The sequence below is a fragment of the Brienomyrus brachyistius genome, chromosome 17, assembly GCF_023856365.1.
Source record: "Brienomyrus brachyistius isolate T26 chromosome 17, BBRACH_0.4, whole genome shotgun sequence".
Lineage (NCBI taxonomy): Eukaryota > Metazoa > Chordata > Actinopteri > Osteoglossiformes > Mormyridae > Brienomyrus > Brienomyrus brachyistius.
In genome coordinates this window covers 18,048,630-18,120,718 of record NC_064549.1, presented here as the reverse complement: position 1 = coordinate 18,120,718, position 72,089 = coordinate 18,048,630, and the positions used below count along the sequence as shown (strand labels likewise).

The 72,089-nt window shown below is 43.1% G+C and overlaps 2 protein-coding genes across 9 annotated transcripts; both read right to left on the bottom strand.

The window, feature by feature from the left end:
• Positions 1-35,998: 35,998 nt before the first annotated feature.
• On the bottom strand, positions 35,999-54,975 carry LOC125712391 (uncharacterized). Of its 8 annotated transcripts, none has more exons than XM_048982409.1 (6): positions 54,825-54,975; positions 54,109-54,224; positions 53,321-53,510; positions 52,891-53,116; positions 52,512-52,676; positions 35,999-37,412 (listed from the first exon to the last, which is right to left on the bottom strand). In XM_048982409.1, the coding sequence occupies exons 1-6, from the start codon at positions 54,838-54,840 to the stop codon at positions 37,184-37,186; spliced, it is 942 nt and encodes a 313-aa protein (XP_048838366.1). In that variant the 5' UTR covers positions 54,841-54,975; the 3' UTR covers positions 35,999-37,183. The 8 variants fall into 8 exon arrangements, 6 of the variants coding, with proteins under 6 accessions (XP_048838366.1, XP_048838365.1, XP_048838368.1 ...); XM_048982412.1 differs by lacking the exons at positions 35,999-37,412; positions 54,825-54,975 and adding exons at positions 49,833-50,024; positions 50,184-50,232 and having other exon boundaries at positions 54,109-54,676; XR_007383292.1 differs by lacking the exons at positions 35,999-37,412; positions 54,825-54,975 and adding exons at positions 50,529-50,792; positions 50,878-51,534 and having other exon boundaries at positions 54,109-54,683.
• Positions 54,976-60,530: 5,555 nt separating this feature from the next.
• On the bottom strand, positions 60,531-62,023 carry LOC125712072 (E3 SUMO-protein ligase ZBED1-like). Its single transcript, XM_048981708.1, has 2 exons — positions 61,521-62,023; positions 60,531-61,308 (listed from the first exon to the last, which is right to left on the bottom strand). The coding sequence occupies exons 1-2, from the start codon at positions 62,021-62,023 to the stop codon at positions 60,657-60,659; spliced, it is 1,155 nt and encodes a 384-aa protein (XP_048837665.1). The 3' UTR covers positions 60,531-60,656.
• Between the last annotated feature and the right edge of the window lie 10,066 nt (positions 62,024-72,089).

The following is a 72,089-nucleotide window of genomic DNA, read 5'->3' as shown; positions in this document are numbered from 1 at the left end:
CATTTAGAATGCGTGAGACTTATCAATGTTCATTTTGCATGGGTGTCGTATGCACAAGTGATAAATCCCAATTTGCCTGGGTGTACTGATGATTTGTATGCACACATTTAGGAATAGTTTTAGGTACACTTTAATAAACGAGACCCCAGAAATCTAACAGGATATATAAAAATAAATAAATAATTATAAGATAAATATTATAACAACATCTCCCAAACTCCCAAACATCTCAGAAGCTGCATGATTTTAAAGAGAAGTGAAGAGTGCGTATGCTGAGAGACATCAAAGTATAAACGATAACTGATGAAACAAAGATCAAGCCATAATACTTTACTTGGGGGGCAGAAAAACTGAAGTACAAGTCATGAACAGATAGAGTAACTACTTTAGAGAAAAGATATGTTATGGCTCGTTAATGATGAACACACAAGATCAGTATTTAACTTATAATTAATTCATTACTTTTTTCTTAAGTAGTTCCTTAGTATTTTCTTCTTTAGTTCCTTCAGTAGTTCACAATGGTTTACGGAATTAGATAGAGTAACAAGTATAGTAGCTGCTTGGCACAGAAGATGCATCACAATTCATTAATGATGATTGAACATAAGATTGGTATCTAAGATTTAGTTTGTGGTTAATTAATAAATAAATAAGTGCCATAATATCACACTATTTGTGCCCCCCCAAGTAAAGTGTTAACAGTCAAGCAAAGATTAAAATAAACACAGAAGGGGGTAGCATGTGGCTCTCTCTTCCGGGGTCATATGGAGTGCTAACAAGCCTCGGTGCCTGTGTTCAGAAGGTCGCCAGTTTGACCCTGCCCTTCGCAAGTTAGGCACGTCTGTGAGCCCTTGAACACGGACCTTAACCCCCAGCTCCACGGGCACCACTGCAGATGGCTGCCCTTCACTGCCAAGCTTGCTCTCACTTATATATGTGTCTGTGTATCACAGAGAGTAAGATGGGGTAGGTAAGAAAAGAATTTCCCCACAGGGATCAATAAAGTATTATTATTATTATTATTATTATTATAATAATTATTATTATTATTATTAAGTTCTGTATTACATACATTAACATTCAAAGCATCTAATGAAATCATGTACATGGAAGAATGTTCAGTATTTGAACTGAAAGACGTCAGATTAAACCAGTGCTGAAAAGGAGGCTCAGGGGCATTGATGGCATCCCAACAGAAATACCACAGGAAAAGTTCACTCAAGCATCCAAATGTAGCAGCCTATAATGTAATAATGTAATAACTGCCAATAACTTAATCACATCTTCCATTCTTAATGTAATGAGAGTTGATAATGTACAGTAATAACTTACCAAAAATGTAATAGAATTTCTGAATCAGAAACGTAATAACTTTCATAAGTTGTCACATTACTGGCTGGTTATTACATTATTGGCTGATATAGCAGCCAATAATGTCATAACTACCATCAATATATCCAAAATATTACTTTATTGGTAGTTATTATATTATTAGCTTCTACACAATGCTATATCTAATATTTTGTTCTCACGGTCTAATATGAAATACAGTACAGTGCTTACAGAAAGTCTTGGGACGCTTGCTTCATTCTCCAAAAATGTTGCAAAATTAATATTACAAAAGTACATTGACATGCAATGTTTAACATATCTGCACATATCTTCCACACAGATGTTTTCTTTTTAAGTGTCATAATTTTTTTTGACTCACTCATTCAGTTCTGTTCTTGCCATTTTGCTATTTATTGCAGTTATAGTGATTGTAGTGCCTCCCAAAGAGATACTAGACACATTCACGTTATTGAAAAGGTGTTACTAATTAAAAAGCTCCTAGAGATGCTAGTCAATTAATTTTTAAACTCAGAACAGCTCTTTCAGAACTATAAGTTGGGTTTCCCTTTATTACTGTACTACATGAAATTAATGTTTTACTTAAAACTACTGGTTCTTTCTAACGTGAAATACTTTTTTGAACAAATCAATAAATTAATGATTTTTGTTATAAACCAATAAATTTACAATATTCTGGCTGAATTTCAAGCCTTTCTATAAGCACTGCATCTGTCTATTTTCCACCCACTTTTTCAGTGCAGGCTTTGCGGGGACCTCCTTCAGTTCAGCTCCGTAACATAACAAAACCATAAGCAACGAAGTCATATGCAACATGTATCCTTTTGTATAAATCAAGAAATTTGTAAGTCCAAAGGTGCCTCTTTCACGTCATTTGAAAACCATTTCTTTTGGTTATTAAAAAAGCCATAGGCTTAAATACTTCGCACAATTATTTTGGCAACATTAACACTGAGACTGTTTGGAAATGTTTTAGATTATTTTGAAAGGAGAGAAACCGTCCATTATTCAAAAAATCTGTTCACCTGGTGACAGAACTTCAATGTTTATGCATGAGGATAAAGGGCTGATGTCATGGTCCCAATATAGCATCACCATCTGTCAGCTGATTCCTATCTGGGATTAGCTTTAGTGCAGTCAATAATGTAAAATATACTATCACAATTAGATGATGCTCTGCCCTCACCTTTCATCATACGAGGTGCCATGTTGGGAAAAAAATGAATTGGTTCTAAAGCTGTGACCAGCTGATGGTTTACCTTCCAGTAAGGGTCTTATAACTGAAAAATGAAATTGATATAATAAATGAGTTTAATTAATTATTTTACACGGGTGTTCACAGTAGAGAACACAAGTAACTTACCAACATTTAGTACGAATACAGCGTCTTCTATGACCAATATATGTATTACTGAGACTGATGTAGCACAAAGCCTAGCTAAGCTCAAAATAAATAAATCACAGGGACCTGATGGCATCTTATCTATGGTTTTAAAAGAGATGAGGGATATTATTAGCCAACCTTTACTATTTAAAAAATTCTTATCTAATGGTGTGGTACCTTCTTATTTGAAGCATGCTAATATAACACCTATATTCAAAAAAGGGGATAGAAGCAATTCAGCTTCAACTATAGGCCAATCAGATTAACTTGCATAACTGGAAAAGTAATGGAAGCTATAATCCAAGTGAAATGGTAGATTACCTGGATTCAAATAACAATCTGAGGGATAGCCAACATGGATTTAGGAGAGGTAGATCCTGTTTAACTAATTAACTTGAATTCTTTGAGGAAGCTACAAGAGAAATTGATCACAAAAAGGTCTACGACGTAATCTACTTAGAATTCCAGAAGGCCTTTGATGTTGTCCCCCACATGCTTGCTTAAGCTCAGAGCTGCAGGGATTTTAAAAACTGTAGCAGCTTAGATCGAAAACTGGTTAACAGACAGGAAGCAGTGAGTAGTTATTAGAGGCACAATGTCACAGTGGGCCTGTGTTCAAAGTGGGGTACAGCAGGGTTCAATTTTAGGACCACTATTGTTTCTAATTAACATTAATGATATTGACAACAACGCATACAGTAAACTGATTAAATTTGCAGATGACACCAAGGTGGGTGGTGTAGCAGATACTAAACTAGCAGCACAGAGGCTACAATGGGATCTTGATTTAATTAGCAACTGGGCTGATACCTGGCAGATGAAATTTAAAGTAGATAAATGTAAGGTAATCCACGCAGGGAGCAGAAATATAAAGTACAGATATTTTACAGGTTCCACTGAAATAAAGGTAATTGATTATGAGAATGACCTTGGTGTGTATGTTGATGCTTCCATGTCCCACTCTCGCCAGTGTGGGGAAGCAATTAAAAAGGCCAATAGGATGTTGGGTTACATATCTAGGTGTGTGGAGTTTAATTCAAGGGAAGTGATGCAACAATTATACAATTACTTGGTATAGACCCCACCTAGAATATTGTGTGCAGATTTGGTCACCATACCTTAAAAAGGACATTGCTGCCTTGGAAAGGGTTCAACGTAGGGCGACGAGAATGATTCCTGGTCTTAGAGGAATGTCTTATGAGGAGCGGTTAGCTGAGCTGAATCTGTTTAGCCTTGAGCAAAGGAGATTAAGAGGGAAGACATGATCCAGGTATATATGATTCTAACAGGGCTGGATGCTGTTCAGCCAAATGGCTACTTCAATATTAGTTTAAATACTAGAACTCATGGCCATAGATGGAAATTAGCGGGAGAACATTTTAAACTGAATTTGAGAAAACACTTCTTTACACAGCGTGTAGTTAGAATATGGAATAGTCTTCCTGTTAGTGTAGTGTAAGCTACTGTAAAACCCTGGCTTCCTTTAAATCAGAGCTAGATAAGATTTTAACAACTCTGAGCTATTAGTTAAGTTCTTCCCAAACGAGCTTGATGGGCCAAATGGCCTCCTCTCGTTTGTAAATTTCTCATGTTCTTATATTATAGCCTTCAATGTTTATTAGTTTTAAATATTGATACTGCTATATAAAAACTGAATATTATCAGTTCATAACACCTTTCCCTGTTGTGTTGTTTTCTGAAGCTGGCAGTGCTGAAGTCAGAACACATTCATTTACACTTCACAGATTCCCCTCCAACACAGGAGTTGGAGAAATTCACAGTGAAACTAGAGTTTTTATCAGACTCCTTAAATGCTGCCATCAGATATGGCTACAGTCTGCTTATTATGACTACATAGTATGCTGATAGCTCAGTTTCAGCCAGAGAAAAAGAGTTTGCAATGCTGTTCTTGATTGTGATAGGAAAAAGCTAATATTTCCCTGAGAGAAACTGTAAATCACTTTTCACTGCATGTCTCATCTCTACTGGTCCAACAAATTAATGTGCTGACATATCAGAGAAAAGTGATAGAGGCAATTATTCGGATAAGGGTGAAGCAACATCACACGAGAGCCAAAATAAAGCTGCAGCTGGCAGCTCTGTCCAACATCTCCCCTTCCACCCACATTATTAGTTTCTTTCTGTAGTTTGCTCTGAAAATTGGTTACTGGCCTCAGATTGAGGCATATTACAATGGACTTGTTAAGTGATTATGGAAAATGTAAGGTCACCTCTGAACAGGACAGACCAGCTGTGTACTCTCATATTATGCTGCATTGCACTAAAGTGCTTCCAGCCCTTCCTTGCCAACAAAAAAGTCAGAAGGCGAGTAAAGCTACTTCCTGGATATTGAACTGCTTGCTGTGAGCTTGTGGTCATACTACTTGTCCCTGGAGTTCTCACATGACATCATCACCATAGGCCAAAGCATGTGATGTACTGTAATACACAGATTCATAGATCTTTGGTGTAATACATATATGTGGTAATGAAAGACAGGACCTTGGACTTGCTCTATGAGGTGTTGCTTCAAACTCAAATCATCTGCCCATGAAGGGATACTCTTAATGATTTCAGACCAATGGCACTGGCATCATATATTATGAATGTATTTGAAAAGTTAGTCCTTCAGTATCTCAGAGCACTTGTAAAGCATTTTCCTTTCTTTGACCTTTTTTGGTGTATTTAAAGTCATCCAGCCTACTGCTAGAGACGAAGTTCATTGTGATGTAGATTGAGTACTCCATGATTACAGATCAGCTCAGGCTGTAGTTTTTCTACATCAATAACTGCATATGTGACCCATCACCAGGAAATGAGTCTTATGGGTGTATTTCTACCAGTGCGACTTAAGACTCATTTCGTGGTGATGGGTCACATACTGTATCTGACTTGAAATAACACTTCATTTGGCATTTGCACAAGTACACTGGCATGCTTCTTTTCACATTGCCCATATCTTCTTTGAGACATAGACACAATTGAGGAAAAAGAACCTTGGTGTCAGCCATTTATCCAGCACCCATGGAGAAGAGGCTCAGCCTACATAACCACACACCCAAAAACATGGAATGCTTCATGAATTTGTGTGTATCATATCATAATTTTACTATACATTATAAGCAAAAAAGTATTGGAAAACTACAGAAGTCCTGAAGGCCAAAAACACACCAATAAATATGAAAACTGTCACGTTTCGCCGCGATCGCTGGAGAGCGGGTGATCACTCGGGCAAGAAGAGCAAGCAGGCAGCCAGGATCGGGAAAAAACAAGGGTTTAATTGGGAAACTAGGTGCGGGAAACAGACACTGACTAACATCAATGGCAGAAAAGGGAAACAGGTAAGACCAGGACTTAAATGCAACAGGACTAAGCAACGTAATCAGACAGGGCTGGAGACAATCAGGGAAGCACACGTGGGTAATCAGGGGGCGTGGCACACATGAGGAGCCGACGAGCAGGTCATGACAAAAACATGCCAGTGAATGTGAAATAATACCAGCAAATACCAAAGTACACCAGCAAATACCAAAAAACACCAGTAAAGGGTATATAAGCAGACATGTTGGATTTAAGGTAGTCTGGGCTCAGTGTAAGTGAACAAATATAAAAGCCATTTAAACTGGGAAAAATTAAATTCAACAAGTTTTCCAGGTAAGCAAGATATCCCTTTTTGAAACGGATCCCTGATACTGCTAAATGGCTTTCCGACTTTCTGTACTGGAACACTGCTAACTCGAGTATGAAGTCATTCCCAGTTCGGAGTTCTGACCTCTGAGGTAAATGGAACACAGCAATACTCTGTAGTTTAAGTTGTTAGTAACTATGCTTTTAGGAAACACACCTCTGGGTTTGATCACGCATAAATATATGTGTTTTAATGTTAAATTGCAGATCAATTTATTTGTTTTAAGGTTGATTGATTGACTGTTGTGTTCATATAATTACTCACTAATTCAATCACTCCCAGAGAACATCTGTTACTCCTGGGAGAACTCAAAACTGACAAGTTAACATGCTCATTTTGTACAGATTAACACTGTATTACGTGCTAACACAAACAAATCCATGCATTAACATGTCAGCTTTGAGTGTTTTAATGTGAAAAAAGCTAACATTTTTTTACCCTTTTGGCTTTCCTTAGTAAAATGGCATATTATGAAATTACATTGTGGGGCTTGAGAGTGGTCTGGGTGCTGACAGAGGACTTGTGATCTCAGGCTCCTCCTGCAACCAGCCTAAAAAGGCTTCAGTGGAACAGTGCTGCTCCTGTAGCTGACATGCTAACGCCTTTTCACCTCGTGCATTGGCATGTCCATTTCCCTGACCGAAAAGCGATCTGCGATTTGCCATGCTTTGCTGGCGCAAAGTGTTTTTTTCTGCGGTCAAAATAGCTAAATAGATTTGGCCACACCCATAACTCTTAGTTTTGCTTTGCACTTTGTGTTAGATCAAAATAGATTCAAAACAGAGCCCAAAATCTCCAAACTTGCTGAAGACCTCCAGTATTCAGCTCAAAATCATTCAAACAGCTTTCATCCGTTTAATGCTTCTTCAATCCCTTTTTCATCCCTCTATATTCCTTCCATTCTTTAATGTGCCATTCACATTGATAGCACTTATTTGTTTCACCCTTTTATTCTTTCATTCATCCCTTCCATATAAATGTAGCTGGAGAGTCAGCTTTAAAAAACTGCAGTGTTAGTAGTAAATTGTCTTTCAATTGAAAGCAGATAGACACAGAAGAGGGTTAGTTAGACAGAATTTCGGGGAGTGAGAATGCTGTGAAATCTCGCGAGAGCTAACTTCGATAGCCAGCTTAGCCAAGCCAAAATAATAATAATAATAATATTTTTAGTACTTTATCGGATAGATACGTCCACTCTTTACATCCTGAGAGAAGAAACCTTAGAAAATCTACAGGATTACGTGGACAAGTGTTACAAGCGACTCATCATGGAGAAGAACCAAGCAACTCCATAGTCAAAGAGAACCCCTTTGTACTTCAAACAGCCCCTCAAGAAGCCCTTCGTCGCCAGATAAAGAATACAGAGACATCCTAGACTCTATTAATAACAAACTTACCAGTTTTGACACCGGACTGGCACTGGTATAAATCCTACACAAAGAGTTCCAAGCGCTATGGGAATCTCTGGAGTACAATCAACAGCAGGTAGAATCGCTCACATCAGAAAATAAGATTCTCATTGACTCCGTAAAATCCCTCACGGAAGGTATGACGAAACTCTCAAAGGAAAATAAATACATGAAAGAGTCCCTCCTCGATATTCAAGCACGAAGTATGCGGGACAATCCAGTGTTTTCCGGAATTCAGGAGCGCGCAGAGGAAGACACAGAAGCCACCATCAGAAACTTCATACAACAAAAACTTAAACTTCCTCTGGACACCATCAACAACATCATGTTTCATCGAGTCCACCACATAGGAGGGATGAGGAAAGAAGCTCAGCGTCCAAGACCTGTTGTGGCCAAGTTCGAACATTTTAAACAAAAGGAGCTTGTGAAAAGCTGAGGCAGGGAGCTGAAAAGTTAGGAATTTCAGCATCAACGACCAATTTCCCAATGAAATCCTGGATCATCACGAAATCCTGGATCATCACAAAATCCTGTTCCTGCTCAGGAAAAAATTCATGACCGGGTTATCATTGTGGTAGACAGACTGTATGTTAATAGACAACTGTTTCGCGATCAGAACACCACTGCTTGGTTCTACTGAAGTCACTCCCAACTAAGGTAACATGCATTTAATGAACTAACTTTACAGGTTTGACATTTAATACAGGTTTCTAGTGCGCGCCACACACTAGATGGCTTTGTATAAGGGTTATTAATGCCAGGATATTTTCTATACCTTACTGCACCTCAACCCCCTTGTTAACCATTTCACCACAGTCACGCTTGTTGTTGTTGTTATTACCATGATTGTTATTTTAATTGTTTTGGTAATTGTATCATGTCAGTGTTGACGCTCAAAAATGTTTTATCTGGAAGTAGCCTACCACATACTATACATGTAAGCAGTAATACACTCACACTCGCATATACAGACGCCCACTCAAACAAGCACACATCCCCTCATCTTAATATCATACATGTACACATTCACACACTGACACTCACATACCCAGAGAGTGACCCCAGAGAGTGCTACCACCAAAACACAGAGTTTACAAAGCTACCTCAATGGTAAGGGAAGATGGTCATGAGACAAGACATTCCATGGCCCTACCTGGATGGGTTGCCTCAAACTGGGACCCAAGTGCCGGCATGCAGCAAGCAAAGCCTCAGCACCACACCAGCCCCCAACAATACTGACCCTATTTACTCTCAGACAGTTTCAGCTCATCTGGAGGTGGGGCTCCCGAAGGCTTTCCCCCATCCCCTTCATGATGTGTGCAGCCTTCCTACAGGTGGCTGCAGCAGAGCTATTCATGTGGAGAGCAGAAGAGTATCGTGTTTAAATTGAGCAGTTGTGAGTTGTTTTACGGTGGCTGGAGTGCCAATCCTGCCACTAACCCCTAAAGAAATTGTTTCCCTGCAAGTTGAAGGACTGCTTGCAGGGCCGGATGCAGTTTAACCCTCTGGAGTTTTGGGGCAGGGAACACACTTTCACTGACTGGGGCATGGTGACACATTTCATTTAATTCATGGCAAATAAATTATTTCTTATATATTTGCAATGGTTGTAGTTTGTTTTGATCTCAGATATCTAATCATCAAAGTCTTGGGTACCTGAAGATGACTCGCAACTTCGGTCAGTGGTTGAAGGGTGCCCAGAAAATGCTGGTGTTCCAGGCTCAGGAAGGGCCATCGGCGTCGGGAAAGATCCAAAAGGTGGCAGGCCGAGTCTCCGTTTCCCGAAAGGGAAGGCTGCTCAGTCTTCGCTCTGGTCCAGTAGGTTCCCCATTGCCCTTGAATCCTGACCAGGCTGTCATGGTGGCGTTCTCCTGTCCTGTAGTCCCGGTAGCACCCCCTGTCTTGAAGTCCCCATGGTGCCCCCTGTCCTGCAGTCCCAGTGGCACCCTCCACTTCCTGCAGTCTTGGCAGTGCCCTCTTGTCCCTGTCCTGCAGGCCTTCCCAGACTGGCAAGCCCAGAGACACCTTCCAGCCACATAGTTCCCTTGGTGCCATCAGGTCCCACTGGCCCGTCACTCATAAGAGAACCGCACACAGATCCCCTGCAGAAAGAAAAGGATAGGCCCGCTACTATTGATCCCGATACTATTGAAATGGCAAACCCCTAAGGAGATACTTGCCCTGGGACCAACATCCAAGACCCTGGGGTAATCCAGAAGCCCCTGTCAGGCCTTGTTCACTCTTCTGCCTCAGTGTCTCCCATTTTACCTTGTTTCTTCTTGGTTTTCCCCTGGTGTGCACCCTGTTCTGTCATCATGCCCTGGCCCGTTTCCCCCAAGGGCCGTACTTGTGTCCATGTCCCTGTCCTGTGGTTCCTCCACATGTCTGTGCTGTCTCTGTCTTCCTGTCTGTTCAGCCATTTGTCCCTACAGTCCTCAGCCCTGTTTCTGTCCATCTCCTGGCCCAAGTAGTGTCCTGTCTGGTCACGTTAGATACCCTTGTGTTGTCCAACCTGTTTGAGGGATCTGTTTTGTCCAGTGGTGTCTGGTATTATCCCTATGGTGTCATGGTTGTCTGTTCTGCTTGCCTGTTCTTAATTTTCTTTGTCTCCCTAGGTCCTTGGTCCTGAAAGTCTGTGTGTCTGTTCAACCCTGTCCAGCATATTGCTTTCTGTCCTGGCCCCATGTGCCTGTTCTATTGTATGGTCTTTTGGGTCCTCTCTCTGGCCTCCCTGACACGCCCAGGGTGCGTGCCTTTGTGGGGGGGATGTATTGTCACGTCCAGCCTTGCCCGGGGTGTCCGATCCCTGTCTTTCCCTCAGGCCTGGCTCCAAACCAGCTGCACCTGAGTCTTGTTTATTGTTGATCTTACCTCTTGTTCCTGCCCTCTTGTTAATCAGCCGCAGCTGACTTGAATTTGCCCCTTGTACTGTACATTAGTGTCTCTTAGTCCTATGCTCCCTTTTCGGTAATTCTGATCTGTTAACATCTAATACCCTGCCCTGTTTTGCCTCAATAAACAATATCTGAAAGCAGCCTGCATTTGGGTTGTGCATTGTTTAACGTTGTGACACCGGAAATGAATTTTATTAAACTCTTATGTTTGCGTAGAACCGTTATGTTAACACATGATAAAAGTGTATTGAAATAAACAACAATGTGTCATCCTGTATATCTCTTTTTGAAAATATATCGATACACTGTAAACATTTGATATACAGTCCAGCCCTAACCACAGGTCCATTTTGTTTCATTGTCCCAGGTGCTTATCCGTGGTTAAAAAGGGTTATCTCCTCAGTATGCATTTGCATCTCATTACAACTGAAAATAACATTGGCATTTAGTAGGGAGAGAAGATTCATCTTGCATGTCTCAAATTACCAAGCAAAACAATCACTCTTAGTGAGAATGTCTATTTTCTTTCAGTGTATCAATTTTACTCTAAGTACATAGGTAAATGTCAAAAGATTGTTTCCGGTTGTATTCAATCATGAATTGCAATTATTTTGATGCCGTCCAAGAAAGATTTAAATGACTTACCTTCTAATTAAGTTAGTTCAGCAACTGTGTGAAATAAATTACACCTAACGTCTTTACATAATCAGTTCCATCATTTACATTTTTTCCCAAATAAAATAAGCCACCAAAATTTACATGTTCTCTTGTTCACAAGGTAGACGTCAAACTTTTTACATCTAAAGGTAAGACAAATTAAAGTAAATAGTTCAAATAACAGAACCCACATAGCAAACTATTACTGCTTCACTAAATTAATATTCAGAAACCCTGAAAAATAATTTGGATTTGAGTCTTGAAGCATCCTTGCCTTTCACAGCAGAACTGTGACCCTAAATTAAAGTCCAGACATCCTGGCAATGCTAAAACATAAAAGTTATCTATATTAATAGATTAAAATATCAGTCATAAATAAAGGTATATAATTATATTTATAACTGACTAGACCCATATAACAACTCTATCACTTTTAAAATAACGTCAAGTAGACAATGAGAAGTTAGGGTACATCATATTTCCTGCCTGCAGGACAGTGAACCAAATTGCTGTATGTACAGTCTTATGAATCCTAATAAGCAGTGGATAAGAGCATTATTTATTAACAAATTAATGTTGTTTGATGTTTCTTTTAATTCTTTTCCATATCTTTCAATTTAAGAATATGAAAGATACTATTTTTTTGTGTTTTTTTTTGTTACTTTTTTTGTTACACACAAGGGTGTGATGAGGAGTGGCAGGATGGGCTGGCCAGCAACACCTGCTGGCTAAATGTGGAAGTGATCCAAAGAGTAGGATCGGATGGGTGCTGGCTCTAACACTCCTCACACACTCAGCAACCTGTACAATTTGTAGACGTGCTGGATGGACCAATTAAAAATGTGAAAGTTAATATAAAGTGGATTTACCTGAATGCTGAATGAGTCCTAGTGATGTGAGTTGTAGTGTTCACAAGAGCAAGTCTGTTTGAACCACATTTACAGATCGGCAAAATATATAAGGTGCAACCCCCCTGTCATGCCCTACTCGTCGGCTCCTCGTGTGTGCTACGCCCCCGGATTACCCACGTGTTCTTTCCTGATTTGTACCCAGCTGTGTCTGATTATTTTCAATCAGTCCTGTGTGTTTCAGTCCGTGTCTTACCTGAGTCCTTCGTCCGTCATTGATGTCAGTCGGTGTGCTATGTTTCCTGATCCCCGGTTTCCCTTCCATAATTAAATCCCTGGTTTTGCCCCGACTTTGCCTGTCTGCCTGCTATTTGCTCGCCGCACCCGCACGATCGCCGCTTTGTCAGCCTGCAATCGTGACACCCCCACCCATGGTTGACAGCAAACTATATCTAGGCAGACCCCCCCTGGCTAGTGGCAAAACATGCTGTCGTTATTCGGAAGCTCCACAGGGTATTTTCTTTGTAAAACTAACTTTTACTGTAAAAAAGGTCGGGCAAACCTACATTGGAAGAACTGGTACTGGTGGAGGAATATGGCTGTTCATAGGTGAGACAGAAACAGCTATCACAAACACGGTCTTAGCCAACAGCAGAGAAAACATCACAGCATTTCTAGACACACTTTAAAAGATCCTCATCCCACCTGAGCAGAGAGGAAGTTTAGAGCAGTGCAGGTCTGTCATCATTTGGGAAAATGGCAGTTTCTGCTTCACAACTGGTTCATTGCCCAGCCTCAGTTCATATTCTCCCTTTCTCAGTCCAACTAAATAATTATTTTGAGGTTGGGGATGGAAGGTCTGTGACCAGAAATGATATACTCGTTTATCTCTTCTGCATGTAATGGAGGCAGCATGTAGTGACGTTCATGTGGGAGATACCCAGGGTTGGATACGCCATTCTAGGATACTATTCAGCCAAGGGTTGGGGGTCAGGGTCAGGGTTAGGGTTAGGGTTAGGGGGGCTCTGGCCTGATCCCAACAGGAGATAAGATTAGTTTTTTTTGACTGTTTATTTTCCAGTAATCCCTGCTGAAAAAACAGCTAAAATTGTTGGTACAGTAGCTTGTTTTAGCTGGTTCAAGATGGTCTTAGATAGTTATGTTCCTGCTCTTGCTGCTCTTTGATGGTTTAGCTGGGTGGGCCACCAGTTAGTCATTCTGGTGTGAAAAAATGTTAGTTGGGCGGAGCATAGTAGCCCCCCTCCCCATGACATCATCATTGATGATTGACAGGTCCAACTGCCAGAAGATCCAGGGTCACATAATCCATTAACGGCGTCCAAGGAGTTCCGCAGCTCTTGTACCGTGCGTCTTGTCCCTTCGAACGACGTGCTTGAAATGATTTTCGGAGGCCGGCAAACTCATGAATATGCACTGACACAATACGCACACTCACGCACACACACATTTCAAAATGGTGCCACTGACGGGGCTACATGCGGCCTGTTATTTTAAATAAGGCCCTTTAACCATAACGTTTTTAAGTAATGAAACTCTTTTCAGCCAATGTGTTTTTTTAAATAAAACCCCCTAAGCATTTCGACAACAAGAATCATGGAATAACGCGGCCAATCCTTTTATACGCATTACCCCAAAATGGCGGCGGGTAAATAATTGTCATGACACTAATGTTTTAAACTAGAAATAATTCTCTTTAACATAAATGTACTGTTTTATACAATATATGTGAATAAACTAGACAATAAGTTTTAGGGTTGAATTTTTGTGTTTTAACATAAATTTAGAAACACGGCTCAGTGAAACAGCAGGGCTTGTGCACCAGTACGCCAGCTGTTTTAGCGTTGTGAAACAAATGGCACTTCAAGGTAATTTAAGGGATAAATAAAAACCATTTGTTGTGTTTGTCAAGGTGTTATTTAAACAAATGTGCTATTTTCTAACAGTAAAGGCATAGTCATCATGTTTTAGGGTGAAATTATATGTTCTAGCATTGTTTTACAGCACGGCAAATTAATAAAGAATTTAAGCATATTGTCACACATGTGCCCTGAACCGCTATGAAACATTTTCTGCATAGTGTTTTAAGGGGTAACTTTACTTTACAATAATATCCCAACATTCTCTCTCTCTCTCTCTCTCTCTAAAACACAGAGGCCACGTTTTGTTGTTGCGCTGTGGTGTGTTAACAATGACAATAAATCACTAAATTCTAATTATTCCTAAAAAAATTATACTAATTTGTCATACATCGTTTAAGTTATAGTACTTTATTCCATTGATTAGCCAAATGTAGCTAAATTTATCTAAATGTAGCAAAACAAATCAGGAATGCAGTGTTAGAGATGGACTTTAAATTAGAAATTGATTCCTTTGTACTATTTCAAATAAGATAGATTAATAAATAGTAATAATAATATGCTTTCTACCAGGAAGGTTGCTTGCTGTGTGGTTCCCATACACAGGGTTAGTGGCTAAACAGTGTGTTATAGTGTTTTTTTTTTCTTGTCAAACGACGTGCTGTATGTTAATTGGGTTTCATTCAAGGACTTGTTTAAAACTCTGGCTTTTCTTTCTTTGAAAAGTTAAACAAAGTTTGAGACTTAAAAATTAATGTGTTTTAACTTAAAAAACATTAGAAGCGCTAAATGCTATTACAGTATAGCCTAAATTTTAAATCTAAAATATCACATTAACAAATGTAACCATTGTTTTAATACAAGCTTTAAAATGACAATTTTTAATTTTAGCTACAGTAGGAGTCTGGAGGAGAGGGTGGTGGGGACTGGCGGTGTCGAGGTGGGGAGGAGGGATGGCTGGCCGCTAGACCTGTCACTCATTGGCGATGACGTCATGGGGGGGGCTACTAAGCTCCGCCCAAGGTACCAACTAACCTTTTTTTGGAGTGGCACAACCACAGTTCACCATTCTGGTATGACCGACTAAACCAGCTAGTATGACCATCATAAGCTGGTATGACCAGCTAAACAATCAAATCATCATGCAAAAACATACATTAAGCTAGTCAGCTGTCATAAATTGGTCAACCAGCTTTACCAACCAGAAGACAATCAATAAATCAATCAATAAAGATGCTTGTGTTTTGCATTGTGTGCACCAATGTGTATTTGATTTGTACTTTAGTGTATCCATATGAACAATATGTTTGCGTTTTCAATCAAGTATTTTAATTAATTAAATAAATAAATTTAAAAAAAATTTGGTGTGGTGTTTTTAAAGATAAGTCTTGGTTTCAGAAATTGCACGTTGATGTTTGTAAAAATAAATAAATGTTTGACCATGGGAAAAGGCAAGTTTTTTATTCAGTGCATTTTCAATATATTCCATTCCCAGGTGGACATAAGGATTACTGAATAGATGGTGCAGGCTTTTAAATCTCTGACTGCGCTGATAAGATTCTCACTGCTGGACAGGCATGTGGTCTTTAAATTGCTGATGTACTGATTGAAGGCTCCCTGAGGTTCTGTATCAGGCCTTTTCTGTAAGAAGTGAAGCCAGCGGAGTGGTATTAGGTAATACTCCCTAGCAGTGGTTAGAGCACCGTGAACCATGAAATGGCTAGTGGTGTGTGATTACTGGAATGAGGCTAGGAGAGGAAGGCCACCAAAAGGAGAGTAAAATACTCTTGTTTGGTTAGTTGTTTAGGGAGTATTGCAAATTCATATTTGCATATTAGTTTTTACAACTGTATTACAACATTTTACCCTCATTATACCCAGAATAAAGAACGTTACTTTTGGGGGAAGAGCATTTGCTCATAAATCACCACAGCTATGGAATAAACTTCCTATTAGTGTTCAGAACTCAGACAAAATCCCTGCTTTTAATTCAAGGCTTAAGATGTACCTCTTTTGCCAGTCTTTTGGATAGCAAAATCTGGAGATTCATAGTCATTTGAAATTAAAGGTGAAAGGGGGGATTGGTGCTGTCGTCCTGCCACTCTCGCCAATCACTTAAGCTGTGGACGGTAGGTTGGCTTGACGCCAAAACCCCTGGAAACCCTCATGTCTGTGCTTCCTTCCAGGTCTCTCTTTTAGCCAGGCTGCCATAGTTATTTTAGTCCTGCTAGAGGTTAGGTTAGGTGTAGGGCAATAACTCTTCTCCATCTTTATTCCGAGCTGATACCGAGTCGACTCTACACCACGTGAACCCACACTTGGACTCCTGAAGATAACTACATGAAATAAACTGGGACTTTATAACTATATTAACTCAAATTAATGTCAATACAAATGCAGTTTCATGCTCCCCGGTCACCCAGAGGAGGATGGGGTCCCCTTCTAAGTCCAGGTTCCTGTCAATGTTTATTCCTGCTAGAGGGAGTTTTTCCTTGCCACTGTCACCTCAGGTTTGCTTGGTGGGGTTCTGGCCGGTTAAATGTAAAGTGCTCTGTGATAATGACTGTTGTTAAAAGCTCTATATAAATAAAATTTTATTGAATTTTCTATAAGTCACCTTTTTTAAATCCCTAAGCACAAATCTAAAAACTTTAACAATATTCTCCAAAATGTATCTCATGTTGTTAAAACCAAACATGGTAGTTTTACTAAAAATGAATTTTATTAAAAACACAGACTTGAAATATATAGATACTGCTTCTGTCTGCAATCAACTGAAAAACTCTTGTCAAAGCAAAGATGTTGATGAATCGATAAAAATTGCAAAAGGGAACGTTAACATCTATGTGTGTCACAAAACGCTGGAAGCATGGCAGGAAGACAAACGCGGGAGTCCTGTAATGAGGAGAAAACTCAGGGTTTATTAGGGGTTGACACGATCAGGAGCACAGGAAACACTAGCGATCTAACGATGTTAATGACAAGACTGGGGAAATACTAACTGGGAAGCACTTAAAAACACTGACTCAAACAAGACTAGGAACAGCTGGTAACCAAGAGGATTCCACATGAGGTGAATAAGGGGGCGTGATACTGCATCCTTCCGTTGGACAGGGCAGCCCCTGCTGTGGTGAATCCACCCCTGGAAGGACTCTTTGGCTATGGTCATAACAAGCCATCTCCATGACAAGAAGTAGTAGATTCTCCCATTCATGTGGATGTCTGTCATATATGACATCATCCCACACAAGCCAGGGAGATCTATAATTTGTCATATTCCTCTTGATCTACTCCTCTTCTCATCATTTCCCCCTCTACATTTTGCTTGCTTTCTTTGCCTTTTGTTGCTAAGAGATTACCCATGTTGTTGCATTATTGTTTTCTCATTGGTTGTCAATATCTTTTGAACAGTGTGTTACCAGTTAAGCTTGCTTGTGTTACAATTTTCCCCCAATTGGATATAGACATTACTCAGATTACCAATGTTACACAACCATCTACACAAAGACTGTAATCTAATACCATATCCTCAAAATCATATGCACACAAGGAAAAGCCTTCTAATAGTTGAACTCCACACACAACCTTCAAAACCACACACCTGAGTCAGATCTGCATTCAAACTCCACAAACATGCAAAAGGAGCAATGAATAAGACTGTGCTGCAAGAAAGAAAAACACTACCATCAAAATTATTTGGTGACAGTAAAGAATAAAGCCAAGGAACACCAAACCATTAAAAAAATCTATGTTTACTGAAATTACCCAGAGAAATGTGCCAAATTCATTACTTGAAAAGTAATCAACATATTCATACCAATTTTTCAGCTGAGTACAATGTATGCTTTACAATACCATGTACAGTACTACTGAAATTAGGTACTGTAAAAACCACACCAACTGAAAACACTACGCATCATTCTGCCTATTCTGTGGATCTGGCCACATATTCTCATCCACATCACACAAAACGTGATCTCTTGTCAAACTCCTTTGTAGACTTATAGCAGCACAAATAGTTAGATTTGCATCCCTTATGCCAGAGACATCCACTGTTGCTCTTTGTCCAATGATGTTTCTGCCTCTGCAATGTCTTCGGACCAAATTGAATCCAGATTCTTCAATGTAGTTATATTCCACAAGTGCCTGAAACTCAAGTATGCTCTAAATGAAGACAATGTTCCAGGAAAATAGCAAACCAGAATTCAGTGAATACAAGATTCAAGATTTAGGAATGTTTATTGTCATTCCGAGAACATGGGAGTAGTATACAGGGGAACGAAATTAAGTACTGAGGTCCTGTGAACAGCACTAATTTACCTGAGTTCTCTGAGGAAGCTACAAGAGAAATTGATCATAAAAAGGTCTACAATGTGATGTACTTAGATTTCCATAAGGCCTTTGATATTGTCCCCCACAAACGACTCTTTCATAAGGTCAAAGCTGCAGGGATTTTAGGAACTGTAGCAGCTTGGATCGAAAACTGGTTAACAGACAGGAAGCAGTGAGTAGTTATTAGAGACATAATGTCACAGTGGGTCTGCGTTCATAATGAGATCCTGCAGGGTTCTCTAGGTGTGTGGAATTTAATTCAAGAGAAGTGATGCTACGATTATATAATTCCTTGGTAAGACTCCACCTAGAATATTGTGTGCAGGTTTGGTCACCATACCTTAAAAAGGACATTGTGGCCTTAGAAAAGGTGCAGCGTAGGGCCACAAAAATGATTCCTGGTCTTAGAGGAATGTCTTATGTGGAGAGGTTAGCTGAGCTGAATCTGTTTAGCCTTGAGCAAAGGAGACTAAGGGGGAACATGAACCAGATATACACTCACCGGCCACTTTATTAGGCACACCTGTCCAACTGCTTGTTGGCGCAAATTACTGATCAGCCAATGACATGGTGGCAACTCAATGCATTTAGGCATGTTTACATGGTCAATACGAACCGCTGCAGTTCAAACCGAGCTTCATAATTGGGAAGAAAGGTGATTTAAGTGACTTTGAACGTGGCATGGTTGTTGGTGCCAGACGGGCTGGTCTGAGTATTGCAGAAACTGTTGATCTTCTGGGATTGTCATGCACAACCCTCTCTAGGGTTTACAGAGAATGGTCTGAAAAAGGGAAAACATCCAGTGAGCTGCAGTTCTGTGGGCAAAAATGCCTTGTTGATGCCAGAGGTCAGAGGAGAATGACCAGAGTGGTTTGAGCTGATAGAAAGGCAACAGTACCTCAAATAACCACTCGTTACAACCAAGGTATGCAGAAGAGCATCTCCGAACGCACAACACGTCGAACCTTGAGGCAGATAGGCTACAGCAGCAGAAGACCAAACCGGGTGCCACTCCTGTCAGCAAAGAACAGGAAACTGAGGCTACAATTTGCACAGGCTCACCAAAATTGGACAATAGAAGACTGGAAAAATGTTGCCTGGTCTGATGAGTCTCGATTTCTGCTGCAACATTCGGATGGGAGGGTCAGAATTTGGCGTCAACAACATGAAAGCATGGATCCATCCTGCCTTGAATCAACGGTTCAGGCTGGTGGTGGTGGTGTAATGGTATGGGGGACATTTTCTTGGCACACTTTGGGCCCCTTAGTACTAATTGATCATCATTGCAACGCCACAGCCTACCTGAGTATGGTTGCTGACTATGTGTATCCCTTTATGACCACAGTGTACCCATCTTCAGTGTACCCCCCACTCCACTGACGACTTGCTCTTGGCCAACACCCTCAACGACTTCTACTGTCGTTTTGATGAGCCATCAAGCAGCCTTCACACCTCCACCAGCCCCAGCAATAGAGACACTATGGTCACCCATCACCCCACCTTCCCCGCTCCCCCCACCACAGAGCTATCACCTCCATCAAAGACATCACCCACAGCACCCCCCTCCTCACCCCACACCTGTGAGGACCTCACACCACCTTCTCCCACCACAACCCTTCATATTCATGAAGCAGATGTGAGGAGGCAGTTTAAGAGACTGAATGCTCAGAAAGCTCCTGGCCCAGACGGTGTGTCTCCTGCCACTCTCAGACACTGTGCAAACGAGCTGGCCCCAGTGTTTTCTGACATTTTTAACTCCTCACTGCAGGCATGTCACGTGCCTGCCTGCTTCAAGTCCTCCACCATAGTCCCTGTCCCCAAGAAGCCAAGGATCACTGGACTAAATGACTACAGACCTGTGGCTCTGACATCTGTGGTCATGAAGTCTTTTGAGCGTCTTGTCCTCCCCTACCTCAAATCTCTCACGGCCCCCCTCCTGGACCCCCTGCAGTTTGCTTACAGAGCCAACAGGTCTGTAGATGATGCAATCAACATGGCCCTACACCTCATCCTGCAGCACCTGGACTCCCCGGGAACCTACGCCAGGATCCTGTTTGTGGACTTCAGCTCTGCCTTCAATACCATCCTTCCAGACCTTCTCCAAGACAAGCTTTCCCAGATGAATGTGCCTGATCCTATCTGCTGGTGGATCACTGACTTCCTGACAGATAGGAAGCAGCATGTGAGGCTGGGGAAGAATGTCTCGGACTCCCGGACCATCAGCACTGGCACCCCTCAGGGCTGTGTTCTTTCTCCTCTGCTCTTCTCCCTGTACACGAACTGCTGCACCTCCAACCACCAGTCTGTCAAGCTAATTAAGTTTGCAGACGACACCACTGTAATCGGTCTCATCTCGGACGGTGATGAGTCTGCCTACAGGACGGAGGTTGAACGTCTGGTGTCCTGGTGCAGCCACAACAACCTGGTGCTGAACGCCCAGAAGACAGTGGAGATTATTGCGGACTTTAGAAAGCACACAGCCCCTCTCCCCCCCATAATCCTGTCTGACACCCCCATCACCACTGTGGACTCATTCCGCTTCCTGGGGACCACCATCACCCAGGACCTCAAGTGGGAGCCCACCATCACATCCGTCATAAAGAAGGCCCAGCAGAGGATGTACTTCCTGAGGCAGCTGAAGAAATTCAACCTGCCAACACGGACGATGGTGCAGTTCTACACTGCAATCATTGAGTCCATCCTCACCTCCTCCATCACTGTGTGGTACACTGGGGCCACCACCAAGGACAAACAGAGACTGCAGCGTGTTGTGCGCTCTGCTGAGAAGGTGATTGGCTGCAAACTCACATCTCTGCAGGACCTGTACACCTCCAGGACACTGGGGCGTGCAGCTCGCATCACAGCCGACCCTTCTCACCCTGGACACAAGCTGTTTGACCTGCTCCCCTCAGGCAGGAGGCTCCGGTCCATTCGGACCAGAACCTCTCGCCTTTGGAACAGTTTCTTCCCCTCTGCTGTTGGTCTCATGAACAATATGCACAAGTCTGTTGCCACCACTCTCTCACATAACCCTGTTTCGTGTTCGTCGCTCCGGTTCTACTTCACCTGCACTCTTGTAAATATATCAATCTGCTCAGCAAAGGAACTTTTTTACTCTATGTTTATTTAAGTACTGCCCATAATATTGCACTTGAGTTTATTTATTTATCTAACTGACTGTCTCCCTCTGTATTGCATAATATCGCACTGAACACCGCAGCAATTTCCTGATGTTGTAAACCTGCTCAACATTTGGCAATAAAGTCCATTCTGATTCTGATCTTCTGATGGCTACTTCTGATGGCAGGATAATGCACCATGTCATAATGCTCGAATCATCTCAGACTGGTTTCTTGAACATGACAATGAGTTCACTGTACTCAAATGGCCTCCACAGTCACCAGATCTCAATCCAATAGAGCACCTTTGGGATGTGGTGGAACGGGAGATTCGCATCATGGGTGTGCAGCCAACAAATCTGCAGCAACTGCATGATGCTATCATGTCAATATGGACCAATATCTCTGAGGAATGTTTCCAGTACCTTGTTGAATCTATGCCACGACAGATTAAGGCAGTTCTGAAGGCAAAAGGGGGTCCAACCCGGTACTAGCAAGGTGTACCTAATAAATTGGCCGATGAGTGTATAAGATTATAACAGGTCTGGATGCTGTTCTGCCAAATGGCTGTTTAAATATTAGTTTAAATACTAGAACTAGAAGTGGAAATTAGCGGGAGAACATTTTAAAATGAATTTGAGGAAGCACTTCTATACACAGCATGTAGTTAGAGTCGAATGGCTTCCTCTCGTTTGTAAATTTCTTATATTCTTAAAAATCAAACATTCACTTCAAAGAATTTTTTTTAAGTACTGATGATTATTAATAAATATTAATAAATACAATAGTGTTAATGATACTGTCACACTTCGGCGGGATCGCTGGGTGAACGGGGGATCGCTCAGGCAGGGCGATCTGGAAAGGAGCAGGCAGACAGGCGGAGTATGGGGTAAACAGGGATTTATTAAATAAGCGAGGACTAGGGAACATCTCACGATGACTAACATCAATGACGGACAATCAACTCTGGTAAGACAAGGACTCAAATAGACAGGACTGATTGAAAGTAAACGGACACAGCTGGGTACGATCAGGGAAGCACACTTGGGTAAGCAGGGGGCGTGGCACACACGAGGAGCAGACGAGCCGGGCATGACAGAGCCCCCCCCCCAAAGGTGTGCTACACCGGGTGCGCCAAGGAGGAGGCGACGGACGGGACGAGGGAAACGGGACCTGGAAAAGAAGAGCAAAACCATTAACAAGCGACTGGGAACAAGACGGACAGACAAAACAGGCACATAGACAAGAAATGGGACAGGACCTGACATAGGAAGGGGAACGCGGACAGACAGACCAGGAAGGGAGACACAGAGGGAACAGGCGGGACAAAAGGGCCAGGACTGAATGGAGGGAACAATGGGGGACGAGGAGCAGAAATGGGAGGAAGGAAGGGACGAGAACCAAAGAGAGGAGGGACAGAGACAGGAGGAACAAATCGAGGGGGAGCAGAGACAGGAGGGACAAAGACTGGAGGCCAGGGAGAGAAGGAGGGGGAATAAAGGGGAGCCCGAGGGAGCCCCAGCGGGCGACAGGAGGCAGCCGGAGGGGCCGCAGGCGGCCGGGAGGCCGGAGCCGGAGGGGACCCCGGAGGGGCAGAGGAGGCAGGACGAGGGACCGACGTAGGGACAAAGGAGGGAACCGGAGGGGAGACCAGGGAAGGGGACGAGGGAGCTGGAGGGGACCCAGGCGAGGGCAAGGAGAGGGGGGGGAGCCGCTGCAGGCGGCGACGTCCTCCGACGCGCCCGAGTGAGGGGAACCGCAGGCGACGGAGGGGCCGCGTCCGGGGAGCCCGCAGGTGACCGACGAGGAGTCGGAGGAGGGAGCGAGGCCGGTCGACGAGGCCTCGGAGGGGGACCCGTAGGCGACAACCGACCCGGGGGGCTAGGACCCGCAGGCGCCGACCAAGCCCCAGCGCAGGCGAGGGAGGGCGAGCCAGGGGGCAGGGCGGGCAGGACCCCAGTCCTGCGTCTGTGTCCTCTCCCCTTCTTGGACACAGACATTAGGGTCTTAGGTTGGGGTCTTTCTCGCCGCGGCGAGGGACGAGGAGTCACTAAGAAGGTCCCCGAGGGGTCCCATTCCAGCTCCTCTACCTCTATGGAGGGAGGAGCGACGATGGAGTCCTCTGGGACCTCCACAGGAACTGGGGCAGAAAGGACTGGAGAAGGGTCAGGATTGGGAGTGGGGCCAGGAACAAGGGCCCCAGGGGCCACAGTCACAGGAGGCGGAAGGAGGGCCTGCTTGGGCATGGCCACGGGAGCTGCTGCAGGCAGAGGGAGCGCCTGCTCGGGCGTGGCCGCAGCTCTCCGGAGCGGGATCAGCTTCCGGAGATCCTCTGCCAATCTCTCCAGGTCGCTTGGTGGTGAGGCGGGAGAGAACGCAGCGAAATCCTGCCCCAGCTGCGCGGCAAGCTGTTCCCCCTCCGGGGAGCCCTGTGCGGCCCATTCCCCCATCACCCTCCAGTAAAGTCCCTGGAGGGTGAAGAACCGATTGGCGATGGCCAGGGGCTCACCCGGGACCTCCAGCTGGGGCGCAGCGCATGTGGCAGGCTGTGGTGGAGGGAGCTCCTCGGGCCGGACGGCTACAGCCGCCAGAGGCGAAGGGAGTGCCTCGGGCAGTGCTGCTGTAGGTGGCGGGACTGGCAGGTCCAGTGCCCGCGAGACTGGCGTGGCCCCTTTAAGGCTCCGGGGCACGCGCGGAATCGCGTCCCGCATCGCTCTGGCCCCTCGATTGGCCAGCTGCTCGGGCCAGAAGAAATACTGCTCTAGGGGCAGCGGTAGTTCCCTGGGGTCCGGCTCCGGCTCTCGGAGCAGGAGGGGTGCCTCTTCCTCCTCGCTCCCAGTCGGGAGCCAAAGCCTGGCGAGAGAGCAAGCCCCCAGGCGGATCGTCACCTCCTCATGTCTCCCTCTCCTCTGCCTTTTCTTCCTTTTTGTTAGGTCTGTCATTCTGTCACACTTCGCCGGGATCGCTGGGTGAACGGAGGATCGCTCAGGCAGGGCGATCGGGAAAGGAACAGGCAGACAGGCGGAGTATGGGGTAAACGGGGATTTATTAAATAAACGAGGACTAGGGAACATCTCACGACGACTAACATCAATGACGGACAATCAACTCTGGCAAGACAAGGACTCAAATAGACAGGACTGATTGAAAGTAAACGGACACAGCTGGGTACGATCAGGGAAGCACACGTGGGTAAGCAGGGGGCATGGCACACACGAGGAGCGGACGAGCCGGGCATGACAGATACGAGTATAAATATCACATTTATTGCACGTAGAAAAGAAATCTCTAGTGTGTGGCACAGTTAGTAAGTCTGACAGCTTTCAGAAACAAACTGTTTCTCAGCCTAGTTGTTATGAGCCTAACACTGTGCAGCCTTCTTCCTGAAAAAACAGTCCATACGCATGGTGTGAAGAATCCTTCATGATACTGCCAGGCCTGTCCCTGCATCTGCTGATATAGATGTCTTTGATCGTTAGAAGGCTGCTGTCGACAATCTTCTATGCAGATTTAACTGCTCGCTGCAGTGACTTCCTGTGCAGCAGAGCAGTTTCCATACCATACAGTGACACATGATATAAGGATGCTCTCCACTGCACACCTGTAAAAAGATGTAAGGACTGTAGTACCCAAATCAGCCCACTTGAGCCTCCTCAAGAGGAACAATCATTGGTGGGCCTTTTTTTTTTTAAGGCTGGTAATGTTAATGTTACAGGTGAGGTCATTACTGATGTGTGTCCCCAGGTATCTAAAGCTGGAGATGATCTCAACAGCTTCTCCTCCTATGCAGATGGGGGGCAAGGGGGTTCCTGACAGGTTCTGGAAATCCATGATCCTCTCCTTCATTTTCTTTTCATTTATGCAGAGGTTATTGACTCGGCACCAAGCATCCAGATGTTTTACCTCTGGCCCATACTCCATGCTGCAGGAAAGTGGTCCCAGCAATTCAATTCAATTCAATTTCAATTTTATTTATTTATATAGTGCTTTTAACAAGAATCACTGTCACAAAGCACTTTACATATAACCGGCCCAAACCCCACTAAGCAAGCCTGAAGCGACAGTGTCAAGGAAAAACTCCCTCTAGCAGGAAGAAACCTTGAGAGGAACCTAGACTCAGAAGGGGACCCCATCCTCCTCTGCGTGACTGGGGAGCACGAAACTGTATTTACATTGACATTAATTTCAAGTCCACTGCTGAGTCAACCACAAACTTGACAATGTGGGTGCTCAAGAAGGTAGCTGAGCAGTCATGGGTCAGCAGAGTGTATAGCAGGGGTCTCAGAACACATCCCGGGGGGTGAGCCACTGTTGAGGGTAACAGTGGAGGAGATGATGTCATGGATCCTAACAATCTGTCTCCTGTTTATTAATAAGTCCAACATTTGGCAGCTGGGATCTGTGTGCATAATTTGGTTTAATTGTTCAACTCAAACTCAAACAGCTGGTATGAGTTTTTGTGGATTATTTTAAAATTTATAAAAGTTCTGTTTGGTGACCAAATGAGAGGGGTGGGTGGGTTCATGGTGCAATCTGGGATAAAGCTCTGAGAGGTGTGTGTTCAATCTCGCAAAGTGAGTGCATCAGGATTGCAAACTGTCTTGAGACCATGAAAATGTATTTATAATTGTGATGAAACTGGTTGTGAAAAGTTAGCAAGAGATATTGGCTACTTTCCATTCAGGCACAATGTGTATCCGTTTAAGAAAATAATGTCCTAATGATTCCAGAAACAGTATAATGGCTTAAATTTGGCTGCATTATCAACCACAATAGCTCATCCACCTCCTCTGGGACCCCCACTGTTCCCTCTACTTCTATTGTTCTATTATTCTATTTTTCTTTGAGTTATCTAGAGACTCATTACATACTGTATGCTTGTGGCATCTGGGATCTGTGTGCATAAGTCTTGAAGCCATGAGAATGTGTTTATAATTGTGATGAAACTGTCCATGATTCTGGGAAGTCAGCATGAGCTATTGGCTGCTTGGTGCGTGCCTTCGGTCACAATGTGTATCTAATTGATAAAAACTGTTAATATGACAGCTGTATGCTTATTGTGTGGCTTTGAAGGTACAGGTGTTTTGAGTGGCAATGCTTTCTGAATGACAGCTTGAGGTTCATTGTGTTTTGTTATGACACTTGTGCTTAGGCTTATGAAATAAGTCTTTAGGAAATCGTGTTTATCAGGATATTGTCTCAGCTTCTGAAAAAAGAGTTATCAATATCAATATGGCATTCTTTGGGGACTTGTGTTCAAAAAATATTAGTTTTAGTGTGTTAGAAATTGGAAAATATTATTACTAATTATTACTTAAGTTTTTTTTGTTAGTTTTTATGTAAAAATAAATCATGTTATGAGTAAAAGCTAAAATATAGTAGTACACATATCTGTCAAAAACTGGGAAACTCACCCCTGATTATTGAAGATATGTGCTACTGTAAAGTGGCTTAGATTGGACTGGATTCTCCATCCAGCTTCTCTCATGGTACTTAACCATTTAGTGTTTTCATGCATGTGGCATGTGTGCTGCCCATGTACACATAATTGTAGCAATTTAACTGGCAGTCTTTTCCAAATGATTACGTGATTTTATTTTTGAGTGCTAGGTCTAATGTAGAGAATTGTTTTGCAAAATGAGTGGTATAAATTTTCAAACAATGTGCAAAGCAGAAAATGTGTTTGTGATTGTTCTAATTTAAAGATACGTTGCATGGATCTTGGGTTTCAGTGAATTTGTCTTAGGTCCCACTTTTAGTGCGTAAACAATTGTAAAAAACTATAATGGTGCGCTTGTAATATTGTGAAGCTGACTCCAATTCTCAGATCAACTAATGATGTAAAATAGTACCATTTTGCTCATTTGAATACACTCTGACTGCATGAATACACCAAGTAATGAATGTGTCTTCCTAACAGATCACAATAATATGCAGATTTATCAAAACCATAAACACATTCCCATGTTATGCTTCAGTTCAGTTCTCATGTGATCGCACCTATCTCTATGAGCTGATGAACAAAGCTGATGACTGCACTAGTGAAAGCATAATTATATATACAGCTCTGATTATTCCCTAAACCATAAAAATGTCACATGAGGGCATGCACTTTATAACATCATGCTACCTTTCATTCATCTATCTTCATTCATCTATTTTCTGTACCTTTCTGTACAGTGCAATACAAAGCTTTCCGTCTCTATTTTTTTTAATTATCTTGTTGATTTATTTGAGCATAAATGTGATGAAGGAATGACAAGTGAGGTCTCTGGGCATAAAGTAGCAATATAGTGGAGGACCTCACAGTAAGTTATCGCTGTGCTCATTGTCACCTTGGAATATTATCCAGTAATGTTATGCCCCCTTGTTCCCCTTTTAGGAAGTTTGAAACCTATTGCATCAATAAATATGTAATTGTGTGGGGTCTCTCCAGCATCAAGCTCTACCAAAAAAGGAGACATCTTATGCAATAGACATACTGTTTCAGCAAAATACCTTATGATATAAATCAAATGACTTTATATTGCAAGAAATGGCAATTGGAGTACCCATATCTTGTAGAGATACATCGCCAATTTCGTTAGTAGATGTTGTATTGCATTAAACTGTACACACCAGTCCTTCACTCAGTCAGAATTTCTTTTGAAAGGAACCTGGTACCTTTGTTTCATTACCATTGTACTACAAAGTAGAATGCCATCTATAGCTGAAATTGATTTGATGCACACCCTGGAATGTATCCTCATCTTCTATCACTCTGCTCTTTAATTCTCATTAGTGAATAATGTTCTTGGGTTTTACCATGCTCACTATTGCTGTTTCTTGTTCTTCTGAAAGTCTATGTCTGCCTCGATGATAAGGCCACCACTCAGTTCAGTTAAAATATATTAAGTTTCTGTTAGTTGAATAGTACTATACAGTGACATAGAGTATGAACAGGTGCAACAGAATCCATAATTGACGCAGTAGCCTACAGCTTTGCTATGTTTTGCAGATTTGCAGTCCAATATTGTAAATGTGAACACAAATCTACATTTTCTGTGTACAGTGGATAACAGTAAAATGACCACTTCTCCTGACAGCTCACATTCAGTTTGCGTTCATTGGTCACTGTTAGTGCAGTGGACTAGCACACAGTCATCGACTCTGGCAGTGATTTCATTAGATAAAAGCTTTTCTTGAGCTCAGGTTGTGATTACTTGAGGCAATTATATTAAGTGGCAGTACATTCTAATTGAGAAGCAGATGCAACCTGTGATTTTCAAAAGAGATTTAAGGTAGAGATGAGATGTCATTTGGCACACGCCTGTAGATGCGTAATAAAAACATCCAACAAACAAACAAATGGGTGGAACAGTGTTGCCATGGTAAGCACTGTTCCATCACACTAGTCGGGCCAGGGTTCAAGTCTCTGCCCTGGCTCCATGTGTCATTGTGGTGTGTGAGTGTGCCCTGTGATGAGTTGGCATCCCATCCTGGGTTGTTCCCTCTGTTTACTCCTGTAAGATCAAGGATAGTCTATGGCCGTGAATAGGACAAACGGTTACATAAAATGGATAAATAAATATGCATAAAATTTAAAATAAATAATAAAATGGGGGTGGCATGGTGGTGCAGTGGTTAGCACTGTTGCCTCACACCTCTGGGACCCGGGTTTGAGTCTCCGCCTGGGTCACATGTGTGCGGAGTTTGCATGTTCTCCCCATGTCGTCGTGGGGCTTCCCCCGGGTACTCCGGTTTCCCCCCACAGTCCAAAAACATGCTGAGGCTAACTGGACTTGCTAAATTGCCCGTAGGTGTGCATGTGTGAGTAAATGGTGTGTGAGTGTGCCCTGCGATGGGCTGGCCCCCCATCCTGGGTTGTTCCCTGCCTCATGCCCATTGCTGCTGGGATAGGCTCCGGAACCCCCATGACCCAGTAGGACAAGCGGTTTGGAAAATGGATGGGTGGATGGAGGTGTTGTGCCCTAAACTGCCCCCCTGACATGGATTGCCTCCCCTGACATCATCGCTCCATTTCAAAGCAAAGTTGCTTCTCCAGCGCAGCAGAAGCAAACGCTCGCTGTAAATTAATTTTCTTGCCCTAAACCGACTGAAAAAACTCAAAGTAGTTGTTTATTATGCCTTTTTACATTCGAACCTTAAGTTATAATTCACAACCTCATGTAATTCGTCACAAATGTGACGGTAACTTTTTCATTAAAACGCTACTAATGCTTTTCTTCTTGACAATGCTCGTCTGTGCAAATACAGTCACTTTCAGTCACAAGAAGGGACTGATTTAATTGAAAGATATTTTTGACACTTTGCTGAATCCACTTTGCTAAAAATTTTCTTATAGCAGGCCATCTTGCTGCAGAATGCACCCCATGTATAACTCTGGCTGGGAAAATCCTACATGCAGGAAACTTGCACCAGTTACTTATATTTATCCCTTATTTGTTCTGTAGAAATTACTTTGGGCTGGGCCATAAGGAAAAGATTCTAGCTGGGGGGCATCTTATAGCAGGCCACCTTGCCACAGAATGCCCCCTCTGTCTAAGTCTAGCAGAATTCCCTTACGAAAAGTTATCAAGGTATTATCATGTCAGCATGACTTTGGACTGTGGGGGGAAACCGGAGTACCCGAGGAAACCCCACGACGACATGGGGAGAACATGCAAACTCCACACAAATGTAACCCAGGCGGAGAATAGGGTCCCAGAGGTGTGAGGCAACAGTGCTAACCACTGCACCATTATGCTGCCCCGTAAAATTATTTTGTCATGTTATTTTACTTATATTTTTTGTTTTACATTTTAGATAGATAGATAGATAGATAGACAGATAGATAGATAGATAGATAGATAGATAGATAGATAGATAGATAGATAGATAGATAGATAGATAGATAGATAGATAGATAGATAGATAGATAGATAGATAGATAGATAGATAGATAGATAGATAGATAGATAGATAGATAAAAACTTTATTAATCCCTCGGGTGGATTCCTCTGGGAAATTCAGTTTCCAAAAGCACAGCACCGACAGAAGTTACACAACGTGAGCAAATATTATATATATACACATATATAGATACAAAGACAAATAAAATATACAAAAGGGATAAATAGAATAAATAAGAATAAGAAGAATACACTTTTTTTTTTTAATTTGAAATTCTAGTTATAAAATTTAACACAATCATGTATGTACCATAGATTGTAAACCTACGGCTTACCCTACAGTACATAAAAGATGTTAAACTCACTGCTATACAGTACTTAAACTGAAATATAAATCTTTTGTTAAATCAGCTGTATATATTAAATTAGTTCCAGTTAACAATACCAATGCAACAGTCATGAATACCCAACTAATTTCAAATTATCAGAAGTCGAATTTGTGAAGGTCCATGGACACTGGAGGTATATTTTCTCTTGAAGAGGAAACATTTGTTGCTGAACATGTTGCCCAGCTCAGATGATGATGATGATAATAGGGACTTTGGAGGCTTTCCTTCTGAGAATGAACAAGATAGTTCTTTAAACATTTATCAGTACCGTATAATTTCATGTGATGCGTTTAAAAACTATTATAACATGAATCAAGAATTTAATCAATCAAAAAACTGAAAACTTGTAAATTCAGCTATGAATTTTATTATTAGGTTTCAATGTGCCTGTTAAGAAAATACAAACTGCTTAATGTTTGAAATATGGAATTACAAAATACATGCATTTTTATGCTGCTTTTTATAATATGTACAATATGTGGAATATTTGTAAATATGAGTATAACCCGTATCCCTCCAAGCAGAATGTTAAAATGTGTATACCTTGTAGGTTATATACATGAAAGTAGTCACTTTTTTTTCCTTAAGTTTTGATACTTCTGCCATGATACATTTCAGAAGTTATCAACTGATGTTTAACTGAACTTTGTATATCCTGCATTGAATAAAAGATCCCACATAAAATGTTGCTTGTTGTTTCGTGGATACCTTACCCGGCAACACTAATGCTGATCAGGAACAGGTGAGCTGCCTTTTTCCTCATAAACCAGTAAACATATCCAGTTGCTTGTTCTTATGAGGGGGGGAGTCATACAAGTTGCAGTGAATGTGGTTGATTTTGTTTCAGCTCCTGAAGACCCTGAAACAGAAGCTTGATGAAAAGTACGAGGTGTTGCTGGGAAAAACTCAAGTGATAAATGTTCTGCAGGGGGAGGTTGATGTTAAAGACCAGCAGATAAAGGTGAGCAGTTTTACTTATTACAGGTTTAAATAGTGCTGGGCAATATGAGTGTAATTTATTGCAACTGCTTGTAATAATGTATCCGTGATAAGGGTTTCAGAGTTATTACAAGAATCTCAATGCAGCACTAAATTTACAATTTTATTTAGAAAATACTTTTGTCCAAATTGATAAACAAGTAAGGCAAACGGCGCATTACAAACATGCTGTCAAGGAGTCTTATAGACAGTTCAACTACTGTAAGCTGAGCTTCCAATGAATTTGGAATGCAGTTTTGATTTGCTGTTGTCATATTGTAATCGCAATATTTCGAACATTTACAGAGATGAAGCTGTATCTGTACCTGGAGCATCGGTCAAAGTGGATCATGTGACTGCGTAAAAGCAGGGACGGATTATGGGTTGTGTGGGCCCCTGAGCAAAATGTTGCCCCCCCCCCACCACCACCAGCACCACCACCACAACCACCACAATTCAAGGGCCCTTGGCAGCCAAACGCCCTCCCTATAGGGTCAGGGGCCCTTGTAGGCAGAGGATCAAAGAATGTAGGCTCTCTAAAATAGACAAACGAAAATACATTGTTGATAAGCATTGTAAATTGTTTTGGGCTAGGGGCCCTACGGGCCCCCTGCACCCCAAGGGCCCCTGGGCAGTGGCCCCGCTGGCCCGGTCCGTAATCCGTCCCTGCATAAAAGTGACTAATTCCGAACTATAAAGTGTTGAAAAGCAGTACAGTTTCCATCCACATTCATTTTACTGTGAAAATCCTATAACTGAAATCATGTAAGTACAAAGCGTTTTGTGTTGGAGTTAGCTTTTTTTTTGCTATGCGACATATTGGCGTGATTGGTTTCTGCTTTACAGTCTCACTGATGTAATCATGATTTGAAATACTATTGAAATCATGTTCCCGCATAATGTTTTGTCACTTTTGAGTTACCGTCATTGTTATGGAAATGTTGTCATATTATTTATGTGCTAATGGCTGGAATGCAGTTTTGGTTGCATCCATACTTTCATTTGTTACATGTATGATAATGTCTGGAATGCAGTTTCGGTTTATTGTTGTCGTGATTATTGTAATCAGATATTTTTGGCAACATCCACACAGACGCAGATGGATCTGTACGTGTATAAAAGCAGTTCCAAATTGTATTTACAAAAAATCCACGTTTATTGTGTGCATGTGTGTTTCTGGCTTTACTTGAGATTGCACTCCTGCATCCAGTTTTGTATGTGAGAAATTTTGTGGCATGACCTTAGCGTGTGTATTTATGCATATTTTTTCTGTTTATTATACAGTTCACCTTTTCCGAAGCGACGACGCACGTCCCCTGCATCATGGAATTCTGAAGATGATGCTGATGTGGGTCCACCTGCCTTGATGTTCAGGCCTGCCCGACCACCTGGAGTGCAGGTGAGTTCAGCGGATCGTCACACACCACTGGATTTATTCAAGATATTTTTCAGTATGGATGCTGTGAAGACACTCTGCAGGAATACCAACCGACGTGCCGTCATGCATGTTGCTGAAGGAAAGAAGTATAAATGGACTGATGTCTGTGTCGATTAATTTTATAGGTACATTGGACTTGTTTTTTACATGGCTATGGTGAAGTTAGACCACATGTCATATATATTCATAGATTCTCCCATCGAAAGTCATGAGTAGGGACAGGTACAGGACAATTTCATGGAACGTTCACATGAAGGATCCTGATGAAGACCCTGCAAATGACCAGAAGCGTGGGACACCACAGCATGACAAATTGTTCTGGTTGAAGCCTCTCATGACCACGATACAGGATGCTTGTAAAGCCTTCTATCAGCCACGCAGGAGCCTTGCTGTGGATGAAGGAATGGTAGCAACCAAGGCAAAGACTGTGATGACTCAGTATACGAAGGCAAAACCTACCAAGTGGGGATTCAAACTGTTTGTTCTTGCGGACTCTAGCAACGCATATACAGTAGATTTTTCTGTGTACACGGGAAAGAATGACTTCCGGTCAGGGCAAGGACTTTCATATGACAGTGTAATGTCACTTATGAATCGTAACTACCTGGGATGTGGATATCACGTGTATATGGACAATTTCTACACTAGCCCAAAGCTTTTGACGGACCTGGCCTCACAAAGTGTTGGTACTTGCGGGACATACAGAGACAACAGGAGGGCTGTCCCAACCCTACATCAAATGCTATGTCCAAGAAGTCTGCTAGAGGAACATTCAGGTGGATCCGGGATGGTCCAACAATTTTTGTGAAGTGGATGGATACACGAGAGGTTTCTGTCTGCTCCACTATCCACAGTGATTACAAAGGGGATGAAGTACAGAGAAGATTGAAATCCGACGATGGAACCTGGACTACAAAGACTTTTCCTTGTCCTTCTCCAGTTGTAGAGTACAACAGTCATATGGGTGGTATTGACCTCTCAGATCAACATTCAATATTATTCAGAGCAACACAAAAGTATGAAATGGTATAGAAAACTGTTTTTGCATTTCCTAGACATTGCTGCCACTAATTCCTACATCTTACACAAAGAGCTGTCGGCTTTAGTACAGCAGAAGCCTATGTCGTACAAGGATTTCATAGAGGAGCTTTTTGTGGAGCTGTGTGGCTGCGCAAAGAAGTGTCCACGACAAGATCATTCCGAACATGTACCAGTACCAGTGAACCCGGTGCACCAAGATGTCGGCAAAGTGGCATTGTATGGTCGCAGGACTTGTATGCTATGCAGAGCAGATGGCAAGAGGCAGAACATTCCCTGGAAGTGTCAGACGTGTGATGTTCCACTCTGCCTACAGCTTACAAGGAACTGTTTTCAAGAGAGGCACAAGAAACAAGTCAAGGATGTAAGTCAGGATGGCCGAGCGGTCTGAGGTGCTGTATTTAGGTCACAGTCTCCTCTGGAGGCGTGGGTTTGAATCCCATTTCTAACAAATACTTCTGTGAGCAATGGTGACTTAATAGTTAAGAAGTGCACTCGTAATTGAAAGATTGCAGATTTGAATCCTCGACCAGCAAGGCACCACTGAGGTACCCTGAGCAAGGTACCGCTCCCAAGCACTGCTCCCCGGGCACTGAATTAGCTGCCCCCTGCTATGTCACATTGGCACATATGGGTTAAATGCAGAGAACACATTTTGTTGTTGTGCAGTGTGCTGTGGTGTGTCAATAATGACAATTAATCAATAAATTCTTAAAGAAACTGTGAATGTGAAAATTGCTTCCCCATGTATGTAGTTTGTTTGGTGTGTGTATGTGCAGTTACATTGCCTGTGTCTATAAAACTACATTGTAAACTGACTTCAATTTTGCAATAAATGTTTCTAAAACTGAAATGGTTCTCTTGTTTTCTTTGAGTCTTGGAGGTGAGGAGAGGTGTGAATAGCTTGGCCTCTAGAAGGGGGTGGGGAGGAGCCAGGTGTGAATGGCTCATGCGTACACATGAGGGCTCCTACATATTCAATGAGAGGAGGCCAGAAATAGAGACATGAGTTAGGTTTTCCTTATTTATTTATTCAACTGAATGTTGCAACTACACCATTTAGTCATTTTTATGTAGCCAAGACTATGGTGATCAGTTATCTGGGATCAAAACAAACTGCCACCATTGCTTACTATGTACTTTTATAATGTTTCTGCAAACGTTCCAAACTGCATTTTGCAATGTCTATACTTTGATGTCAAATTACAAATCATTAATCTGACATATTTACAAAGTACAATTAAGGTGAGTTTAATGCCAAAACAGATAAAGAAATAATTTATTTGCCATGAATTAAGTTTATGATTGAATGAAATGTGTGACCATGCCCCAGTCAGTGAAAGTGTGTTCCCTGTGCCTAGACCCCAGAGGGTGCAGAGGCTCCACTCAGGACGCGGACAAACCTCAATTGTTCATTGGCTGGGGAAAAGTAACAGTGAGTCAGAAAGAGGTCAGACCGAGGATTGAATATAAATATTTTTTCTAACTTAAGATCAGAATGATAACAAGAATAGCTTGTAGATTTGAAGAACGGCTAACTGAGAAAGTCCAGGATATGTGATTCCTAACTACAGGATTATAAAGACTCCCAGCTGGCTACAAACTAAAATAAAATATATTGAAATGCCAAATACTGTCACGATCGGTGCGGAACCTTGCGGCGATCGTGCGGGCAGGTGGCCAAGGACTGGGCACACAGGCAGGAATCAGGGCAAACTAGGGGTTTATTCAGGGAACAGGCAGCAGGATACATTGAACCACAACATAACCACAATGACGGACAAGGGTTACCAGCAAGACTAGGACTTAAATAGACAAGACTGATCAAAATAATCGGAGACAGCTGTGGACGATCAGGGAAGCACACGTGGGTAATCAGGGGGCGTGGCACACACGAGGAGTGTACGAGCCGGGCATGACAGAACCCCCCTCCAAAGGCGTGCTTCTCCGGGCGCGCCTCAGAGGAGGCGACGGACGGGACGAGGGAAATGGGACCTGGAACAGAAGAACAAAACTGTTAACGGGGCACAGGAAACAGGACCGAGATACAAAACATGGCGAGAGACAGTATGTAGGACAGAATCTGACAAAGGACTGGGAAGGCAGACAGACAGAGCAGAAAGGGAGAAACAGAGGGCACAGGCAGGACAAAAGGACCAGGAGTGCTTGGAGGGAACACCGGGGGATGAGGAGCAGAGAAAGGCAGAACAAAGGGATGAGGAGCAAACGAAGGAGGGACGAATAAAGGAGAGTAGGGAGAGAAGGAGGGTGAACTAAGGGGAGTGCGAGGGAGCCCCAGCGGGCGACGGGAGGCAGCCGGAGGGGCTGCAGGCGGCTGGGAGGCCAGAGCAGGAGGGGACCTCGGAACGACTGAGGAGGCAGGGCGAGGGACAGACAGAGGGGACGAGAAGGGAGTCAGAGGGGACCCTGGCGAGAGCAAGGAGAGGGGGGGAGCTGCAGCAGTCGGCGACGTCCTTCGACGAGCCAGAGCGGGAGGACCCGCAGGCGACCGACGAGGTGCGGGCGGAGGGAGTGAGGCAGGGTGACGAGGTTGTGGAGGGGGACCCGCAGACAACTGCCAACCCGGGGGGCCAGGACCCGCAGGCACCGACCGAGCCTTAGCGCCGGCGAGGGAGGGCGAGCCAGGGGGCAGGGTGGGAGGGCAAGCCAGGGGGCAGGGTGGGACACAGACATATGGCCCCTTGGTAGGGGTCGAGTTCGCCGGGGTGAGGGCCGAAGAGTCATTAGAAGGGTCCCCGAGGGGTCCCATTCCAGCTCCTCTACCTCCAAGGAGGGAGGAGCGGCGGTTGGACTGTCCGGGACCTTCTCGGGGACTAGGGCAGAAGGGACAGGAGTGGGGTTAGGATCAGGAGTCACATGGGGTACCGTCCCTAGAGGCAGAGGGAGCGCCTGCTCGGGATGCGCAGGCGGCGGATCCGCGGGTAGCGGTGGCTGCTCGGGATGCTCGGGCGGCGGATCCGCGGGTAGCGGCGGATCCGCGGGTAGCGGCGGCTGCTCGGGTGGCGGCGGCTGCTCGGGTGGCGGCTGCACGGGCGCTGGAGCCGCGGGCAGAGGCGGCTGCACGGGCGCTGGAGCCGCAGGCAGCGAGACTGGCAAGTCCTGAGTGGGTGAGACGGCCGCGGCCCTTTTAGGGTTGCGGGGCACACGGGGAATAGCCTCTCTCACCGCTCTAATCCCTCCCCAATTGGCGCCCAACTGAGCCACACACTGCCCTCATGGGCAGGTTTGCAGTCATACATATAGGAAGGGGCTCAGAGCACAGCCCTGTGGTGTTCCAGTATTCAGTGTGAGGAGGAGGAGGAGTGCTTATCCATGAACACTGTTTAAGATGAAGTGAGGCACAAACACCATCAAACTGATTGCCTTTTTTAATCTCCTTTAATCTGAACTGAAACAAAGCCAAAAACAACACTGAAGAAAAAATCTACTGAACAGCAACACATTATAACTCTGTGCTTCATCTTAAAAGAACAGCTTAGCACTAGCCACATTTGTGGATTATGCCACAGTCATTCTGTGTTCCCCTGTTATGGGGTGTCAGGCAGTGGGTGTGATAGCATGGTGGCATTACCCAGTGCAGACTTCATTGGATCCAGGAGGAACAATGCAGATTCTATCCTGGTCAAAGAAAGTTGGACGAAGGTGGACTTTATGAATGGGGTGTGGGATGTCTTGTTATTGCCCATTAGGTCCTTGTATAACCGGAGCAGGAGTTTCTGTTGCATTGCAAGCAGTAAGACAAACTAGTTCCCAGTGGGTGCTGTACACCTGACCGGGAACAAGTTCATTATATTTATGGACAGCATTTCTAGGTATAGCCAAAGGGAAGAGGGGGTCTGGTTCGGTGACCTCAGGATCATATCCTTGCTCATTGCTTTTTGCAGATCATGTGGTCCTTGTTGAGGAATTCTACCCCCTGATGCCAGTGTGTGATGTGATTGACCGCTGGAGGGCTCCGGTCAGAGAGCACTGAGTCATTAGGCAGAGTTAAGAACTTTACTACGTAGCAGGTTACAATTCCCACATAAAAGATGGAGCACTCAAGGGACAGGATTGACACGTGGACTGAACTGAAGACTGAATTCTCTATAACAAACAAACAGAATAAAGACATTGAGGCATATGGCACTGTTACAACAACACATTCAGCACTGAAGCACAAATCACTATAATTAGAACTATGCAGTATCTATACAAACAGCCTATATCCCTTAACTTATACAATCATTAACAAACTCAGCCATTCATTTGGACATCAGTATAATTAACACTAAATGCGTCCAACCGTCGAACGCAGCCGGGTTATATTTACTCACCAGGTGAACTCGCGACTAGCTCTTATACAACTTTATAAATTCCGCTAACCCATGTAAACATCGCACAGGCAATCACGTAACATTCATATAATTCGAACATTAAATGCTTACATCAGCAGTGACTCACTAGAGCTATAGAGATAGAAAGAAAATGGCAACCTCCGTTTTACCCGACAACCTTCGTTTACCCGACAACCTCCGTTTTACCCGACAACATTCCGTTTTACTCGGCAGCCTCTAACTAACATATGCTGCCGTAAAAGCCCCATAACGAATCAATACAATTATCAGAACAAGAGTCTCAAATCGAAAGAATTCACAACAGTCCTATTGGTTTCATCTGGCTGTGACCTGCAGCATGCACTGCGGCTGTGTGCAGCTGAGTGTAAAGTGGGCAGAATGAGGATCAAGTCTGAGGTCAAGGTTCTCAACCAGAGAAGGGTGGATTGCCCTGTCATTGAACAGATTCAGTTCAACTAATCTTTCCTCTAAAACCAGGAATCATTCTTGTAGCCCTACGTTGAACCTTTCCCAAAGCAGCAATGTCCTTTTTAAGGTATGGTGACAAAACCTGCACAATATTCTAGGTGAGGTCTTACCGATGAATTGCATAATCGTAGCATCACCTCCTGACTTAAACTCCACACACCTAGAGATGTAACCCAACATCCTATTGACCTTTTTAATTGCTTCCCTACACTGGTGAGAGTGGGACATGGAAGCATCAAGATACACACCGAGGTTTTTCTCATAATCAGCCACCTTTATTTTAGTGGAACCCATAAAATATCTGTACTTTATATTTCTGCTCCCTGCATAGATTATTTTACATTTATTTACATTAAATGTCATCTGCCAGGTATCAGCCCAGTCCCTAATTGAATCAAGATCCCACTGGAGTCTCTCTGCTGCTAGATCAGTATCTGCTACAGCATCCACCATGGTATTGTCTGCAAATTTAACCAGTTTACTGTATGTATTGATGTCAATATCATTAATGTAAATTAGGAACAATAATGGTCCTAAAATTTAACCCTGCATTACCTCACTATGAACGCAGGCCCTGGATACAGAAAAGGCATTTTACAGGGGTGAATGTGAATATTTATTGTTTTGGAAAGGTTTTGTTTTGGTAATCACTTTATCACAAGGATTTAGCTTTTATAGTCTGCACCAAAAACATCTGTTCTTACAAACCAGGTATAGTCTCAGTACTTTATGCTGATGAGAGGCACTTGACAGGGTTTCCCACTTAGTCCCTTGCTATTGAATATGGCTATTGAACTCTTATATACCAAATTTAAGGAAACACCCTTGATTCACAGATATGTTCTGGATAACAGATATGTTCTGGATAACTGAATAAAGTCAGGAGGAAAAGGGCTCTGTTCCACAAATGGAAAATAACTAATGATTTCAAAATAAAGCAGGAGTATCTAAGTTTACAGGTTGAGTTAAAAAAATAACATTAGGCTTGCAAAGAGGAATGTAGAAAGGAAGATTGCATTGGGGATTGGCATTAAAAGTTTCTTCCAACAGTTTAGCTCCAAAAGAGCTCCCAAAGCTGAAATCACAAATTTGCAGGGGGTGTAGTAGACAAATTCCAATTTCTACCCTTGTGCCACTACACATGCACATGACATATACTGCAACACATCCTATGTTCTTGTATCTTCAAAAGTATAACATCAGTTACATAGTGCATTTTCAACAACACTGCAGGCCAAATATTGAACATCAGCACACATAAGGACCAATTTCCATTCTGGACCAATGTCAAACCACATTGTCAAGCAGGTGCCAAACAGTCATGGAAACATTTGCCTACCAGTAGCTTCTCTGGAGGTGGTCAGTAAGTCAAGTCCATCCCAACAACAAGCAACCAGGGCCCTTTCACCAAGCTTGCTGCTCAACAGTCCATTTCTTTTCCCTCCAGTGGATTTTGGGAGAACACTATCCACTTCCTCTTCTTTCCTTCCTTCTTCAGAATAAAAGCCACTTTACACTTCAAAACAAAAGTCTCTAAGTGGCTATCCCTGCCCCTCCCAGATCTGGCAGCACAGTACGTATGCTTGTAATGCGCTATTTGCATGCCACTTTGGACAAGATCATTTGCTAAATAAAAATAAATGTAAATGAAATGAAAAAGAGATGGCATGTATAGATCATCACTGAACAGCATGCCAAAGTGGATTTCCAAGTCAGCATGGGAGTAACTTTCCCATGCATGCTGCCATAAGAATACATGGAGTTCTACACCACCACACTTCACTTGGACCATACAACAGTGCACATCTTCTTATTTTCCTTGAGAATTTGCCAAGAATTCTCATTACAGCACAAACAAGATATATCCATGTCAAAGACCATCAGATTCACTACACAATTATCTGGGACAATGTCAGTTTTCATGAGGTGGTAGACATTCAAGCTTGGATCCAGAATCACCAGAGTTTCTCTGTGTTACACTTTCCACCACATTTCCCCCATAGGGTTGGAAAATGTCTGATCAGAGTCCTCATGGGCAGGTGTCCCTACTTCAAGCCATAGAGAAGCCATGTAATGACATCAGGACAGAAGATTGCCAGAGGGGATAAGGCATTTCAGGATATTTTTCCAGTGTTGGTCAAACTGAGATGAAAGTGAATATCATGCATAGAACGTCAATTTAAGTTTTATATTCTCAACCGTTATGAATGTTTCAGTCTACAGCAGTGGTTCTCAATCAGGAGGCCTCCGCAAGGACTGAGGAGGCTCACATAGTTCATTTGAAAAAGAGTAGAAAAAAAAACTACATTGCTTAAGCTTGGGCTGGGTGGTAGCCCATATCAAATTTTTACGGTATTATATTTTTTCAAAACAAGATATAGGATGACACAATACTGTTTATATCCATATACTTTTAATGTGTGTTAAAAATCTTAAATAAAGCCCTAATTTTAATAGAAACCAATAGTATTCCTTCCTGGTTGTAAACAGCGCCAGTGGTCAGTTGTGACACATATAAATCATTCAGTTAGAGGCACCTCATGGGGAAGTTGATGGAGGGGAACGACAAGGAGTCATTATCATTAGGGGTGGCGAGTGGCTCAGATAGCTAAGTCCCTGTATCAGTAACCAGATGACTTCTGCTTGGAGTCCTGGCCTTGGCAGAACTGCAGCATGTCTGTGGGCCTTTCAGCAAGGCCCTTAACCCTCAGCTCCAGGGGCACTGCACATTAGCTAACCCTGCACTATGACCCCCAAGCTTGTACTTGTATAAATAAAAGCTTGTTTGTTTTGTTACTTGGTTCATTTGAAAACATTATTTTAAAATACCATACTTTGTAATATTTGTTTAATTTCGTTGAAGGCTAATACCATAAAATGAGGGTATTTTCAGTTATTAATAGCAGGTTTAATGGTTGTCAGGCTTCTAACTTTAGAGCCATTTGCCAGATAAGCTCTATTAATTAAAAACTCCATTAATGTTATGATTCTAGTATGCCCCCTTGTGGAGACATAATACAAATGCATACAATAGAATTAAACAAGGTTGCTTAATTATTGAATTAAATTTTTATATAACGCCTTGCACAACAGAGTCACCTCAGGGTGCTTTACATGGGTGTATTGTGATCAATTACATCATCATCAAGACAGAATACAAAAACAGGAAAAAGTGAAGACAAAAAAAAATGAAAGAAAACCAGATATGTGCCACCCTGGGCACCATCCAGACATGTGGAAAGGAAGGCAGACAGCATGAGTGATCAGAACATAACATATAAATCTCCCCCCCCCCACACACTCACTTACTTTTAAACTTTAAACTCAATAATAAGTATTATTTTACACCATAAAGCAAACCATCTGGTACACACAGATTTGCAGACCTCCTAAACACTTTTTGTATAACCTTGAACACAGTTATCATCAGAATACAGTTAGCGTCATGCTGTCATTCAGAAAGCACTACCATTGAATACTCCTGTAACTGCAATAAAGCACACATGCACACAGCTGTAATAATTTAGTGACATGGCTCCAAAGGTGCAATCGACCATTGAGAAAACAGCAATGCAGTTTGAATACATACTGTAAAAAGGAACAAAAGACGAACTACAGGAAGAGGTAATGAGAAATATTTAGGTGGTCAAGTGTTACGGTGAGACATGATAAACGAGGGATGAACCACATAGCGGCTCATAATCAGGGTTTATTACACAAAACAGAACAAAGGGAGAACCTGAAAACAAAGGATGACAAGGGGTCAATACAAGTAGGTGTGTTAGAGTGTATCTGTGTATTTTATCATATTATTATCCTCCTATATGTGTACGTGCAACCCTTAACAACTAACCCATGGCCCAGAAAGGGTTGCAGACAAGATGTCCTCACAGGGGCCTACCAGATTGTGACGCAGGAATAAGAGACCTTGAGAAAGGAAACAGATTCTGTCAACATAGCAGGGGGCCCACCTTGAGATATGTAATGCTTTGTATTAACCCTGTTTCACGGAGGCCTCACACAGCATTGACTAGTTAAAGACAAGACCCATGTAACCCCTCCCCTACCCTATAAATAAAGAAGCCAAGGGACTGTCCTGTGTGACACTCAACAGAGGCGCAGATACTGTCTGTTGCACCTGAAGTGGGCACCCTTGCGCAAGTGAAACAGAAAGACGTGTGCTGTCTCGATTATTCCTGGGTCCTAGAAGTGGAAGTGTGTGAGTAGTAAGCTGCGGCGCTTCCTCACACAGGAGATTGTAGGAGTGAAAGCTACGGCGCTTTCTCCAACATAACTAGATTGTAGGAGTGAAAGCTACGGCGTTTTCTCCTAACATAAATTGGTCCTTCGAGCCGGATCCGGAGAGAGATACCAGAGGGCGCCGACCAGTCCGCCGACGAACGACACCGAAAGCTGTCGACAGTCTCGCTCATAGGGAGTGAGTGAAAGACCTGCGACGTGAATTCGCCACAGGCCGGTGGTTAGAACTGTTCCCTGACGGCTGGGGTGGCGCCTGACGGGTCCCCGGACAAGAACTAGAACCACTTCGTCATAAAGGAAGGACCAGGTGAGAAGCACGACGCTGCAGCAGGGAAAGCGGGTGTGAGTTGAGAGGGCAGTAGCGGCCCCATACACCCGGCCTAGGTGCAACAACATACTGGTGACCAAGGGAAAAAGGACGGGTTTCACCCCTGAAAACTGACACCGCTGTCTCTTTAGAGGACAGTAGAAGGCCGTGCCAGTGTCCTCCCGAGGTCTCATGCCAGGGACTTGCACTTAGGGGTTATTATTTTTTGTATATAAAAAACAATGGGGCAAAGTCAAAGCAAGGTAGAATTAGCGGGTGATGAGAAATTCATGGAAAGGTATAAGGAGGGGGCAGGAATAATAAGCAACCAAAAATGGCGGAAAAAGCATGGGTTTTCAGGAACCCTGAGTACAGAAAATATTCTGAGATTACAGACAGAATTGAAATTAGAAATGATGTCCGGCCGCTGTACAGGCAAGGACAAAGTACAGAAAAGACGAGAATATGTCTTATCCGATGTTTGGTTAGAACAAAGCAAACTCCGTGATATAGCCAGAAAAAAGAAACAGGAAAAGAAAAAGGAGACGCTGCAAGCGGCCCTTGTTAACATAGACGAGGAAACACCGCCGTCTGCTCCCCCGCAGACACCAGCGGACGGCCCACCAGTACTACAGCATCCCCCACCATAGCATAACATGCCAGACCCCCCACTTCCTGCTGTGCGGGGAGCTGAAGGAGGGAGTGCAAGGCCACACCAAACGAGAGCGACAGACCCGCATTTACGAATGCGAATAAATCCCGAGAATAAAAAAAAACACAATGGTACCGTTCGGATTCCGAGGATGAATCTGAACTGCTTGCTCCCATGGTAGAAGTTGCAAACCCCCGTATAGCCCCTGGCGAAGGAGGCCAAGCCTCACCAGCAACAATATTAGTATACCGCCCCTGGACAGCGGAAGATAGGGCTGCTGCCCTAAAAGGCATTCCACCCATAGAGGATGGAGTACCTGAATTCTGGTCCGCCATGACTGAGTTGCAGGTCAGTTTTCACCTAAATGGAAGAGAGCTGTTCCGCTGTTTTAGACAATTACTTAATCATAAATGGGGCCGGGTGGCTGGAGACTTTACTGGACAAGGAGCAAACAATTTGCCCCTCGGTCACGATGACCCACAATTACAACTAGCATTGGGCGACTTGAGACAGAGACTAGAAACAACATTTACAAGACGAGTTGATTATGGGAGAATAGCCCAATGTATGCAAAAGGAAGGCGAAGAGCCAGAGGATTTCTTGGACAGGGTACGCCCGTTGTTCAGGACAAACTCTGGGATTCCTCATGGGGAGGACGAGAACGGGGTGTAACAACAACAATTAAAACGGGCTTTCCTAGCAGGGTTAAAACCTGAATTAAAGAAGTATATTGATAAATACTGGGTCCATCAAAACACAGGTACAGGGCAGCAAGCCGTTGAGTATGCCCAACACGCTCAGAAAGCTAAAAAAAAAAATAAAAATAAATAAACTAAACCAGAAGCAACATTCGTAGCCCGAGGAGATCAAATAGTGGCGTATGCAAAACTGAAATACAGGAACAGACAAAACCTCGCGCTGATATTGCACTAACTCCAATTCCAAGCGCCGTAACCTTATTTGTCGATGGCTCTGCAGCCAAAGACAGATACGGGGAAAATAAGGTTGGATACGCAGTTGTGACTAAAGACAAAGTAATAGAGGCAGGAGCCTTACCATCCACATGCTCAGCCCAAGCAGCAGAATTATATGCTGTAATCAGAGCCTGTGAAATACATGAAGGACAGGAGATTACAATATATACGGACAGTCAATACGTGTTCTCTGCAGTGCACCACCACGCAGCAGTGTGGAAAAACAGAGGGTTTAAAAGTTCTCAAGGAACAACCTTGACACGCAGCACTTCTACTTCGATTGTTAGACGTTGTACAAAAACCAAAGACACTCGCGTTATGTAAATGCAAAGCACACCAGACTGATAATTCAGAGGAAACGAAAGGCAATGCGTTGCTGACCAAGCCGCAAAGGCAGCAGCCCAGCAAACGCCAGAAAAAACAGAGAAGGGGTTATTCCTTATAGAACAAGATGTACTATATGATGCACAACAACAAGCTCCTACGTCAGAGAAAGACAAGTGGATTTCGCGAGGAGCCACACAAGCGAAAGACCTATTCAAGTTAGACGGAAAACCTATCTTACCCCGCAGCCTGTATAAAACCGCCGCGGTTGTGAGTCATGGGGTAACCCATGTCTCAACAGGAGGGATGGTACATATAATACAACAACATTTTTACACTATAAATTTTTCCAATTTTGCAAAAAACTACTGTAGAGCATGCCTTATATGTTGTAAACATAATGCGCAGGGCAATCTAAGACCCAAACGAGGCCAATTCCCTAACCCTACACAACCGTTTCAGGCAATACATATGGACTTTGTGGAATTAACATGGTCAAAGGGAGTGAAATACTGCCTAGTGATAATAGACACTTTTTCAAAGTGGGTGGAGATATACCCAGTAAAACATTGCGATGCAATCACAGTTGCCAAATGCCTGGTGTCCCACTGCTCATTCTGCCCTTACCAGACGCCTCATTCGCGGAGTAACAGTGGAAGTCCGCTACAAAGGCACGAAGAAACAATAGGTTTTCGTTGTCTCAACCCGGTGAAGAAAACAGCTGAACTGTACTCCTTTAGGATGGCTCTGGTAGGGTGTCCATGGTGGGCTAAGGGAATATTAGGAAGTCTTTTCTGTCTTATGGTAATGTTGATTCTATGGCTGGTACCAGACACTGAGGTGCAGGAGAAGAAAAGGTGGACTCCGGACGGAGTGCACCTCACTAGCATAAAAGGAGACGAAACCCATCCATTCCTACGGAACTATTGGTATCGATATGTATATGATGTGGTATCCAATAAGAATTTGACTAACTGCTACAAAGGCAAATGGTGATAGAGAATCGCATGGCGCTAGATCTTCTCACTGCAGCGCAGGGAGGAGTGTGTGTATTGTTGAACCAAACCTGTTGTACATACATTCCTGACAATGTGCATTCACCCAACATGACTAAGGCAATGCAAAGGCTGAAGGACTTGTAAATTGCTATGACCACCGACACAAGGACGCAGAACGACTATTGGATGTCCTGGTTCACTACCGGGGCTTGGTGGTCCATATTACTCAAATTGAGTATACCATTTTTTGCATTCTTTGTGATGTTCTTCTGTTGTTGTATCACAGTGATACCTTGTTTTCGTATAATGATTAATTCTGCCCTGAGCTCTGCTTTCCGAGCCCAGGAGAATATGTTTTTGTCCCTCACCCAAAACATGGAAACAGATGCAGATGAAGAGGAGCAGGGGTGGATGCATGACGCACCATGACGGACGGGCCGAAATCCTCACCGGCATGGCCCAGTCCCGAAGTTTAGAGATGCTACACCCTTGTCTCTTTTTATATCACAGCAAATGTATAATTAACATGATAAACAGGAGGGACTGTTAGAGTGTATCTGTGTATTTTATCATATTATTATCCTCCTATATGTGTACGTGCAACCCTTAACAACTAACCCATGGCCCAGAAAGGGTTGCAGACAAGATGTCCTCACAGGGGCCTACCAGATTGTGACGCAGGAATAAGAGACCTTGAGAAAGGAAACAGATTCTGTCAACATAGCAGGGGGCCCACCTTGAGATATGTAATGCTTTGTATTAACCCTGTTTCACGGAGGCCTCACACAGCATTGACTAGTTAAAGACAAGACCCATGTAACCCCTCCCCTACCCTATAAATAAAGAAGCCAAGGGACTGTCCTGTGTGACACTCAACAGAGGCGCAGATACTGTCTGTTGCACCTGAAGTGGGCACCCTTGCGCAAGTGAAACAGAAAGACGTGTGCTGTCTCGATTATTCCTGGGTCCTAGAAGTGGAAGTGTGTGAGTAGTAAGCTGCGGCGCTTCCTCACACAGGAGATTGTAGGAGTGAAAGCTACGGCGCTTTCTCCAACATAACTAGATTGTAGGAGTGAAAGCTACGGCGCTTTCTCCTAACAAGGTGAGAACAAGAACTAAACTATAACTAAAAGTGAACTAATACTAAACATACAGCTAGAAGACATGGGGCTTCAAACAAAGAGCAGAACATATAAAATGCAGGAACTAACACATTGACAACCATAATGACCAGCTGAAGAAACAACTGGCTAACAAGTAATAGGTATGGGCTGCTACAAACTAGTGGCAATGAGGAGCAGATGGGGTCAATCAACAGATACAGAGTGGTCCAAACACCAAGGAAAACTAAAACAAGAAAAAACTGAACATACTATACAAACAGGGAACATGGAGCAAAAACAAGCGGCTGTAACTGAAATACACAAATACATGATAAACCAAGAAAAAAACACAAAATAAATGTTCTATCTATCTAATATATATATATATATATATATATATATATATATATATATATATATATATATAAACAATAACATATACCATCATAAATTTATGCTTTGATTTCAGTTGCTTGAAATATTCAATGAATAACCATAAATGGTTCATCTCTGTGTGTTTTCTTCCATTATTTTTAAATTATAAAGATATAGTCTTTCATAAATTTTTTTTTTATTATATATATATATATATATATATATATATATATATATATATATATACATACATATATATATATACATACATACATATACACATATATACACATATATACACACATACACACACACACACACATATATATATAAACACACATACATATATAAAAATACCCGCTTAAATAGTTGAGCATATTTATGGTACAGATCTTGTCTATGAAATATGAGAGCAAAAAAAGCAAAAATAAAATAAGTCATATATTAATCGTAATCGAGGTAAAATGTTCTGTTTATCGTGATACTGATTTGAGGTCATATCACCCAGCAATGGCTGACCGCTTAGCCCATTAAGCCAAGCAGTGGCCAAAAGAATTGAGAAACACTATGAGTGAAGAACACAGGATGGCCAGCGACACTTGCTGGCCAAAGAGAGAACAGACATAACAAAGGAGCAGGGCATGCACCGAACCTGACAGTCAAAGGAGACGAAGAAGAGGAGAAAAACATAAAATAAAGATTAAAGATTGTGATTTTAATAGTATAACATAATATGAATTAAAATTAACTTGTAAAGCAATCTGGAAAATGAAAGTGTGTGCAAAAGTTGCTATCAAATCAAAATGCTATGCTGATATCTCATTACAGCAGAGATTACCTCTTTTCGGAGATATAGACACATAGCAAAAGGGCTCAAAACGCAAAAATCTTGATCTGCCTGTGGACATAAAAAGTCCTTGATGAAAAACTGCCTGGCTTGCTTGAAGAAAGATATTACAGCTGGAAGACTTGGATGAAATATCCAGCTAACTTTACCAGTCACTGGATAGAAAAAAAATCTGCTTTATGAACAATTTTGCTGTGTTTTTTTTTACCCCAATAGATGGTGCTCCCTGTTCATAAAAGGGCACAAATTATGCCCCAAAGCAAATCAAGGGCACCATTTAGTGGAGTCAAAAAGTACAGCAAACGGTGCAGGAAGCATCATTTTGTCCATCACAACTCACTCCTTTTCGAGAGTAATGTACCAACTTCTCCTTGATTGCTCTAAGCCCTGTTTGAAAACAGCATACCTGAAACATAACCTACTCCAGAGTAACCTACTTTTAAAGACTCAAGTGTGACACAAATTCACATCTAAAAAAAAAACAAGTCATTAATCACAGTTTTTTGTTATAGACTATGATTTTTCAAAGTCACTATTCGCAAGACAGAAACTAGATTCTTTTTGGGATTATTTTTTCTTCTATTCATTATTATTATTTTTGTTGTTTTTATTACTCTTCTTTTTGGGACCATTTATGGCTAACTTTTTTCCCTCTCGCCTCAATCACGGTACAAATGGAAAAACATGTTAGACGCACTCCTGCTCACTCCAAACGTAATTCTACCAGTTTCTCCTCCTTTTCCCCAGTGCATCACTCCACGAAAGGACTACTGCTTCGGAAGCCTAATGGAGTCTCTGCCATGTCTGTATACCCTACCTGAGATCGTGTATCCAATTCACTGCTTCCTGTTTGGTGCTGGAGAGAGCTCACCTATTGGTTGCTGACAATGTCCACTAGTGATGGGACATACAATACAGAACTTCAGAGATTTCCTTGTCAAAGTGATGCCCAGCAACTCAAAGCTGGGAGTCGGAGCTTGCTTCATTTATGCAATATCACGTGACCGATGACATCCGATTCATCCTGAGCTGTCAGGGGTGTTGACATGCTGCCGCCTCTTCGAAACTGAAAATGGCAAGAGGCGATCCTCAAATGTTTTGAAATAGTCTGAGCTAATGTCTCCCAATAAGGTGAATGAATATTGAAATGGCAAAATACGAAATTAGTTATTAATTTTTATAATTATTATTAGTGTAATTGCTTGTTCAATGAGCCAATTCTCACCTGCCATGGGGGAGGCTGGCTTTCCATTCTCTTGTTTTACTGTAAGTCACTTTGAATAAAAGCATAATGAATAAATGTAAATTATATTCATATTATTTACCATTATTGTATTGGCCAAGTTTGCCTTGCTCCAAACATCTATTATACGGCAATAACACATCCTCAATGTGCTAAATATCTTCATTGCCCCCATGAGACTGTCAAGCTACAACCCAAGTCGCCAACACCTCATTGTTTCTCTCCCCAGTCTCCCACCTCTCCAGTTTAAAAACTCCCCTCTAAACTGCAATAAGTGAAAACTGTGACAGGCATCGCAGCACCTAATTGGCAGCAGGTTAACAACAATTAATGTGTTCGTCCCAGATCCAACACAATATTTTATTGTAAATACATAGACTGAAAATACATACAAGTTAACCGAAATGTTTAGTATAACACAGTCTGACCCTGCTGTCATACCAGCCACATTATTCATTTGATGCAAATGCATATACTTCATTCTCAGATTGTTCGAAGCGCTGTCGAACCCCACTTAGGGTCTCTATGTTGGGAAAAAAAGGTTTGAAGACTCAAAATACATTCTGGCACTTTACTAGGAATGCCAGAAAGCTTCATGAAGCTTCATCAGCCCATCATTCATGTTCACCTCACTTACAGCCATGCTTCAATGATCAATGTTGAAATCAATCAAAACATGTCAGTTTCGTATAATATATTCATTTTCAATCTTGAGCAAAATGTAAAATCTAGTGATTACCAATGAAACAATTGCTACACATATTCTATTAAAGATCTAATGCATTTTATACTACTGCAGTAAATCATCAGTAAAATGGATTTGTGCACTGGAAAACTACCCAGAACAAAATTCACTGAAATGTTCACCTAGAATCCTATATGAAAAAGATGGTGGGGGCATTGCTCAGAAAGGTTAGACAAATACTAACAGACCCCAACCTTGTGCCCTGTGCATCCTGGGATAGATATCCAGTGCAGGATAGCAATCAGCTAAGTTTTTATAAAAAGATGAATGAATTCCCATTTCATCTAACCAAAGAGATTTTATATAATTATTAAGAAAACCATAGCTTTATACCCTGTAATACATACACTTACACTTCAGAAAAACACATTGAATATCTGCTCAGTTAATTGAATTTTCTATACATCTGTACCTTAACTGGCTCTTTGTGTGTATGTTTGTGCCCGTGACATACTTTCTGTATAGCAGATAGGGCTGTGCGATATGACCAAAATCTCATATTCGATAAAGATATATATCACGACTGCACCTTCAATTTATGGATTTTTTTTCTACAGATCAGCTGTGGTAGGAATTGCAGGACAAAATCTGCAAATAAAAAGGAGCAAGGTCATAAATGTAAGGCGATCCACAAATATGCAAAATACTTTTCACGAGTACAAATCACTCCATAATTTTAGCGAATATGATTTTACACAATACAAATAAAAATAAATATATTTTATAGTGATGTATTTCTGATCAGCTGTGATATACGGAGCCCCTGAGACATCTAGGTGGGAAAATATTTTTTGAAAGGTTTGCGTTCCCTCACATAAATCAAGTTTAAACCTTAACGCCAAAAAGCTAGTTATATATGCAGTTTTCCGGCTAATATCTTTCAATGTTTGTAATATATTTGTTTGTATGTGTGCACTTCATGTTCAATAGCCTAACTGTCTTGCTTAAAGTCACTGGCGGTGAATGAACACAGTGCAATTATTAATAAATAAGTATAAAACACTTAATATTAAAGTCACATGGTGTATATTGTCCTCCATAGTTTAATTCATAAAGCACACTTTACAAGACATGCCTATATTATTTAGGTTTATCCATACCGTCACCTTGCAGCAAATAGCAAGTATAATGGGATCACAAAATTGCGAGGGAAGTGAACACAACCTGTCACAAAGAGACTGTAGTTATGTTTGCAATGAACAATATGTAAAAGGAATCTCCTGCGATAACACCATATTGTTGGTGTAATAAAGTTTTACAGTAAAACAGATGCTGCCTCTTGGATATATATTTGTTCTCTGCAGTGATGCAGCCCCTGAGTAATTTTGTCTTTGTTGTAATTTTTTATGTAACAGTACCTCTTGTAGACGTGTGTCATTTTTAATTTCAGGTTGTAAGAAAAATGAACCAGATTCCAGTACCAATTACATGCATGGTACACCATCCGGGCCTAAAGCCTGTCTAAATGAATATATCCTACAGAACATCCACAACATTTTACAACAAGTTTTAGAAAATGTCCACAGCTGGCAATTTTTGTTTGCTATCGATGTTAACTGCAATACCTTTTCCGGTTGGATGATGGAAGCACCGCTGAAGTATGTGGCTGTTGATATTTGTAGGTTGCCAACTCGGGTACTTCCAACAGTGGGCTGGCTCCCCCACTGTCTGGAGTAATTGCAGTTTGGACAACGCTGAGTGAATGCCACGTAAGTCCCCATTCTTCATCACTGGAAATCACAGTCTCTCTTACACACTGGACAGTTTTCAAACAGCTGTCTGAGGCAGATTTCAAAAGCAATATATTTCGTGTCACTGCACATGGCCCATGTCTCACACCTAACATAAAACAAAACGAACAATAAATTTTTGCTTCCCAAATACCCCCCTCCCCAAACTCTAATGGATAATAATAGTAATCCACAGCCAATAAACAAAACTTACGATATGTCAGATTCCTTTGCAAGTACAGAATCTCCAGGGTTGTAAGTCGAGTCCAGAGGCTCTTCTTTGACTTCAGCGGAAGTCTCTCCTTCCTCCTCCTCCAGTCTAGATCTCTTGATAGGTTGCAACCCTGAACCCTTTATTGATCTAGAGGCCAGTGGTAAATCTGGGTAATGGGAAGTAGGTCTGGTGCCAACACTGTCAAAAGACACAATTGTCTGGATGCCTGTTAATAAAAGGAAAAATAAATATTTTTCTGCGGTAACATAATACCAAACCGTGAGCCTGAGACAAGTCAAATGTAATAATAATAATAATTTTAGAAAACTATAAGCACTACTTCCTACAGTCCACATAACAGTATTTATTTAATATACCGCAATTTTGGGTACTTTATCTCAAATACAAAAACCATCTTAATGCCTTATACCTTTGCTTCTCATGTGCGCTTCCTTCAGTGTTCCCCTGGACAACTGTGTGCCTACTGATTTCCGCTTTGCAAATGCTACAGATTGTGTTCCCACGGAAGCAGTCTGTGGAGGGTCCGTTTGGCACTGGACATGTTGAAATCTGGTTGTAGTGGAGTCTTGTTGGGTACCGGGGTCCTGCTGTGATGTACTCTAACATAAAGGGGCAAATTACGTTAATTAATTTTGTATCAGAGGAAAACATTTAGGAAATCGTCGAACACCACTGTACCCTGTGAAAGTAACAGACCACACACGCAAATAAACATGCATACGCGCTTAAAATGTCTCTGCCGAGTTGTTTCGGCTGCAAAGAGCTTCATGCCCGTCGCAGCACTGCACTAAAGTGAGAACTACCATTTCATGATTATTTCTAAAGCAATGTATTCCTCGAAAGGGATAAATTATACGAAGATTACGACTGAAGAAGGTTTAGATTGACTAGACAGAAAATTCGCATGCTTTCTTCTAAGGAAACGCTTTTGTTTTGTTTCTTTTTGGGGACAGTTCATTGTAATATCCGATGGTTTCCAAGCTGCTCGTGAACGGACACAGGATTCTCGACAGGAAGGCAGAAATCTGCGTAATACCGTGGTAATAGAAACTTAGCTGAATAGCAGAAGCTTACAGCGGAATGTGACCATAACATTACAGCTTGTAATCATAAATCCACTTCCACACTTGAACACTCGTAGTAACTACCTTATTTGTTTAAAACACCAGAAATTCACAAATAATAATGCATACTTACAGGTTGTGAACCTGTGTCTCCCGTCGGACCACATACAGTTGGAACTGCCCCGTTCTTCATTACTAACAACTGCGAAAATCCAGCGTCGAATTGCTTTCGGTTTTTAAAGCAGTCCTCTGTAAAGTGTCGAGCACACAGTGAGACATTTGGAACCGTGGAGGGAACAGTGGCAAAAATGAATTTCAACCACCGAGTTCTTTGTGGTTCTGCCTTTGGCAGAACATACAAAGGACACTTCTGCTCGCAGAGCAGAATACAGCGTCTTCTCGACATGTCTCAAACAACTCCTAGGTTGCGGTCAAATATTATGTCCTGTGTCCCTTTCCTAGTCACTTTTCCTTAATCTCGATGGAAACGTCATGAAATGAAGGAAAGGTGTGCAGTAAAAGTCATAAGAACCTAGAAAAAATTAATAGCGGTGCTAACAAAATCGGACTGTGCTAGACTACACAACTATGCGACGGCGAATGTTATTGACGTGGCTCCGTCGTGTAAAACTACAATATTCCGAAACTGAACTACAAAAAGGCCGTTTAACCACGTGCATGCTTATCGTGTTACTTCACGCTCACTATATTTATATACCGTGGACAACACGGTGAAAAATATTACTACATTACCAAAGTTGGAATTTAACTATTAAAAGGAACATAGGCTACAGTTCCCGTAACTGAAACGAAACGACTGTCACATAGAGAATAGTTGCTCACGCTCACCTTCCTGTTCACACATTTATCGAGATGCATCTCAGTATGAAAATAATAGTTAAATTATGGAAGATAAGTATAATATGTACCCCATACTAAAGGAGATAAAGGAAATAGTGAAGCAACAATCCTTGACATTTTAGAGAATTCGAACAGCTCTTGTTATATCTGCCACTTAGACACTTCCGGGTTATTTCACCGACTACTCAATTGCAGCCATGCTTCCATTTTAGTAGTTTCTGTAGGTGGTGGGTTGTGTGTGGGCGTGGCAAGTTTACAGGCAGATGATCAATAAGGATTGTTTACGAGGCGACCTCGCAATAACACAGAAATAAGTGTTGGAATTCCAACTAAGTGTTTCTGGCAGATGGTTTTGATGGTGAAAGTTGCTTTACTTACGACGTTCTGGGTTATGGCCAGCAAGTCATAAAGCAGTTCTGTAGGAGATGACACGATCTGAATAGTTCCACTGTGAAGTGATTTAGGTTAGACTGGATTTTCTGCTCAGCTTCCCTCATGCTTAACCCATGGTTGATAACATGGTCTACAACAGCATTGTTCCCCAGGTATAGTTAAAGATACATCCATCCATCCATTTTCCAAACTGCTTATACTATTGGGTCGCGGGGGGTCCGGAGCCTATCCCGGAAGCAATGGGCACGAGGCAGGGAACAACCCAGGATGGGGGTCCAGCCCATCGCAGGGCACACTCACACACCATTCACTCACACATGAACTCCTACAGGCAATTTAGCAAGTCCAGTTAGCCTCAGCATGTCTTTGAACTGTGGGGGGAAACCGGAGTACCCGGAGGAAACCCCATGATGACATGGGGAGAACATGCAAACTCCACACACATGTAACCCAGGCGGAGACTCGAACCTGGGTCCCAGAGGTGTGAGGCAACAGTGCTAACCACTGCACCACCATGCCGCCCCGAAAGATACATCACAATGTATTTTAAAATAAGATACTGTCATGCCCGGCTCGTCCGTTTCTCATGTGTCCGTTCCATGCCCCCTGATTATCCACGTATGCTTCCCCGATCTTGCCCATCTGTGTCCTATTATTTTTGCCCAGTCTTGTCTATTTCAGTCCATGTCTTGCCCTGCTTGTTGTCGGTCATTGAGGTCAGCTGTTGTCTCATGTACCTGGTCCCCATAATAAACCCCTAGTTTCCCCATCTTTCGCCTGCCTGCCTCATCCTTGCCTGCTTCCTGCTCACCTGTCTGCCCCTCGCTACCCGCGAACCCTGACAGAATGACGGACCCAAGAAAAGAAACTCTGCAGCAGACCGAGGACCGGTGTCTCGGTCTGCTGTACGAGGTGTATTACTGGTTAAACCAGCCCGAAGTCCAGGAGGACCCGGTAGCGCTGGATTTGGCCAGTAGAAGTGGCGATCTCCTGATGGATATATTCCCACCTGAGGGCATGCACCAACTAGGGGAGGTGCACGCCAACCTCCAGTGGCTGGTTCAACGCCTTAGGGCTGGTCACACCGCGCGTCGCTGAGGCTGTTCCCCAGCCGTCCGTCCCGCCGGACATGGCACAGCCTCCCACGCCCACCGTGACCCGAAGGTGGAAGAGGAGGAGAAAGCCGGCGATCGCCCCGACAATCGTCCTGGGGGTGTGCGTGCTCGTCCCCGCTTCCCTCCCAGCCAGTGAGCGGGAGGACTCCCCAGTTGAGCCTGATGTCACCACCTCTGCTAAGTTGCCTGTACGGGTGGCTCCCCCCTTCCTGGGAGCGTGCTTCGTTGCCGCGGAGCTACTGCCGCCCCTCAAGCGGTACTGCTACCGGCCAGCATGGCTGGCTAACAAAGGAGCCAGCGTGGTAAGAGATTCTATCCCGTGTATCCCCTGGACTCTTAAAGGGGCCACACCCGTCTTGCCTGCATGGGACCTGCCTGTCCCGCTGGCGCCTGCGCTGTCTCTGCCTCTGCCTGCTGCAGCTGCTATGCCCGAGGTCCCTCTGCCTCCGCCTGCTGCAGCCGCTACGCCTAAGGTCCCTCAGTCTCTGCCTGTGACAGTAACCCATATGACTCCAGTCCCTGACCCCATTCCAGTCCCTGACCCCACTCCAGTCCCTCCAGCTCCAGTCCCCGAGGAGGTCCCGGACGACCCCACCACCGCTCCTCCCTCCTTGGAGGTAGAGGAGCTTGAGTGGGACCCCTTGGGGACCTCCCTAGTGTCTTCCCTGCCCTCCCTCCGGCGAGATCGACAGCAGTCTAGACCCCCCATGTCTGTCTCCCAGAAGGGGAGAGGACACAGGCGCAGGGTTTGGGTCCCAGCAGCCCTGCCCCCTGGCTCGCCCTCGCTCGCCTTGGCTAGGGCTTGGGGGACACCTGTGGGTCCTAGGGTTTCATATCGGCGGTCGCCTGCAGGTCCCCCTCCGAAGCCTCATCGTCCTGCCTGGTCCCGCCTCCGACTCCATGTCGGTCACCTGCGGGTTCCCCTGCTGTGGCTCTTCTATCACCTGCGGGTCCCCCCACTCCAGCGCGTCAGGGAAGTCGCCTTAGCCAGCTGTGGCTTCGCCGTCACCTGCTGCGGCTCCCCCTCCCTCCTTGCCTTTGCTGGTGTCCCCTCCGGCTCCCTCATCGCCTTCCCTGGTGCCCCCTCCGACTTCCTCCTCGTCTCCTGAATCTGTCCCTCGTCCTGCCTCCTCAGCCCCTCCGAGGTCCCCTCCTGCTCCGGCCTTCCGGTTGCCTATGGCCCCTCCGGCTGCTTCCCGACACCCACCGTGGCTTCCTCGGGCTCCCCTGACCTTTCCTCCTAGGTCTCCCGTCTTTGTCCCTCCTATGTCCCTCCAGTCTCTGCTCCTCATCCTCCTGTGTTCCCTTCATTCACTCCTGGCCCTCTAATCCCGCCTGTTCCCTCCGTGTCCCCTTTCCTGATCTGTATATCTGCATTCCCTGTCCTTGCTCAGGTCTCGTCTTACTTCCTGTCCCTATGCCTGTTTTGTCTGTCTGTTCTGTTCCCTGTGTCCCGTTAATGGTTCTGTTCTTATTTTCCAGATCCCGTATCCCTCGTCCCTTCCGTCACCTCCCCTGAGGTATGCCCAGAGAGCACCGGCTCGTCCGTTCCTCGTGTGTGCCACGCCCCATGATTATCAACATGTGCTTACCCGATCTTTCCCAGCTGTGTCCTATTTTCGCCCAGTCTTGTCTATTTCAGTCCACGTCTTGTCCTGCTTGCTGTCGGTCATTGAGGTCAGTTGATGTCTCGTGTACCTGTTCCCCAAAATAAACCCCTAGTTTCCCCGTCTTTCGCCTGCCTGCCTCATCCTTGCCTGCTTCCTGCCCGCCTGTCTGCCCGTCACTACCAGTGAACCCTGACAGATACCAAATACCTTAATTTTTAAGTGTATCTTTCAGTGTTGGCACCCATCTGATCCTGCCCTTGTCCTCTCCCTGTTTTGGCCAACAGGTGTCGCTGGTCATCCCACCTTCCTCCCTGTCACTTGCCCTTCAACCCCAGTGTGCTTTCTCCAGGTTACCACATAGCTAAGTGTGCGGCTTAGAGACTGTTACCCTCCTGTCATGGGTTTGAGGCTGGCTAAGGACCAACCTCATCTGTTTAATTATATTTATTTGGTTTTCTGTTCCCCAGTGTTTTGTTAAATTTTCTACCTTAGTTTCCCTGTCTTAGGTTTGCCCTCCTTGTGTTCTGTTCTGGTTTTGTATTGTACTTTTGTTTCAAGTTAATTTTCTTAGTGTAGTACTTCCTGGTGTTTCCTTAGTTTCAGGTTTGTAGTTTCTTAGTTCTGCGCTTCTTAGTATTAGATACTTGGCCTGTGTCTTGTTGCTAATATCTTTTTGGATTGGTGATTGTCTCATGTTCTGCTCTTGCTCCTCCTTGTTAGTCTGGCTGTTAGTTTTTTTAAGTGCCTGTTTTTGTTTTACTCATTAGTCAGCCATTGTGGTTAGTTACTGTGTGTTTGTCACTGTTCAGGGTTCAGTCCTGTTCCCCGTGTTGCTCAGTTCTTCCGTGTATTCGCTTTTTGGTTACTTTGTTAAATTCTTATTTCTCTTATTTTGTTCTCTAACAACCCCTCTCAGTCCTTTTATTTTTCTGCCTTTTCCCAGTGTGTTCTGTTCTTGTTAATAAACCCCTTTGCCTCTCAGCCACTAAATGGATTGTCAACTTTTTTCCTACCTGTGCCATGCCATACTGTAACAGTATCAAACTAGATAATATAGAAGCCATGGCATGTATCAAATAAACTGCTGTATTTCTGTATTTTTGAAATACTAAAAATACTTTTCCAAGGGAGCATGAAATCACTTTGCAAAAATCTTGGGTTGGACCGATATCATTCAGACTCCTTACGAGTATATTTGTGTACTTGCTGATACCAAGTACTGATAAGAGTACTTAAGGCAGTATTTTTACCATTGAAAATAACAATGACTTAAACTGGCATAACCAGACCAATACTTAAATTTGTCTGGACCCCATCAGTTCATTTACAGTTTTCACGGGGCGTTACCAAGGGGTGAATTACACTTGGTGAAGAGTCAAATCCTCATCTATACACTGTGTGGTTAAACTAATGAGAGACATTTGGGCATACACTGCTACTCCATAAATCACTTGTAAAGCTGAAGGCTGAAATGTCATGCAGCATTCTGCTAATGTGCTTTTTCACAATGTTGAACACCTTTGGTAAAACAGCATCATTTGTATATTGACTGTGTGAACAAAATCATTTTCTGTATTGTTTTTGCTTTTGCAGAATTGTATGACCTTCTGTAATCCATCGGCAAGCTCCAAAAAATATTCCCGTTTAATCGTTCAAGGGCAACTCACAAATGACCTAAACCGTGAATGTCAAATGTGCAAATGCGAAGGGGGCATATTACTGTTCTTGCAGAATATTTTAATCTGAACTTTAGCTTTAATAGCCTTACAACCTTACTCTCCTCAGCATTCGTGTCTTTGGCTCCCCCTCTCTACACCAGCGTCCTCCTCTTTCTTCTATTTTTTTAAATAATCAGCTATAGTTCAGTTCCTTTTTAACACCACAGTTTCACTTTAACACCGTTTCGCACATTTTATCATCAGTGTGTGTATGTGTACAGTTTATGTGTACAGCCAAAAGTTTTGAGAATGACATAAGTATTGGTTTTCAAAAAATTTGCTGCTTCAGTGTTTGTAAACCATTTTGTCATATGTTTATATGGCATATTGAATTATAATTATAGGCATTTCGTAAGTGTCAAAGGCTTTGACTGACAATTACATTAAGTTTAGGAAAAGAGTCAATATTTCCAGTGTTGGCTCTTCTTTTTCAAGACCTCTGTAATTCACCCTGCCATGCTGTCAATCAACTTCTTTGCCAAATCCTGACTGATGGCAGCCCGTTCTTGCATAATCAATGCTTGGATTTAAACCTATCCAGAAATTAGGGCTGTCAAATGATTAAAATTTTTAATCAAATTAATCAAAGCCTAAAAATTAATTAATTGTGATTAATCGCAACTCTAAATATATCATGTGTGTAAAAATCGGGACAGATAGTGGTTTTTAACACACTTGTTTGTTTTATTTATTATTAATTGTGAGTACAAGCAGTACAAGCAGAACAGGGCTTCAAATAATTGTGAGGGATTGTTACTGAATGTTTTCCACCCGTTTGAATCTAGCCTACACTAGGCACATTGTTTTATCCATATACATTTTCAAGTTCACAGAACATAGTCCTACTTCAACAGGCAAACAGAAAAAAACTCCAATCATCCTTTTGGGTAAGGTAGATTAGTGCAAAAAAATATGAACAACGGTGTTTTATTGTTTAAATCACATTCAACCATAGAACAAGCTCTAAACACACGGTCCTCTGGTCTACTCATCCTTCAGCCAGTTGCTGAGACAAACCAACTTGTCCACGTTCTCTGAGTGCAGAGCAGACCTCTTCTTGTTCACAATGTGCCCTGCTACAGAGAACAGCCTCTCACAGGGCACTGAGGAGGCAGGAGTGGCCAGGTATCTGCGAGCAAGGCGGGCCAGCTGGCTGTGGGCTCCTGCATGAGCTGCCCACCACTGTAAGGGACAGTCCTCTAAGGCAGTGCAGGGCTCTGCTCTGTAAGGCTGTATGGCTCTGTCCTGCTGTACCTCCTCCTCTGACTCAGAGTCAGAGTCCATCTGCAGCAGGCTCAGCCTCTTCTTGGCTGGACCTTCTTCTGCAGTGTGTGATCCTCTAGGAGAGTCTTCATGTAGCATGCCTGCCAGTGTGGTCCACACTGCTTCTCTGTCAGTCTTGGGCACACTGTGCAGGTCTTTAAAACGTGGGTCCAGTGCAGTTGCAATCTGGAGCCATGCATAGTTGGTATGTGCCTGGCGGGAAGCGAGGTCTTCCTTAAACTTCTCTTTAAACCTCACCACATATGCAGGGTCCTCATCAGTTACTTCCATGACACGCCGCAGGTGGCAGAAGGCAGGTAGAACTACAGAGCAGGAGACGTAGGCCTCTCCTCCCAGCAGTTCAGTCACATATCTGCAGTGGAATACACACACACACACACACACACACACACAGATAAGATAGCAAATTTAAAAAGCTTATTTTAATACTAGGTAATATTAATAAAATATTTGATTTCATTTATTTTTTAAATAAGATGTTTTCATAATAACAAAACTGATTTAAGATGCATGTTTGATACATTTAATCTAAGCCTACAATAATGGTCACAATGACAGGCTCACCTGCAGGGCTCTAGAAGTGTCTCCAGTCTCTGGAGTTTGTCCCACTCTGGAGGCGTCAGGAGGACAAGTTTATGCTTCTGTTTATCCAGAGTCGCGGTTACTGCAGTTTGGTTGTGGATCAAGCGCTTCGCCATCTCCAGCGTGGAGTTCCAGCGCGTAGGCACGTCCTGGGCCAGCGGCTCCTGCTTGCGCCCCAGTGACACCTGCTCTGCGTTCAGCTCTGCTGTGTTTGCTGGACTGTGCTTGAAATGGCCAACAATTTTGCGGCATTTGGCCAGTGCAGTGACAAAGCCACTGTCTGTGAGGCTCACTGTGATGCATCTCTGTAGAATGTGCGCGGTACACGGCATGTGATTGAATGGCATGATGCGAGCCGCGGCGATCATATAGCGCGCACTGTCCGTGCCTACTGTTGTCACCTTCTCCTCAATGCTCCAATTGCGAGCAACAGTCTGGAACTGCTCTGCACAAGCCTCCGCAAAGTGACGCTCTTCCGTTTTCATTATAGTCAGCGCAAAGGATGTCAGACCCCAGGCTTCAGTGATTAAATGCGCAGTAACTCCCAGGTAATTGTCATTACTCACTGTTGTCCAGTGGTCTCCTGTCAGAGCCACGCATTCCGTGTGAACTAAAGCCTCTTCTTTTTTCTTTTTCTCCGTTTCATACAGTTCGTGGATTCGAATAGTTATTGTGCTTCTCGCTGGGGGCTTGTAGGACGCGTCCTGAGATGCAACCTTTAAAACATCCGCGAAACCCTTGTCCTCCACAATGCTTAGCGGTCTACAGTCCTTTGCTATCCATTTAGCTATATTGTCGGTCAGTTTGTCCAAAGAAGACTTACTGAGTGGCCTGCGTTCACTCAGAGTGGTCTGACGCAGGCCGGGTGAAGCTGCTGCCCCGACAAACGCGTGTTTGGCATTAAGGTGGTATTTTAAGCTCGAATATGAACGGTGAAATTGAAACTCTTTACTGCAGTGAGTGGAAATTACAACGTGTTTGTTTATTGTCCCGTCTGTGTTCTTCTTGTATTTAAATTCCCCATCCAGAAGGCCATCCTGTTCCTGCTTCTCCATTTTCAGTGGCGCGGTAAACAAAACAATTGGAATTATGGGAGCGACTCATCTGCGCTTATAGTTAAATATTCTAACGTAATTAATTCCAAAATTTAATTATCGCAATTAACGCGTTAATTTCGACAGCCCTACCAGAAATATAATCAGAAAGTAGCAACTGAACTGAAAGATGACTAATACTATCAGTCCTGTGTTATGCCAACCTGAGACCTGAATCCTGAGACCATTCATGTGTGGGGTTGCTTCAAAGCAAGGGAGTGAGCTGTCTCACAATTTTGCCTAAGAACACAGCCATTAATAAAGAATGGTACCAAAACATCTTCAGAGAGCAACTTCTCCCAACCATCCAAGTACAGTTTGGTGATGAACAATGCCTTTTCCAGCATGATGGAGCACTGTGCCATAAGGCAAAAGTGATAACTATGTGGCTCGGGGAACAAAACATCAACATTTGGAGCTGAGGATGGAAAGATCATGTTAAACCTCAAAATAAGGTGCTTGATTAGGGGATACTGCTCCAAAGATGCCAGATCCCTTCCATGATCCTCAAAGTAGTGCAGTGTCTTGCTTGGAGTTGAGTTCTGAAAAACATCCAAATCTTCTGTGAAGATGACTTCATCTTCCTCTTTTGCAGCAGCAGCTAAAATAAACATAAAATCACAACATACACTATATGGACCACAGTGTTGGGACACCTGGCCTACAGAAACTTTTATGACATGCCATTCTAAATCCAAAGGCATGAATATGGATTTGGTTCCGCCCTCCCTTTGCAACTACAACAGTTGGCACTCTTCTGCAAAGGCATTCCACAAGATTTTATAATGTGTCTGTGGGAATTTTTGCCCATTTATCCAAAAGAGTATTTGTGACGTCAGGCACTGATGTTGCACGTGAAGGCCTGCCTTGCAATCTCAATTCCAGTTCATTCCGAAGGTGTCCAGTGAGGTTGAGGTCAGGGTTCTTCCACACGTCAGCCAAGTTCTTCCACACCAGTCTTACCACCAATCTCCTCACATCCGCCAAACACAGACTACTAGGCAGAGAGGCATGATTCGTCACTCCACAGAACATGTTTCCATTGCTCCAGAGTCCAATGCTGGCGTGCTTTACACCACTCCATCTGACACCTGGCATTGCACTGGATGGTGTACAGCCGCTCGGCTATGGACCTATTTCATGAAGCTCCCTTTGCACACTTTTTGTCCTGGGGTTAATGCCAAAAGAAGTTTGGAACTTCTCAGTGACTGAGTCAACAGAGCGCTGGCGACTTTTATGCATTATGCGCCTCAGCAGTCAGTGACCTCAGTCTGTTACTTTACATGGTCTGCTACTTCATGGGTGAGTTTTGTTTGTTTCTAAACACATCTACTTTGCAATAATACCACTTACAGTTGATCGTGGAATATGTAGCAGGGAAGAAATTTCACAAACTGACTTACTGCAAAGGTGGCATCCTATGACAGTACCACACTTGAATTCACTGAGCTTTTCTGAATCACCCATTTTGTCACAATTGTTTGGAGACCTTACTGCATAACTAGATGCTTGATTTTATACACCTCTGGCAATGAGTCTGAATAAAACACTTAAGTTCAATGATTAAAAGGTGTGTCCCAAATACTTTTGTTCATATAGTATATGTTGGATGTGACCCTCCTGCCTTGTGCCAGTAGCCTCTGGGATAGGTCCCGGACCCCCCCCAACCCTGAATAGGATGAGTGTTTTCAGAAAAATGAACGGATAGATGAATGGATAGATGTGATTTTCATATTATAAAGAAAAGCAATTTTAACTGAATCACAAGACTCACCTTCTAGATTTAAGCATCTAGGCCCACCTTGTCCAAATAGGCACAATATATATATATATATATATATATATATATATATATATATATATATATACATACACACACACACACACACACACACAGTATATAATCATAAGTACACTTCAACTGTAAGGGACAGAATGTAAAAAAAAAAAAAAATAGGAAATCATAATGTATGGTTTTTAAAGAATTTATTTGTACAGTGGTGCAGAAAATAAGTATTTAGCACCTACAAAACCTGTCCACACCTTGAAACAGTCAGAATCCAACCTCCACCATGGCCAAGACCAGAGAGCTGTCTAAGGACACCAGAAACAAGATTGTACACCTGCACAAGACTGGGATCAGCCAATCTGCAATAGGCAAGCAGCTTGGTGAGAAGAGATCAACTGTTGGAGCAATTATTAGAAAATGGAATAAATACAAGATCACTGACAAACTCCCTCAACCTGGGGCTCCATGTAAGATCTCACCTTGTGGGGTACAAATGATCTTGAGAACGGTGAGGAAACAGCCCAGAACTATACCGGGGGAACTGGTCAATGACCTGAAGAGAGCTAGGAGCACAGTAACAAAGGTTACTATTAGTAACTAGGGCTGGGTATCGTTCCAAAATTTTCGATACCGATACCGATACCCTGAATTCGATACCGGTTCCGAACGATACTTTTTTCGATACTTTTATTTTAAGAAATATGTTTTAACAAGATTACATAACACAATCTCAGAGAAACTTTGGTTTTATTTTTTCAAGATGTTTGTGACACTTTTCACAGCAGGCTTATCTATAAGACCAATAAACAAAGGAACGAAAGCACAAAATGAACAAAGTGTGATTAGCACAATATATCACTGCAAACCGTTTTAATAAAGTTCAAGCCATTTTAAGTCAATCAATTTTAAGTATTTGTGAGGCTCACTGCTGCTTAAAGGTTTAGTTCACCCAAAAATTAAAATTCTGTCATTAATTATCTACAAATTAAGATATTTTGGATTTAATCCAAGAGCTTTCTGATCCTCCCATAGATAAATTGTTGAATACAGTTATTTTTGTTCACTTTGCACACAGAAGTATTCTCGCAGCTTCATATATTTATGATTGAACCACTTATATCACATGGACTTATTTTGACTATGTTTTTGGTTCCTTTCTGGGCATTGAAAACTGCATATCCAGTAAATCTATGGGAGGATCAGAAAGCTCTTGGATTAAATCCAAATTATCGCCATTTGTGTTCTGAAGATAAGCAAACAAAGGTCTTATGGGTTTGGAACAACATTAGGGTGAGTAATTAGTGACAAAATTTTCATTTTTTGGTGAACTAACCTTTTAAGATCACCTGAAATCACTCAACAGTTCTTCTTCAGAAAAATTAGCATGTCTGCTTTTTCAGGAGACAGACAAGCCCGCTCCTGGCTGATAATGTCCCCAGCAGTGGAAAATGTACGCTCTGAGGGTGTGGACGACGCTTGTGGCGGGCATGTTGTTGGAGGCCCTGAGTCAGGAAAATACTGAAAGGATGATGATGACTGCACCGGCGTGATCTTCTTGCAGTAAAACACGGAGCAACTTTCTGCTCGTAAATTAATTCCGTGTACTGTCAGGTGTTTTATCATATTTGACGTGTTGCCAGTCTTGGACGGGATAACCTTTTTACAAATATTGCATCGCACGCTGTTACCGTCAATCTTAGCATAATGTAGCCATACTTTTGATTGCTTAAACATCGTTTGCGTTAAATTTATGCTATGCTTTAAAGTGTAGTATACTTTACAGCCTCACATTAGACAAGCTCTGGGCGAGTGGGCGTAACCGCCGTAAACTATTGATTTTCAAGGCAGCCTCGCAGCAGCCAATCACCAGCATTTGATCCGGGCACGTTAGGGGAGTGTTCACACTTATCAGCTTTTTCTTGTCAAAAAAGACGCTAATGGCGCTTTTTTAGCAAAAAAAAGCTGGCAGCGTATGGTTACAAATAGCAGCTGAGCGCGTCTTTTGTTGCTATAACAACAGCTGCAATAGTAGCCTAGTGCTGTATGATGCAAAAATGTCGAGAAAGAGAAAGTTGACTCTTGAAGTTACGGGGAGGAGAATGTCGGTTCAGTTTATTTACCGGCAAGTCTCCATTTTTTCTTGTTATCGGAATGACAGGTCTCGCTACTCGCTTGTCATTGGTCAGCTGTCAAATAGATGCTTGACGTAGGGCGTTCTTTTCAGAAACGTTGAACTTTTTTCAACTTGAAAAGACGCTCTGAGCTGCAGAAAGAGATGCCGGCGGTGGCGTTTAAAAAAGCGGTCAGGACTTTTTTGAAAAAACGGGTTACTCCATAGGGTTATAATGTGAAGCAGACGCTGGCAGTTTGAAAAAAGACGCCAAGTGTGAACATAGCCTAAGGATGCCGCACGTTTTCTAGCTCACTGACGTTGACAAGATTATACCCTTAGGTATCGAAATTTGATACCGAACGAAAATGATTTTTTCGATACTCGATAGTATCGAGACGATTCGGTCGGTGCTTAAAAAGTATCGAACTCGATACCCAGCCCTATTAGTAACACACTACGTCCTCATGGATTAAAATCCTGCAGCGCACGCAAGGTCCCCCTGCTTAAGCCAGCACATGTCCAGGCCCGTCTAAAGTTTGCCACAGACCATCTGGATGATCCAGAGGAGGATTGGGTGAATGTCATGTGGTCAGATGAGACCAAAACAGAAGTTTTTGGTATAAATGCCACTCGCCATGTTTGGAGGGGGAAGAATGCTTGAGTTTCATCCCAAGAACACCATACGCACTGTAAGGACATAAAACTTATAGGTCCTGCAGGCCCCAACTCTGATCAGCCTGCATCAGTCTATTTCAGAGCTCCACGAAAAGGATCTGCTGGCCTGGGCAAGACTGGACTCCACTCATCAGACCACCCCTTTTAAGGAAGGCAAAGGCCTGCCGGCTCCTGAGAGACTGGATAGGAATAACTGGAGCAACACAGAAAAAGCAACACCTTTCACCCCCGGAGTGACCAGAGTTCCACAGTCAATCCACAGTAACAACAGCTGTCAGTCTCCAGACACAGACACCATTTCCACTATAAACAGGATAACTCGCCACACATAGATGTTAGGGACAAATACACGCATGTTTGGTCTCGTTTGAATAGGCATGAGATGAGATATTATACTCTCAGATTTAAGGCAGTATAACTTTCCCTAAGAGAAATATAGAAACTTTGGCTAAATCCACCAAAATGAGAGAGCCGCTCACATGGTAGAACAAGAGAACTTTGACCACCCCCTAAAATGATCTGATTGGCTGGGGACCTGAGAACCAAGGTCAGCAATGGCCCTAAAATTAACTAGTGACCGAAACTGGTCAGTCTTCAGAGGTATGCCATCACCTGGTTTGGATATTTAAGGAAGGGCCTCAGAAGAAGTCGAGGAGTCACTCTGTAATCAGAGCTCCCACAGAGAACTGCGTGAAAGTCCATCTGTAGTCAGATACTTTCCGCAGAACTTTGTGCACTCTCAGCTGAGGAATGTGATTATTTAATATTGTATTTGTCCAAATGTATTTACAAGTATGTGGCCACATGTCAATAATTGGATATTGTAATATGTTTAACAAATGTTGTCTTGATTACTTTATGACTGTCTGATTTGCTAACTTTTTATAAACTTTCCAGATTGGGCTTCTATCCTGATTAGGACTAAAGTGGTAAATGCTATCTTGCAGCCTCTGGGTTAAATCCCCTTTATCCGGGTCCCAAACTCGACTGCCCAAGTTAAGTTAGGTGGATACCAAAACTACACTTCTGGAGTTCGCACACGCTCAGTTACGGGCCGACTTAACCTCTGAGGTCAATACATGCTGATGAAAGGTACTGGTCTACCCTCTGAGGGGCGTACACACTATGTTCCTAGGCACCGGGAATAGTCCCTGAGACGCTCACATGGTAAGACAATGGGCGGCATCGGCGGAGTCCCTGAGACGAGCCAAAAGTAAACCTCGTACAAACTACTGCAACGAAAGGTGCGCCTTCACAGCCGCTGAGGTTGACACATGTTATGATATGGGCTGCCCCCGGCTGAGCCTCTGAGGTGGACGTACGTGTGTTTTGGGTAAACATCGGCTTAAAATTCGAGGCACCCACATGCTCAGTAATTGGCAGACACTGAGCCTTTGGGAAATTATATAGGTCGAGGGACCCGAATAATCAGAGGCTGACATTGTCTTAAATGGTGGCGATTTCCGTACCTTTAAGACAAACCCTGTGGAACAAGCCCACGGATCGCCCTGTCGGCCGAGGCGAATCTGGCGGACTCCTTCATCAGGGGTAAACTAGAGTTGGTAATCTAAAGGAAAGTCTCGAAGTAATCCGAACAACATAAACGTCATGACTACAACATACTGAAATAAAGGTCTTTAATAAAATGGAGTCAGATATGTGTCTAAAAGAATATTTTGTATATTAAAAAGGGTAAGTAATTCCCAGGAGTGCTTGGAAGGACCAACACGCATTCACAGCCTTCGGTTGCGCCATTGGATTCCGCCATTGGGCCAGTGGGCGGCTCCCTACAGTACTGTGAAGCACGGGGTGGAAACATTATGCTTTGGTGTTGCTTTTCTGCAAAGGGGACAAGACGACTGATCCATATTAAAGAAAGGATGAATGGGTCCATGTATCATGAGATTTTGGGCAAAAATCTCTTTCCATCAGTGAGTGCACTGAAGATGAAACGTGGCTGGATCTTCCAGCATGACAATGATTCCAAACACACCGCCCGGGCAACAAAGAAGTGACTACGAAAAAAGCATTTCAAGGTTCTGGAGTCTCCAGATGTCAATCCAATAGAGAATCTGTGAAGGGAATTGAAAGTCCGTGTTGCCCAGCGACAGCCCCAAAACATCACAGCTCTAGAGAAGATCTGCATGGAAGAATGGGTCAAAATACCAGCTACAGTTTGTGTAAACCTGGTGAAGACCCACAGGAAACATTTGACCTCTGTCATTGCCAACCAAGGTTACATTACAAAGTATTGAGGTGAACTTTTGTTATTGACCAAATACTTATTTTCTGCACCATTATACTAACAAATTCTTTAAAAAAATCATACAATGTCATTAAATTTTTTTTAACATTCTGTCTCTCACTGTTGCAGTGTACCTATGATGAAAATTACAGACCTCTCTCGTCTTTATAAATGGGACAACTTGCACAATCGGTGGCTGCCAAATACTTTTTTGCCGCACTGTATGTGTGTGTGTATGTATATATTATATATATATATATATATATATATATTTGAATTCCTCAGAATGAGTGGAATTCAAATAAACTGTACCCACATAAATTTTCAAAATCAGGCATACTTGACAATTTTACAAATTTTTTAAATATTTCAAGAGCGATGCACCTTAATGAAAAACGTCTTCAACAGTACAGTGTTTCAGCATTATTGCAGTTAGCCAAATCCAGCCTATATCTAGCCAGCTTCATGGACCGATGAAAGCTCTCTCCTAGACACCACATGGGAGTTCCAAAACGGCTTCACAGAAATGTTCAATCGTCCGGCCGTGGAACATAGTCTGGGAGAGCTCCTATTTGACTTAAAACAAGGCTCACGATCAGTGCCAGAATTTTCCTTGGAATTCTGTGCGATTGCTGCCAGGCTGCGCTGGCCGGAAGATTGTCTCCGGATCATGTATCGCCGCGCACTGAACCCTGAGATCCAGGATGAACTAGTCTCCCGCAGAGGGACGCTATCCTTTGAAGATTACGTGCAGTTGTCTGTAACTTTGGATAATGCGGTGAGGGAGCGCCGCCGATGACGCGACTGTATGGAGGCTGCATCCGCTGCCCGTACATTGTCATGTTGGAAGACCCAGCCACGTCAATGTCATGTTAGAAGACCCAGCCACGACCCGTCTTCAATGCTCTGACTGAGGGAAGGAGGCTGTTGCTCAAAATCTCACATACATGGCCTCATTCCTCCTCTCCTTAATACAGTGCAGTCGTCCTGTACCCTTTGCAGAAAAGCAACCCCAAAGTATGATGTTTCCACCCCCATGCTTCACAGTGCCCCATAGCCCTTTCCAGCCTTGTGGAGGTCCACAATTTTGTCGCTGGTGTCTTTTGATAGCTCTTTCATCTTGCCCATGGTAGTAGTTGTAGTCTGACTGACTGTGGGGTGGACAGGTGTCTTTAAAGAGCTCAGACAGGTGCTACTAATTTAGATTAATAAGTGGAGTAGAGGTGGACTTTTTAAAGGCAGAGTAACAGGTCTTTGAGAGCCAGAATTAACACTGATTTTCTCAGGTGTTCAAATACTTATGTGCAGCAGTGCAATACAAATAAATTCTTTAAAAATCATACAGTGTGATTTCCTGATTTGTTTAAATGCTGTCGCTCACAGTGGGAATGCACCTACAATGTGAATTTCAGACCCCTCCATGATTTCTAAGTGGGATAACTTGCAAAATCGCAGGGTGTTCAAATACTTATGTTCCTCACTGTATATTTGAATATGCAAATCAATACAAGTACCCGCTTTGTTCAATGTTTTCTTAAAAGACAATGGCCAAGGCACGCGGAAAAAAGAAAAATTTCAGCGAATGCAAAGGGGAGGTCTTGCTTACTGAAATTGAGGCAAGAGAGAAAAAAAAATTAGTTTGGTGGATTAAGTAGTGGCATCAGCAACAAAAGAAAACAGATGGAGTGGCACTTAAAAATGTAAGTTCGGAAAGCCGCACAGTGCCTGAAATTAAAAATTAATGGTTGGGTATTAAAGTCGACATAAAAAAAGTGAGTAGCGGCTCACCATAAGAGTCTCAACAACACTGGAGGAGGAAGCGGAATTCCGGGGTTCACACCTTTTGAGCAGTGCATTGCTGCTATTATTCGGGACGTTTTAACGGGAGTGTCATCTATCGTACTGTACTTGTTTAATTTATTTGCATGGTTAAGTTGAACAAGAAGGCAGCACATGCGGCAGTACTCATGTTTATTCTGTGTCAGACAATAGTATAAGGAGTGACCCCTGTGTTGTGCATGATACTTTTGGCGGTGAAGGCACTAGTGTGCTGAGCATATCATCGGGCAATGGCTACACACACCCCGTGCCTCAGAAACCGAGGAGCGACCCTCCGGCCATGTGCTCAGGGAAGCTGTGCTGCAGTCACAAAATGCAACAATAAATGCTATAACAGATGTTGCAAATGAACTAAAAAATATACATGCTGTGCTACGTGACATTAACTACACGTTAAAAGAATTAGTGAAATAAATTCTGCGTTTGATTACCTGTTTTTACATCCTTTCTATTACATTCAAATGAACGCTGCCCCATTTGCCAGAACATTTGGTGGGTCGAGATCAGGTTCATCATTCCTCAGCTTTTCAGGTACAGGCAAGCCACAATGTTGTGCCATATTATGCAGCAGGCTACATGTGACAGACTTTCTGTGGACTATATAGCAGCACCCCACCGGTCTTGTCCAGGCATCGCCAATGGCCTTTAAGCTGCCCTATAGTGCACTCTACCACCACTCGAGCTCGACCATGGGCATCATTATAATGTCGCTCTTGTTCACTCTGTGGGTTTGCAGGCAGCGTGAGAAGCTACATCTTCTGTGGGTACCCACTGTCCCCTAAGGAATTGTCAAATG

Coding starts and splice junctions, on each gene's coding strand:
- LOC125712391 (XM_048982408.1), bottom strand. CDS start 54,381: ATGTCGAGAAGACGCTGTATTCTGCTCTGCGAGCAGAAGTGTCCTTTG. Junction 53,117..53,320: donor AGCGCACATGAGAAGCAAAG/GTATAAGGCATT, acceptor TTTTATTAACAG/GCATCCAGACAATTGTGTCT. Junction 37,413..52,511: donor CCATCATCCAACCGGAAAAG/GTATTGCAGTTA, acceptor TCACCCACTCAG/GACTTGCCAGTCTCGCTGCC.
- LOC125712072 (XM_048981708.1), bottom strand. CDS start 62,023: ATGAAAACGGAAGAGCGTCACTTTGCGGAGGCTTGTGCAGAGCAGTTC. Junction 61,309..61,520: donor ACACTTCTAGAGCCCTGCAG/GTGAGCCTGTCA, acceptor ATTCCACTGCAG/ATATGTGACTGAACTGCTGG.